A 71,207-nucleotide genomic window follows, 5' to 3' on the forward strand; every position below is an offset into this window, starting at 1 on the left:
TCCTAATGAGAAAACTTTCTCCATGCTTAGGAGGATCACTTAAGGGTTTCTCCTACAGAATAGTGTATTCTTGCATGGCCAGAGGTTAGTTCATAGGATTTATTATCCTAGGAGATGGTGTGGTTTAGAGCCTCAGTTAGGAGTATTTCAGAGTTGAGAAAAGAAACCCAACCCAAGCCAGCTTGGGGAAACAAGGAAGCTCAGGGGGGTGGAGCTGGTGCAGCTGGATGTGGATGGTGCTGGCATTGGTGCACTGTCTCTGCATCTCTCTCTCTCTCTCTCTCTCTCTCTCTCTCTCTCTCTCTCTCTCTCTCTCTCTCCCCCTTCCATTATGCTGATGTCTCTTGCAGACACTTTCCCTGGGGCTGCAAAGGCAGCTGCTGTTGGCACTGGGCTTGCAACATCCCACAGCTCCCACAGCTTGCTACAGAGCAAAGAACAACACTTTCTCTCCCAGGAGGCTAGCTCACACATCTGACTCCCTTCAAACAATTGTTTGTGTCACGCGACCACATCTGAACTAAAGGATAGAGTGGATCTAGGTCCCAAACGCAGCCCTATGGCAGGACCCTTAAGGCCCTTTGATTGACAGCCCCAGTGCACTCTGTAGTGAGGGACTATTCCCATAAAGCAACAACCGTGTGCAGTTACCAGAAGGGAGAAGGTTCGCTGGACAGGCAAATGCAATTGCTGTCGGCTAGAGTTAAAAATATGCTCTAGGTAAATCCCTGGATGATCTAATGCATCATCTTAATGGGCTATACAGGGGCGTGGGGAAGGCTTAGAAGATTTCACTGTATGTTCACTCCATGCCTTGGCAGGATTTATGGACTTGGTTTCCTTTGTATTGTTTTGTGTCTTGTGTATGGCCTGAACCCTAATGGTTCCCTCAGCTACTTTCACCCTTGCAGCCTCACTTCTGCCTCAAAGCTACCCCAACTTGCCCTCTGGAGCTGGGATATTCAGCACACTTGAGGGTCTGAGACTGAAAACCACACCCTGCTAAAGTGAGTGCTGGTGCTGTATAGAATGACATATGGACCGTAACTGAAAAGAACTTGGGACTTGAGATCAGAAGCCAAGGCTGTCTGCCAGCCCAGCTACCTCACAGCTGCCTGACTTTGGACATACCACTGCCCTTGGCGTCCCCTTTGCCAAAGGAGGGGCTAGGCTAGATGGTCTCTGACGTCTCTTCCAGCGCTGACATTCTGGGAATCTGTGAATGTTATTAAATTCATGAATCGGCTTCTTTGCCTGGAACAAGTCAGCTTAAAATACATGCAAATTGCACTAAGTATAGCTGTTCCCTTGCTGAGGAGGCAGCCTGGCATATTTACATAGTTTGAAATTGGCTGCTGCATGCACAGGGTGGGGGTGCAGTAACTGGCTCCCAGGCTGGGCTAGCAGCAGCAGCCGCCTTAGCCCAAGTAGGGTCCTTGATCTGAGCCTGGCGTTTGGGTACTCACCGCTAGCAGAGAGAAGGGGAGAGTTGCTCTGTCCAGAAGGACACCCTGGGATCCATTCTCGGCGTTCACAACCTGTTATCTTCTTTAAATCTCAGTGCAGCTCTCCATGGCAAGGCAAACTAATCCACTTTGCCAGTGAGACAGCCCAAGTCTGCAGCCAGCCAAGGACCGCATTGCTGGTCCATCTAGAGTTTGGAACGTAGGTCTGCCTGACTTCCAAACCCCTGTTTCCTCTCCACACACCCAAGCTCAGGCAGACACACGGCTCTCCTACCAGACTCTTGTTGGCCACTGTTGGAAGTCGGTCGATAGTCACTCAGCAAACACTCAACGAGTGAGTGCCTCTTGTGTGCTGGGCTCCATTCTAGAGACGCTACAGGCATCAAGACAGGTCCTCTTGGAGCTTATATTCTGGTGGGAGAGGCAGAAAATAAACAGGCGAATAAATACGTGAAGCAGATTGTGGGTTGTGATGAATGTTCAGAAGAAAATAAACAGAGTGCAGATGCCAAGAACACGGAGTCCTGCTTATATGGAAGAGCTGTTTAGGAAAGACCTGCCTGCAATGGTGGCATCTAAGCTGAGAGCAGAAGGTTGTCAGCGATGAGCGTTCCATCAACAGCTCTCTCTGCTCAGCGCCTCTTAGCTGTGCCGCCTTCAGTGACTCACTCCGTAGTGCAGTCCCTTCGTCTGTGGAATGGAGTTGTATCCAGCTTTGTACCCAAGCCTCTTATACAGAGTGACAGACATGTTCAAGATGTCCGCTCTCTGCTATTGTACTTTAAGACCCGGCCTGGATCAGGTAGGTTCTTGCATTACTTATAGCAATGTATCTACTTGATCGATTACTCCGTTTATGGTCAACTCCAAAGATTCTCAAGCCTGGTAGGGAAGCCTCAAGGACCTGGTGAGGAGTCATAGCCCAGGATTCCCTGTGAGCTCTGCTTTTTGCAGTTCAGGGAACATACAGGATCTCAGGGACTTCCATCAGCAGGTCACGTCTGGCTCCCAGGATGGCTGTGACCCGTTAGGACATGACAATGCTTTGGATCCCTCTGCTTACCTCTGTCTCTCCATCCATTAGCATATGTTATATTGACATAGTTCTTTGTGTCTTTGGCCCCACTCCCATCATCTGCAGAAGGGAATAATGGTTCACACCTCTCTGTTAGTGCAAGGCTCAGGCTATATAGAGAATGCAGAATCCCGTTGGGGGGGCTGGAAAGCAAGATTGCAAGGTTCTTTTTGGTCCTTAGTCTTACCCCTCCCAGCTGGCAGAGGTAGGGCTGGCTGGGACTTTTCTGACAGTCAGTAGGGGAACACTGGGGATCAGAGGGTAGACATATCATCCGTGGGCTGTTACTGGGTCTCCTAAGGGAAAGGAAGGGGCTCAGTCTCACGAGCTGCTGAGTGGAGTCAAATGATGATGCTAAAGTCAGTGTCTGGGAGCACTAATCCAGAGGAAACTGAACTTGGGTTTGTACTTTTTCTAGTCTCTGCAGATCTGGAAGGAACAGAGGAAGAGCAGCGCAGGTTCCGGCTGTTATGTCGTGACTCTTGGCATTAGTGCTACAGAGGTAGGATGGCCCAGTTTCACAGAGGGAAGGAACCGGCTCAGCCTCAGCCTCACTAAGCTCGCAAATGAACCTGAATCTACATCTGATCTGGAAATATTGCAGCCTTACCAGCTTTTCAGAGAAATCTCTGTGGATCGGTGCAGCTTGGTCTTGTCATTCTTCAAGAGAAGGAACAGAGGCCCACAAGGTAGAACTCACCTTATGGTCAGACTTCAGCCCCTATCACAGGGGAGTGATGGTGTCCTAGGGAGAGTTTGTACTGTTATATTAAAACACACGTCTAGGGAACTGGAGAGATGGCCCAAGGATTAAGAGTACTGTCTGCTCTTCCAGAGGACTTGCGTTTGATTTCCAACGTCCACACGATGGTTCACAAGTGTGTGTAAATCCAGTTACAGGAACATCAGAAGGTCTCTTCTACTCTCTTCAGGCACTGCATGAATGTGGTACACAGGCATACAGACAGACAAAACACCATGTACATAATAAATAAATTAAGTAAGCAAACAAATAAAACTGCTATGACTAAAACCAGCTTGCGTGAAGAAAAGGTCTATTGCACTTCACAGAATACAGCTCAGCACCGAGGGCAGTGAAGGCAGGAACTCAGAGCCGGAACCTGGGCTTAGGAACTGAACCACAAGCCATGGAAGGCCATGCTTACTGGCTTGCTCTCTATGGCTTGCTCAGTTGGCTTTCTTACAGCACCCAGCACCACCAGACCACGGATGACACTACCTGAAGTGAGCTTGGCCTTACGGGATGAGCCACAGATAAGGTACTGTAGGTTTACTGATAGGTAGATTGGGGGGGGGGGTGGAGGATATTTTCTCAGTTGAGGTTCCTGCTTTCAAAATGACTTTAGCTTGCATCAGTTTGACATAAAACTAGCAAGCACGGATTGTTAGAGAGAAGACAGCGGGCACACCTAGGTCCAAGGTTCCACACAGCATTCTCTAGGTGGATGAAGCTTTGCTGAAGCTCTGTATAAGAGGGTGCAGTGCCCACTCTATGAACTACACACATACTGACGTGCCTTTCAAAGAGCAGAGTACATCGTGACTGCCTCGTATTTTGTACTCCAGGAGCAAGAAGCATTGCAAGTGCTTGTCTGGAAAGGGTCAATAATCTGCTTGTTCCGTCATCCAGCAAGCTAAGGGAGATGCTGACGGCTGTCATGCGGTTTGACTTATATGTGGAAGTTCTGATCTCAAGCCCATGGCACTCTTGGGAGGTGGTGGGGGCTTTTTGTGGGAGGAAAGGATATCGTGGAAGAGAGGGCTCTCGAAGGACGTATCAGGACTTTTCTCCCTACTTCCTTGCTTTCCTGCTGCCATGGGTTGAGTAGTTCTCTCTTCCACAAGCTTCTGTCACGGTGTGCTGTGCTGTTCCAAGTTTAAAGAGACATGGCTAAGTAATCTGGGATTGAAACCTCTGACACCACAAGCCCAAACAAACTCCCTATTCCTCCAGGTAAGTTGATTTTTCTCAGATGTTTTATCATAAGGGAAGAAATTTGATTAGTTCAGAAAAAGAATAAGAGATCAAGAAAGCTAGAGAGAGCTGCTGGTCAGGATTCGCTAGTGGAAAAGCAGACATTGAGACCAGGGGAGGGGCTTTGGGGAGTAGGGGGACATGTGGATAATGGCGGGAAATAGTGATAGCTCTGAATGGGGTCTCCTGCGTCCTGGACCCTTGTCCTCATTATTCACCTGTACCCATGCTACTGGCCTCAGACTCCTTATTCTTATGAGTCAGGCAATTTTTAAAGGCGCTGCCTGCTCATATTGTTCCCTTTTGTGATAGCCCCGTCAGCTCACCTAAGTACCAAGAATAGGTTTACAACTGGACAGAAACAATAGATATGAGTTATCTTTAGGGAGTCCCAGAGGAAGATAGCCATGGGCCTGGTGGGAGAACTGTGGTTGGAAAATGCGCGTGACACTTACCTTAGGAGAGGATCTAAGGACCATTGGTGGCTCCATTTTGGAACTTGCGAGAGATGCAAATTCGGGATACGCTTGCCCTGAGGTCAGCGATGGGATCTCTCTACCCTATCATACAGACTGCCTTCCTCTGCCTTCTTCTTCCTACCTGACCCTGGTGTGCTGAGCTTCGACAGGCTGCAGCTTCATTTCTAGCCAGATCCTCTGACACACTTTACAACTGAGCATGCTCTGTCATTGCAAGAAGCTCAAGCACACAGTAGCTCTCTGCCCTGTCTTCCTTGTGGAGTAATAAGTATCCTTTTGAGTTTCCAAATCAACACTTAGAGGTTCCCCCATCTCAACCCTGCATCTCAGTCAGTTTCAGATGACTCAAGTCCACTATTTATGGTTCTTTTCCTTCCCTCGGAACCTTAGATGCTCAAGTCTCCGTAGACCCAGGCCACAAGTTTCAAGTCCTGTTCATCTTCATTGTTCATTTGGCTACATTTAAAATCACCATGGAAACAAAGCCTGTCAGGATGCTCGTAGAGAGGGCTAGTTGAAGGGGGAAAGGCCCACCTTGAAGGTGGATCGCACCATCTCATGGGTTAGGGTCCTGCATGGGAAGAGATGAAGAAAGTGAGTTGAGCGCCTATGTCTGTCTCTCTTTGCTTCCTGACTGCAGATGCATGTGACCAGCTGTCTCAGGCTCCTGCCACCCCAGCTTTCCCACTCTGATGGACTGTCTTCTCAAACCGTGAGCAAGTAAACCCTTCTACCTTAAACCGTTTTTCTCGGGTGTTTTGTCATAGCAAGGAGAAAAGTAACCAACGCAGTGTCCTGTCTTCAGTTGGGAGGGAAGAGTGTCAGGTTCTGAGCGGCCGGTGGCAAGGCCAGTCGAGCCTGCTGGATAGGGCCCAGGGAGCAGTGTGTGAGTCTAACTCCCTCTGACAAGTCCAGGAACTGCACCCTAGGGGCTGGCCAAGTTGAGGCCCAGGGACACTCCTGCTGGCAGGACAGCTGGTCCGATTGATCTTATAATTAAATCAGGACTATGCCTGGCTGACCATCTGGGCTCTGTCCCTGCTTGGGCTTTCGCTCTTGGCTTCCAAGATAGACCAAGTTTGCCTCCGAGAAGGCAAAGGATTTATGATGGCGCAGGTTCGTGGGAGGATCTCTTGCAAGGGGCAATCTTGACTTAGTCTTGTCTAAAGGGAGTTCCCTAAAGCTCAGTTGTCCACATCCAAGACTGTCAAAAGCTAAATGGTAAGAGCTTAGGTGAGTCACTTGGGAAATTAAAGCCTTCCGTGGTTTTGCCAATGGATTTCTCCATCACTAGAAAATATGGCTCCAGTCCACCAGATTCTCAGGCGCAAACCACTGAGTCCTCCTGAATGTCTTTGTTTCCCTTACACTGAACACTCAGTCTAGCAATAGACCGGCTGACGCTACTTTCACGGATCATCCAGAATCTATTTCTTACCACCTCTTGACGGTCCCCATCTAAGCTGACATGCTCACTCCGCTGTTGCTCTCCGCTGGGTCTCCACTCCCACCCTGCAGTCTGATTCAGACAGTTTTAGGGACAAGCCCCACCAAATTCAACATGCTAAAAAGATGCTACAACTTCTTGTTCCACCAGAGCATAACCCAGAATCCTGTTTCCAGCTAACGAGTTGTCACCAAGTCCCCTTCCAATCTTCCTTGAGGCTTTGCTTTTCATTTTCTTTAATCATTTTGTTTCTGTAACCCTGGTCTTGAACATACACCTTCTGCTCTCATGGGGACTCTGCCCTTCTCTTTCTGGGTTTACAAAACTCTTTCCCTGACCTTCTGACAATCTTTCTTATCCATAAGGCTTTTCCCACCTGCCCTATATGAGTGTCTCCCCTCCACACTATATCCCATTTCCTTTCTTTTTCTAGTTTTCTCACACAGTGCCCACCATAAGGCTGAGTCAAGCTCACAAGAGCTCTGATGGTGTTGTCTCCTAGACTACCACTCTGTGTAAAGGGGACTGAAGCGCCGGGGTGTGCTCTGTCTGGTTCGTGCGTGTTGGCTTGATGAGCAGGCCTCAGAACTTAGAGTAAATTAACTGCTGTGATCTGTGTGCCCCCTGAGAGGTGTGTTATACAAGGTTCTTATCTTCTCAGCAATCTGGGGCGTGAGTAGTGTCCCCTCACTTTGTAGATGGGGGAGTTGGTGGGCCCAGTTACACAAACAGAAAAACCAAAGATGGTCAGTGTGGCCCCCATGGGCACAGAGCTGGGTACTTTGGTTTATAGGGCACTTCTCCTGAGAGGAAGTTACCATTTGCTGCATGGTAGGCATTGTGCTAACTGAATTCACCATGAAGACACGTTTCCTGCTCTTACCTTGATTTATAAACCAGGAGATTTGGTTAGACCTACAGGGATGGATGGTGCAGGCGATCCCTTTATCCACTTCCTGGACCCTGCCAACACAAAGCTAAGAGGGGACCTGGGAAGAAGCTCAGCAGCCCCGTTTGTCTTCTTTTCTTCTTCTTCTCAGGAGCTGAGGCCCAAGGGAGGAAGATTTTTTTTTTTCAGGAACTTTTAATATAGCAATTGCTCATTCACACCTTGCAGCCTCATGAGTCCCATTGATAAAAATACCCAAGGCAGGTGATCCAATTCTGCTGCTCATTGTAATCCCCAGACTTTCTAACTCCCCTCCCTAAGGCATCGAGGTGGTGACATGCCTATATTTTCCTGGAGGAGTCCATGTATCAGAGGGCTCAGGGGAACAGAGTCAGTGTCCTTAGCAGATGTGGCGGCAGTAACACTCCCACCTGGGGGCTGGCCCCACCAAGGTGGCCGTGGTTTCCTGTTCTGGGTTTCAGTGCTCCCCAGATGTCTTGTATTTGACTACGAAACATGTTCCTCATTAGCTGTGAATGAGTGGGTATTAATAAACATGTTCCTCATTAGCTGTGAATGAGTGGGTATTAATTTGCCTCCCTGCATTTTTAACTCCTCATCTAAAAATTCGCATAATGACGGTGACCTCATAGACTTAAATGAGATTACACAGGCAAAGCGCAGGGCACAGTGCCTGCACGTGGTTGGTGTTCATGGGTAGATTTAAGTCATGTATTTAGTCAGTGAATCTACTGTACACACAATGTCCCTTTTATTCTTGTCAGCTTTCAGAGTCATCTAGGACTTTTGTGTGTGTGTGGGGGGGGCCACGCGAGTGTGTGCATTAATAGATGAATGTCTCACAGTGGTTCTGTTCCTTCTTTACCCTCGAGAGAGGCAGAAAAGTGATCCACAGCTACTGTCTGAAGCATCTTGGAGAGGAAGGAGTGTTAGGAACAGGGAGAACAGTTGTGGATGAGGGACTGTGTGGCTAATGACATTGTCTAGGGGGTCTTGATTTCATTTGCTCTGCTAGTTAAAGAATTAAAAGGCAGGAAAATTCTCGAGTGCCACAGGTGGCCGCGGAGAAGTCTCAGCCACGGCAGACAGCACCAGACAGAATCAGCAGTTGAAGAGTTTATTGGGGATGAGGAAACACATGCACACAACAGACACACGGGGAGAGGTGGGGGGACGACAGAGGGACACAGGATTCCTAAGGCTGAAAAATCCACTCTCTTCTTGAGGGCTGGGTTTTAAAAGTCTCTGACGTGTTTTCCTCCCCTAATTTAGGGTTTGTCAAGTTGAAGAAATTTAGGGCAGTTAATTGGCTCAGAACTGTTGTGTGACAGGTCCTGATCTGGCCTGTAACTCCATGAGCTAGTCCGTCAGCAGGGGGCCTGCCAGTCCATGATAAAAGCCAACAAAGTTTTAAACTACTAGGCTTTTGCCTCAGGGCAGGAGGGCGAGGAAGAAGTTGGCCATATTTGGAATTCATTACCTTTATTAGCTAACCATGCCCCTCTCCCTGTCTGTCTGCCTACCTCCCAGTCTCTCACAGATTTCTGGTCCTACTGATGCAGTAATCTAAGCATGACAAGCCTGGGTGGTTGGATTGTGGACTGTGTAGGTGAGGTGCCTGCCACCTGCTGCCTTGGACTCCTAGTTGACCAGGATCTGAATGGGGCTTTGCCCCCTAAAACAGGGAAGCACTTAGCTGGGGTCCTAGCCTTGCTTCTGTGAACTGTGCCTGGCAGGAGATCATTCCTCTAACACCCTTGGACCGTGATGCTCTAGCTCAGTTCCTACCTGGTCTGTTTTCCTGCTCTGCAGGGGGAGGAACTGCTTCTTTAGGCTGGAGCCTTTCCCTGCCCCACAGATCTTTGCTGTCACTTTCCAGGGATCTGCACAATGGACTTAGAGTCAAAGTCAAGGTCTTTTCCAACCTGGCTCTGCCAGGCTACGTGGGATAGTTTGACTGTTATCAAGGTTACTTAACGCAGATGAGGTTTTCTTATTTGTCTTCCTCTAAGACTTTGAAGCCCTCAGTGACGTGGGCAAGGAGACAGTGGTAACAGGAGGATTCTATTGATTACAAGGCTCATTAAGAAAGGGCTTCAGTGGCACAGCGGCTCTGCCAGCTCTTTGACAGTGTGACCTTGACTTACAAATACAACCCTGGTTACAGTTTCCATATGTAAAATGTAAACAGTAACTTATACCCTTCTTACAGAATGACATACCTCTTGGGAAGCACATTTTGGAGTACACAGTGCACAAAGTAAGTCCTTGGCACATGCAAGGCACCACATACCCCCTGTGACCACTGTGCTGCCCTCCAATACCTCCATATGTCTTATTTTTGTAACCTTTATGTACTGTGCAGTAGAACAGAGAATGGAACCCAATGCTAACTCCCAAGCCACAAGATTTTCTCAGGCTTAGAATCTGAGAGTCCTACGGGAGTCTTTCTGAGCTCTAGTTCCTTGAGTCAGGCTTGGCCATGGGGCTTCTGTGGGATTTAGCTCTAGACCTTAGATGCTCTGGGATGTGTGGGGCAGAGCAGTAGGAAATAGGGGGCATTGTGATCCAGGGCCATTTAAATCAGGGGACTCAGAGCAGCTCATAGAGGTAAAGGAGTCCTAGATTATCACCCTGTCTCTGCGGGACCAGAGATGTGGATAGCTTGGTTGCCATTGTGACTGAGAGGTGTATTCATTCATTCATTCATTCATTCATTCATTCATTCATTCAGTGGATATTCAGTGTCTGGACCAGGGTCAGATATGAGGTATCGAGGGGCTAATGAGGTAGATATGGTATGTAAGATGCTAAGGTTAGGAGAGGAAAGAAGGCACCCTAACTCACGGCAGTTTTCCTTCTCACACGACTGTTGGCTCCCCAAATGATCAGCAAAACAGAGAGTGTAAATCTTCCATCGCAGCAGACCTGGAGAGAGGCAGCTTTTCCTTTAGTGCTGGCAGCCGTGCAGATGGAAGATCTTCTTCCTAACTCCACTACAAACCATTAAGCATTCAGAGCTCTGGCTAGTGTTCAGGATGGAACAGGTACTTGGCCAAGGAGCCTTGATCTTTTCCTGATAAGGCAGTGATTTGTGGAAGCAGCTGGTTACTGACCTAAAGAGGAATGGAAGGAGGAGGAGGTAGCCTGAGGGAACAAAAGGGAGTAATAGCCCTGGCGAGAAAGTCGGGTTGAAAGGGGATCAAAGAGATGCAGACTTGGCATTTACATATCATTTAAATAGCATGAATTTCACATCAGAACATATGTGCTCCTCCCCGACAGCTATGCTAAACCAGCCTGGGGACACTTCAGGTCCGAATTCTGGAGCTCAGGCCCTGGCACAGCTATTGCAGAAGGACAGATTCGTAGAAAGAGACATCTGGTGGCGTAGGGTAGGCCATGATGGGCAAAGTCTGCCCTGGCTCTGTGGCCGTCACTAATACACTGTTGGGTGAGTTCCTCTCTTCTTGTGGCAGGAGGATACACAAGACAAGAGTATCCTAAGCTCCAGGTGCTTTTTTTTTTTTTAAATAAAAGAAACAATTTTGGGGCTGGAGAGATGGCTCAGTGGTTAAGAACATTGCCTGCTCTTCCAAAGGTCCTGAGATCAATTCCCAGAAACCACATGGTGGCTCACAACCATCTGTAATGAAGTCTGCTGTATACATAATAAATGAATAAGTAAATAAATATTAAAAAAAGAAATAATTCTGGGAAAGTATCTTTTTCCATCCTGGACATTGTAGACAAGATGAAGCCATCTCAGGCTAGGACAGGGCGGTAGTTTTAATTCTGGGGTCTTGTGGATAGCTATGGACACTTTCTACAGAAAAATGGCTGTAATATGGCACGCCATATGTGTTTTTTTTAGAGGTTTCAAGTCTTCCGGGGTTAATCTTGGGTTAGATTAGGAATCTTTAGAGTGGAAGAAGGTGACATGTGCGTGCACGCATGTGCACACACATGCACAAACACGGCACGTGTGTAGGGCACAGGTTGATCTAAGTGTCTTCCTTCATCATTCCCCATTTTATTTTTTGATCAAGGTCTTTCTCTGAACCTGGAGCTCATCCATTTGGCTAGACTATCTAGCCAATGAACTCTAGGCATCTACCAGCCCCTGTCTCCCCACCCCTGGGATTACATTTGTGCACGCCTCATTGTCCAGTTTTTACATGTGTGCCGGGTGTTCAAGTCTGCAGCAGGCACTTTACCCACTGAAGCATCTCCCCAGCTCCAAATCCTTCAATTTACGTCCAATAGCGCTCAGTATCCTGCCCTGTGTGGGTTTTTTCATCTTGGAATTTCGGGAGAAGATATATTCATATATTTTTAATTGACATTTTATGATTTACCAGGTGCTCATTTAATCTTCACAAGACTGGGAAGGCTCCTTTTGTAGATGTGTAAACTGAGGCTCAGAGAGGATATATAAGCATGTCCCAGTGTCGCAGAGCTTCTGAGGGACGATCAGAGACTAAAACCTCAGCCTTTTGCCCTGCTCTCGTTCACGAGGGTAGGAGGGACCATTTTGTTTCTCACTTGGGCCCGTGTAGTGTTGCTTCTCCCTGCTTAGACCTGGCCCTGAACTACATGGGATCTCTCCCTGGTATTCCACCCCATCACCATCCATGACCCATTGAACTGGGGGTTACTGGTGGACTCAGTCCAGAGCTCCAGGCTTCTGTGGTGGAGAGAGAACAGGGCAGGAGCTCCAGGCCAGGCAGAGATGGTCCAATTGCCTGGGGAGGCCTACCTGGGGTTATCTGAGCATCCTTTCCATCTCCAAGTAGAAAGACTACTTGGGGACCTTGCTGTTTCAGTTCTCACCCATAGAAACTTTCTTTTTCTTCCTTCCCCATTTGTTTCCTCTAACAAGCCCCAAGCAGTAAGAGACTGGCAAACGTCTCCATAGCTGCTACCCTTCAGCCCCTTGGAGTCAGGAATTCCATATCTAGTAGAGTAGACTAACAAGAGGGCTAGCCTGGGAACCTGACTCCTTTTCTCTCTTCTTTGAGGAAAGGAGACTTATCCTGTTGGTCAGCACGGTCTGCTCTGCAGAGGTCTACAGATCTTGCAAGTCTCTGATGCCACAAAAAATACTCACTGGTGGGGTCAGCAGCAAATTAATGCACTTTCCCCCCATCTTCTTCCTTGTGACCTCAGTGTCTGCTGCCCAGAAACACACCTTTCTGCAGGTGAGATCAGGATGCGAGTTGGGGACAGACTAGAGGGAGGCTTGGCCTGTTTCCTGGGGACAGAGCATGGCAGGCTGTCGGGAGGAGAAACTGAGGTCTGGAATGGGATACCTGGGCAGAATGAAGGATGGGTGCTGGGTGAAATAGGTTGCACTTGCTGGTGGCTAAGGACAAGGGCCTTGCTGAGGTCATACTCTATACTATGGCAGCTTCTGATCCACTGGAAAGCTGGGAAGTCCAGTTCTGGATGCACTTAGCCCTGAAAGGCAAGAAGACACATGTGTCTCAGCAATATGTGCCAGAATTTTCTCCAAGAGATACCTCGTAGAGCTAGAGAACCAGGTTGCCTCAGTCCTTTTAAATTTTGTTTTTGGGACAGGGTGTTATGTGCTCTAGGCTATCCTCAAACTCAGTATGTACCTAAAGATGGACTTGGGTTTCTGATCCTTCTGCCTCCGCCTTCAGACTGCTGAGATGAGATTATAGGCATGGACCTCCATGCTCGGTTTATGCAGTGCTGAGAATTGAACGCGGGGGTTGTGTAAGCGGTAGGCAAGTGCTCTATCAACTGAGCTACATTGCCATATATATTTGTTGAGAGCCAAGGAGGCAGTACCATTTGAGAGCTGAGAATCTAGTTGGTCCAGACTGCATGGCACCTGCAGTAATAAGAAGCAAGTTTGGGTCTGAAGACAAAGGTGAACGAAGGAGTTAAATGAACCTAGGCTGCACTGGGACTCTGTACTGGAGTCCCCTTTTCCGTACATTCTCCAGTTATGTAGAAGATGCTGATGTAATGGCAGAGATCCCAAACCCATTTCTGCTTTCCCCATGTCCCACAGTGTCTGCATGGGACTCGCAGGCAACGGCAAATGGGCATATAGCCAAGGTGGTCCCTGATGCATCACCAGGACTGATGGGCAGTCCTGGGCTGATGAGCCTTCACAGCTTCAGACAAGGGAGAGTAAAGCAGGCATATCTTTATCTTGTAAAGACAACAATCCAAACAGGAACGAGGGCAGAAAGCATTGGTGTCTGTCAAAAATTTTATTTTTGTCATTTCACACAGAATGATGTTAAAATAAATCCTCAGTAATATATATTTATATACTTATTTACTTGTGTCAATATTTACAAAAGACTGTGGAGCTCTATGAAGTCTATGTACACCCACGATAAGGTGAACAGGCAATGTTCATTGAGGCACATATGTACACGTATATGTATAATCTATGTACACACATCAGACCCTACTGACACAGGAACTCTCAGCTGCACAAGTCCTGGGTGGGGGCAGTGTTGGTGGGGCTGAAAGCTTCCAGACCATGTCAGCAAGACAGCTAACATCTATACATCCTGTGCAATGCAGTTACAGCTGGTGTCTAAATTTTCATGAAGCAAACAAATAGTTAAATGACTTCCAACTCCCATGAGTCCTCCTCACAAGTCCTGCTCCGCCTTCAGCTCTCATTGGTTCTCGGTCTCTTATCACCATGGAGACCCAAGTTCCCTTTCAGCATCATCCTTAGGAAGCTTTGCCATCAGCCTTGGAGTTCCTTTTCCTATTGATCTCAGAGAGGCTTATTTATCTTCCTCTCCTCTTTGAGTTTTCGGTAATTTTTTTTTAAGAGACAGGACATGGGAGGGCAGCTGCAGAGTCATGCATGAGCAGCAAAGAAGCCAGTGGACACCCTAACTAGACTGTGCTGCATGAGCCTATTTCCACACTGTGTGTATAAATATACACACAGATATTTATACACACACGTATATAATATATATAATATATTATATATAGATATGGTCTCCAGAGGCAGCCTATATAATAAGCCCATAAGCACGCAACAACCCCCACTTAAGAGCTTTACAGCTCTGTCTGTAATGGAAACAAGAGAATCCTCCTTGCTGGCACCATTAACCCTGGCTGTTCCAAGATCACCCTCAGTGGGAGAGAGGGGTTGGTGGACGCAGAAACCCAGGAAGAGGCCAATTTGGCTGGGGCATTGTTTGCTCCGCAGGGCTGGAGCTCAATCCTGGGACTTTCCAGCTTCCTGGAGCCCTTCAAATGAAGGAACCATCCAAGCACGACAACAAAAAGAAACTGGGTCGCTGGCTCCCACGTGAAGGCAGAACTGGGACAGGCACGGAGCATGTTCAAACTCTCAGGAGCTGAGACTCACCCTTGCCAAAGACACCCGGGCCTCGCTTCTCGCTTCTCTGTTCCAGCGAATAGCTGTGAACTCGTGTGCTCCCTTCTAGCCTCGCCTGGCAGGCCAAAGAGTCTGCCCTTGGCTTCGTAAGTTCAGAAGCCAGTCACGCTAGCGGCAAATATGGAAACTGTCTGCCAGCAAAGCATGCTCCTGAACAGGCTCTTCCCTAAGCTCCTCCTTTGCTTTCTCTGCAGTTCCGAGTGTTTACGCAGTCAGACAAACAAGGCAGCGGTGTCTAGGGAGCCGTTTTCAAGGAGAAGCAGGGCTTAGAGGCCTCTCACAAGGACCCAGAGACACAGCGTGGCGTCCTCTGGGTAGCTACCTAAGGTCCCATCACCCAGCCGTTTCTCTACTCCCCTTCATTATGGAGCTACTGCAGCAGCTGTTCACAGTATTATGTAATCACACCTGCACTATGCATCCGTCAGTAGAATGATGCAAGGACTTCTCAGCTGCACACTCATCTGGAGCATGTCCGACTATTTTAGGAGTGTAGAAGAGCACAGGAAGTTAGATGACTTTCCATGCCGAGGCTCACGCCGGATGAGAGGGGACCATTTAGACAGGCCAACGGCGGCACTCACCAGCTGGTCATGCTAAGTCGAGGCTAAAGGCTTCTACTCCTGGATGGTGGCTCACTTGACCAGATTGCCGAGCTTCTGGGAAGGCGGGCAGATGACAGCCACCCCTGTATCACCTTCAGATACTAGCGAGGAATCCCTTCCACCCACTTCCAAGTAGAGTGCACACAGTTTAATGCAGAGATTAGGCTGAGAAAAGTGTTTCCCTGGGAGTTTTAACATTGCCAGACAGGATAGCAAGGAGGGCATGTTTAGGCTTCTATCCAGAAGTTTCTTGAATGGTGTATACAACTCATCCCCCAAGAAGACAAGTGGGTCTTAATTGCTCTAGGCCTGGCCCTCTGTTTACACTAAGCGGACTCACCTGCCTACTGGGTTCATTTCACCAATGACCACAATGCCCACATTTTTCATTCTTCACTGAGGTTGTGTCAGAACTCAAGAAATTCAAGCCTAGGACTCTAACACCGATGAAGAAAAAACTAGAGATCAGCCCTGTGCCAAGTCTCAGAATATTCCACTCCCCTAGAGCTACAAAGCTGGACATAACTTTTCTGGTCTTGAGGGATGAGGTTACAGCCAAACAAGGCAGGCAGAATAAAGGAAAAGAAAGCACCTGCTCCGGGGAGCATACTTCCCTTTGATCCTTGAGTCAGGCAGCCACCTGGTAGGGAAGGGAAAGAGGCAACCCTGAGCCTGTCCTTTTGTTTGAAGAAATGCCTTCTAGATAGTTTCTTAAGCAGTAAAAGCACAGAGCTGGAGAGGTGGAAAGAATGTAAAAAAGGTCACGTTGAAATTCAAGTAAACGCAGCTTATTCCTTAGAATGCCAAATTTATTCCACACTAGTGAAACTGAGATTGGTCAACCTATATTTGTGTGATTTTTCTGAAATAATGGCATACATATATACATACACTATACATATATACACACAGGTATATGTATATATGGGAAACCTCGAATAACTCAGGACCAATTAACTAAAATCCTTATTGACAGGAATTATGTTGTCTTTCTATACTTTGAGTAGGAAGAGGCAAACAGAGCATCAACTGATAAGCTATGATGTGCCCACATCTATTTTGCAGCCAGCATTGTTTAGCCTGTCTCTTTGGTCTGCTTCACCTCCGTTTCCATACACCAAGCGCTGAGGTTTAGAAGGTTGACGCCGAGCCATGCAAGGTCTTCTGTCTTCTCAAAACGCTCTACTTAACTAAGGCAAGAGTTTATCCTAACCTATTTCGGAAATACCACTTTCCAATAACAAAAGCTGAACCACACATTTTCCCATCTCCCCTCCAATAACCAGATTGCAAAGCATTCAGGACACTCTCCTCCCTGAGATTTCCCAAGGTCAGGCTATACAAGGATGTGCGGAGCAAAGTAAACTGAGAAGGAATGGAATGGGCTCCCGGGGTCGCCAGCCTTCCCTGATTCCAGTCTGAATGGTAATAGCTCACCTCACAGATGTCTCAAGAAAGGGATCCCTTTCAAAGCCCTGGGTGATGTGTGGAATATTTGTACAGTTGCACCCTTTAGCGGCAAGTAGGGTTTATTTCACGAATGCTGTTCCCTGACCACCCACACCTCTGTGCCTGTCCACCTCTCTACAAAGCAATAAGACTTACTTTGCTCTGAAGTGCTGATAAAGTCTATATGGTTGAGCAAGTCAGTCTATTGTGAAGGAGAGTCAGAGGGCAATCCCCAAATCTGCCCAAGTAACTGATCCCAGGCGTACACCTCAGGGCTACATTCCCTCATATTCATCTCCCTGGAGAGTGCTGCAAAAGAATCAAGTAATGGCTTTTACTGCATGAAAAGGATCTTCTATAATGGCTCAGGATGCTGTATTCTCATCTATCAGTAAGCGTTCTCCTATAGGCTTCCATTATACCTGACAGACGGACACAAAGTCAACAAGATGAGCTGGCATGAGGTCACTCAAATGCAAGGGTTCCAGTGCCTAGATGTCTCTAGGGCGCTGTGAAAGAACAGGTAGGAAGGAGATGCAGCGGAAGAGGGGCACAGAGACACATACTGAGAGAGATGTGCACAAAAAAGAGCCCGAAAGACTACAAAAGAAGGCCTTCTCAAGGGCCTTCCTTGGGGGAACACTGCATCTCTGTGTACTTGTTCATTCCGGAAGGAGGTCAGACCTCAGCAAACAGGAATCAATCATGGGATCAAATGGGAAGAAGAACTACAGAAACTGGGAACAAATGTCCAGAGGTCAAGGGCATTACCTGGTGGTCTATGTACTATCTATCACTTTTCAGTCCTGAGAGCAAGATTTTGAAAGAGCTATTGCTAAAGAAAACAGTCACTATTGCTTTTATTGCACATTTCCTCTTTAAAAACATTAGACACAAACTATGAGGGATGGAGCTGAGTTCCAGGGGGAAGGGGGACAGAAAGAGAGGCAAAGTGGACTAGGTTAGTTGAGGTGCTTGTAAGGGATTTCCTTACCCCTCCTGTCCTTCCCTGCTTTCTGCTCCATGGAGGTTGGGGGGTCTCAACAAGGACCAAGTCTGAGGGTACAGATGACAGTCACAATAACTATGAAGACAGCTTCCAGCACGTATCTCCTGCTGGTTGACTCGAGTGGCTAGTGATGTTGGTGAACTAAGGTCATGAATTTGAACCTGAACAATGGAAACTTTATCAAGGCAAAAGGGACTTCGATTGTGTAACCAGACATAGTAGCCTAGACATCAGACCCCTTTCAGGCCAGGTAGCCATCCCATCCGCCACACTCAGATTGTTACGGCAGGGGAAGAGGGGTCCACAGGAGAGCTCTGGGGTCCTCCTCCTTCCCAGGTTAGCAGGTCAGAGCACTGTGCACTCTTTATGACCTTCACATGCCCTTTGCATTTCCTCTAGCTTTCTCTGGGGAAGATCAGTTTCCACCTCCTTTCCATGGCTGTAACTGGCACTGAGTTACCAGGCACAGGATCCTTAGAAGAGCCAGCTTTTCCCACCAAGACTTGACATTCATACCCCACTGAAGTTCCAGAAAGGCACAGAGCCTTAACTAAATTAAAGTTGAGTTCCTGAATTAAATTTATGTAACCAATGAAAACTTGGTTTTTGATAAACTTACTTAGAAAGTCAACTGCTCAGTTATTTTCTCTTTCCTGACAATTTCTCTGCCTTTCCTCGACTCCTTCCTTCCCAACTTCCCAGAAACCCCAACTTTTAAAATGTCCGAGGCCACAGAGCATCTCACAAAGTTAGGGTGGAAATTGGTATCTCGCTTTGGAAACACAAGTCCCAGTGCACAAGTTTTGGATCACATGACCATTCTCGGCTCTTGTTGTCTCCTCTCTGGAACCTTGAAGAGAGTGCTCAGAAACCTGGAACTGTAGAAGTAGAGCCATGAAACTTGATCCAAGGCTACATAAAACCTTTGCCAAAAGGCACTCAGGCCCTACCTGGTCCTACGAGCAGGAAGAAGCAGTCCCTGGGGCTCTATATGGTGGGTAATCTTACAAAGTGTTTAAATCTAGTGTTAGAATAGAGGATAAAAATCAGGTCCTCTAAAGATTGCTAACGCTCTTTTAGCCATAGGTTAGCGTCCTTTGTCACATTTTACTTCAGCTAAACTGGTCTGCACTTTTGTCAAGGCACCACAATTGAATGGGCTTCCCTGGGAGCCCTGGTGGGGAAGCATGCCTAGACTGAACACTCAGAGATGGTGATCAAGAGTTGACTTATTGGATTTGTGCCCAAGGGTGAGTGAAATGCCACGAGCAAGAAAAGGTGTCTTATTTTAGGAGCTAAGTCCATATAGAGAATCAAGTTTCTGACGTGGCTCCAGACAAAGAGGTACTTTGGAAGGCTGGGTAATAAGATCTTTTGGCTCAAAGAATGTTGGGGTATTTCAACCTGGCTTAGGGTCCAGAACCCTATAGTTTCTTGAGCCTTCACTGCTTCAAGAGAACAGGGATAAACCTGGAGATTGTGGATACTTGGAGGGGAGACTGAGTCATCTGTGTGGATTTTCTCTGAAAGAAAAGGTACATCATGGAAGCCCATATTAGGTTGCTAGTTCTTGCAGGTCATTTCACACACCCTGCACTCTGAGTGCTGTTTGAAAGAAGGTGAATGGTAGCAAACCCAGGAGATTTCAGTGCTTGATGTAGTGGCCCATCTTTCTGCTTGAAACCTCAGGAGTCCTGTCTCAAGAATGAGGCTGGATGTCAAAGAAGAGGCTCCTTGGAGAATGTTGAGGGTTATTGATATAGTCAAGGAAAAGCAATTAAATCTGATCCCTTGCTTTTGTCCATCAAATTTTAGATGTGGAAGTGTATACATGGTTAGTGATTCAATGTCTAAATTTTATGTGTATTGTTGGGCATGTTGACTGCTTTTTTGTGTGTATCTAGTATAAATATAACTCTGTGCACTGTGTATACATGCTGAGCTCGTATACAGAAACAATGACAAAGCATCATTTATGCATTTTGATGTATATCCATTGTCCCCCAGTTGGATTTGTATATTTTGCATATGAGTTGTATGCTGTGTGTTTGCACACAGGCTAAATATATCTCTTGCAGATATTCTGTGTTGGTATGCACATTCTATGTTTGGGCGACGTGTTTGTTTTGTATATCTTTTATTTGTATACTGTTTATATTATTTTGGCCTATGGGTAATTTGCGTATATGTTGCATATTTTATATTTTTGTGTGACAATGACGTATCGTTTATTTTATGATGCATGTGTGTACACATTTTATGGTTCCCAGGCCAAGGATTTTGTGAATAGGTAACTTCCTCCTACCTAGACTTCTGTATGGGTTGCTTTAACTTTCTATCCTCCAGTATGTCCCTCCCACCCCACGTTATGAAGTTCAGCACCACCTCCCACTAAGGAGAAGAAGAGAAGCACAGAGGCTTTGTGTCTGGCATGGGATACTCTGGGGATGTGGGTGACCAGGAACTAAAGAGCACCCTGGACTAGCACCCTGGGCTGGCGCCCCCCCTCCCCTAAGACAACTGTAGGTACCAACTAGCGAACAGTGGTGCCTGGGCTGGAATCGATACTGAACAGTCTGATTGTGATGTGTTTGGGGAATTTAAGCCACTGTGTCAAAAGGCAAAGAAACCTAGCATGGAGAGGCACAAGCCGTCCCCCACTTCCTAAGGCCAATACATTCTCTACATTGAGACTCTACCATGTTCATTTATTCTTTACCTGTTCTTGGGGTGGGGGTAATTCCTTTATAATTATTATTTAATTGATATTTCACATACCAATCTCAGCTCCTACTTTCTCCCTTCCTCCTGCTCCCTTCACCTTCCCCCTTCACCCCCATCCATTCCTCAGAGAGGGTAAGGCTTCCCACGGGGAGTCAACAAAGTCTAGCACTTCTCTTTGAGGCAGGACAACTCTTATTTTTTAAAGGACAGCTCTTATTACCAGTGTGCTAGGAAGAGAGTTTGAGTTTAGTGATGAAAATGATGCTTTGGGCTGTGCAGGGAATCCATCCCTTGATTCCAGAATTTGGAAATTTCCACCAATAGGAGGCTTCCTTTAAGTCTAGCTCAGCAGAATCTGGTCCCAAGGAGTTTTACTCCTTGGTTTCAAAGCAGAGGATCCATCCTAGGGACAGGTTCATGAAAGTGATGGATGCAGAGACAAATGAGAGAGCATCAAATGGGGGAGAGGATAATAATGGAAATGATTAATGGGATGAATTATAGAGAGGAGGCCTGGGGTGGGCCTGACCCAGGATAGCTGGAGGTGTGAGGGCTATAGGACCCTTGTGCACTGCACTCAGAAAGACAAGCTTCAGCCATGGGAAACTGAAGCTGCAGCACACGGAGGGCAGAAAGACAATTCTAATGTCTAGGAATCCATGAACACTGGAGTGTGTCTGAGGCAATGACAGCAAACCCAGGTTCAGTGGGTTTTAACGTACCCATTGGGCTTCTTATACAACCAACCCACCAAGCAATGGATTTGCTCCTGAATCTGCACTCCAGAGAATGAATATATATATATGTGCGTATGTGTGTGTGTATAATGTACATATACACACACTTGTGTATGTATATATATATATTCTAGTGCACATAGTCAAACACATGCATAAATTGCCCTGTGTCAAAATATTGCATAAGCTTATACAATGTTCAAATGCAATTTTTCTATAGCTTACTAGAGGAACACATGGGAGAGAAAGATAGATAGCTGATATATATTTATGTACATTGAACCCACAGATCTGCCTGTCCTCAGGATCAGTGTCCTGGTAACCTTTGTAGTCATACCCACGACTGGATTAATTCCTACTGTTCAGTCACGTGAGTGTTTAGACTCTGACTTTTCTGTTCATTCACCTAGTGTGGCAGAGTCTTTGCTCCCATTGAAAGAACAGAGATGGGTGGGCTGGGGGGGCCAGCCAGAAGTTTTGGTTCCCCATTCCAAGTAGTCTGTTTGCTTTTCCCTGATGGAGGGCTTTTGCCTTCTGATGGGGAAAAAAAAAAGCCTAGTTCAATACCATCGCAAGGCTATTAATACTCTACGTATGAATACTGTATAGGCTACTAGGAAGATAGGTTATCTTCTGTGTTTTAAATATTGAGATTCATGCAGTGAACACCCATGCAGCTCTATTGCATGACTGGTACACTCCACTGCACTGTAGTGGAGCAGGGCCACACCATCGGGGAAGCAGATGCCTGCAAACTGCAGAGTAAGAGAAGAAATCGAACATGTTCTGTGACCCTGAAGCTTGCGAGAACCGTATCTGAAGCTGAGAAGTCCCTGAATTCGGTAGCTTCTCCCCATAGGCCTAAGGGAACAAATGTAAAACTTGACAACTCATATTTGGTCATATTAACTGTCCCTCCCCCACCCCCTGGGCTTCCCCCACGCCAACACTGCAGAGAAAAAAAGCAGAATGCTGCATCTCCATTACGAAACATAAGCCTCCGGAGCATCAAGTTGGCAACTGCAATCTACAAACCCCAGCCTGTGACACAGAAAGAAATTCCAACACACAGGACTGTGTGTTCTTTTCAAGGCAAAAATGGGAATGACCTTTGGAGCAGTCAGCAGAACTTTCAAACTAAGCCATGGTAGCGCTCCTCTGTGCAGGGGTGGGTGGGCTGAAGTGGGGTGGTAGGGTGTGGCAGGGAGAAGGCACCTGCCAGGTGTGTTTGCCTTTAGTTAGGGTGTTAGGATTGGCGTTGATCTGATGGACTGTGTGTGGGCTATGAGGTGGCGGCACTGTGCCCATGAGATGCTGGCTCCATAGGTGACTCCCATCTTTGGAAACCTGTACGTCAGTGATGAAGATCTCATAAAAGCCATTGATAAATATTCTGTGTTCTAAATCAAAAATCAAAAGGTCAAAAGTCACTTGCACGACTATTGCTTTCCATGCAGAACCAGATGCACACTGTAGGACACTGACTACAATGCAGGCTATTATGCAACATCTGCATTAGTCCTGTGGAGCTGTGAGTACATTATAATAGGCTTCATCAGACATCAGTTAACATTTTGGTAATATTCACATAGTTTGTGTTAGCCAATGTGCAGTTGGCTGTTTTTAAGTTCTCCTCTCTAAAGTCCTCATTGCTGTTGTTCACGCCCTCCTGTATCTCCATGTAATCTGACTTACTTATGGTAGAGGCACTTCTACTTTTCTTTAGGTCAGGGGAGGACGGGATCTTTGGACAGCTTGTCACTTGCAAGTACTGGGCCTGCTCCTCTCCCTCTGTCTCCCGGTGGTAGAAGTAGTTGAAGTTAGACACTATGACAGGGACTGGTAAGGCAATGGTTAACACACCTGCAATTGCACACAGGGAACCCACTATCTTTCCCCCAATGGTAGTTGGAACCATGTCTCCATAGCCTACAGTTGTCATGGAGACGACTGCCCACCAGAAAGCATCCGGGATGCTGGGAAATTGGGACTCTCGCTCATCAGCTTCTGCAAAATAGACAGCACTAGAGAAGAGGATGACCCCAATGAAGAGGAAGAAGATCAGAAGGCCCAGTTCCCTCATGCTGGCTTTGAGGGTTTGACCTAGAATCTGCAGACCTTTGGAGTGTCTGGACAACTTGAAAATCCTAAAGACTCTTACCAACCGGATGACACGGAGAATGGCCAGTGACATGGCCTGTTGGCCTTGCTGGGCGTCCTCCGGCTTCTCGGCTAACTCTGTCCCCAGGGTGATAAAGTAAGGTATGATAGCCACAATGTCAATGATGTTCATGATGTTGGTGAAGAAGCCAGCTTTGCTGGGGCAGGCAAAGAATCTCACCAGAAACTCAAAGGAGAACCAGATGATGCAGAGAGTCTCGACGATGAAGAAAGGGTCGGTGAAGGAGGTGGACTGCTGGTACCCGATGGTGCTGTTGGAGTAGGTGTGGAAGGTCACTCCACTGCCATGCATGTCCTCGTTCTCATCCCGGAAGATGGGCAAGGTTTCCAGACAGAAGCTGACGATGGAGATCAGAATGACCATGACGGATACGATGGCTATAATCCTGGCAGGCCCCGAACTCTCAGGATATTCAAAGAGAAGCCACACCTGTCTCTGAAACTCATTTTCGGGCAGAGGACGTTCTTCTTCCTTGATGTAGCCTTCATCCTCCCGAAACATCTCCATCGCTTCTTCTCCTAGCTCATAAAACCGGATTTCTTCAGAGAAGATATCTAAGGGCACATTCACAGGTCGCCTCAACCTACCCCCAGACTGGTAGTAGTACAAGATGGCATCAAAGCTAGGGCGGTTGCGATCAAAAAAGTACTCATTTCGGAGGGGGTCGAAGTACCTCATCCGCTTCTTGGGGTCCCCTAAGAGGGTCTCTGGAAACTGGGCTAAGGTCTTTAGCTGAGTCTCAAACCTCAGGCCTGAGATGTTGATCACCACCCTCTCACAGCATTCGTGATCTGCCTCTGGGTCATAGGTGTCCTGCGGGTGCCCAGGGAGGGCAGCAGCCTCATCCACAGGGTCTCCGGTAGCCACTGTCATAGTTGGGACTGAGGAGAGTGCTTTACTCTATGCCGTCTGTCCGGCTGCTTGCAGCAGGGGGCTCAGGGTGCTGGTAACTGGGCCCGAGGGAACACAGAAGCATCAGGCTGTGCTCCTGCAGGAGAGCCCCAGAGCCCTCTGAGAGCTGGAGACACAGCCTCGCTTGGCTGAAAGACAGAGGCAGGTAAGGGCATGAGACCGCCAGTCATTGGCAACCTGACATGAGCTGCATTTGATGCCCCCATCTCTCGGCCAAGAGTTCAGGAACACTAGCATACCATCAGCCCCGCCACTGACACTACTTTCGCCATGTAACTTGTCCTAGGGATCAGTAGGGTTCAGGGAACAATCTTTCAATTATAGAATGGCATGCACTGGGGGCAGGTGACAGAGACATGCTCCTTTGTACCACCCAGCATCCTGGGACACAGCTCCATAGAGAGAAGGGAGCCTTCTGCCAGGCACTATGCTAATGTTTTGCCAACACCTGCACCACAGGAGGTACTCATGGTAGGGTGTTTGGGGCCTGGGTCTTCGTCCCTGATACCATCCCCAATACCTCTATAAGCTGTTATTAACGGATTGGTTTACCTGGCCAGGCAGGAGCCTGCAGTTCCTTGAATGGCAGATCAGATGCTACAGGAATCCTAGATACACAGATAGGCGGCTCAGCTCCCTGTCACATCTTCTCACTTGAGCTGGGAATAATGGTGAGTCACCCTGAGCAGGAGGGCAGGTTCCAGGTCCCGGAGGTGTGCTCTAGGGCTGGATAGGGCTGGAGGGACAGATGGATGCCTGGCCAGGGACATTCAGGACTTGAGAAGAGTAAAGCCTGGGTCTGAAGCCTTTGGAAGGAAGGAGGTAAGACACACAGCTCAGCAAAAGCCAGAGTCCTCCTGGTTGTCCTCAGGAGGTGTGATGTTGCCTGGAAAACACAGCAGCAAGGTGGAAACCAGGGATTTCTGGCACCTGAAACCAAGACTTAGAAGCACTCTGGCAGATACCCTCTCTGCGAGTGGCAAACCCCCATGCCTGCTTTCCATGGTGCCAGAGACCGAGAGAACTACCCTGTACCCTCCTAGCCTCTCCAGGGTAAGCCTTTCTTCTCATCAGCTTGAAGTACTTTCTCCCCTTAGTTCTCTGCTGCCACCAGGAGCGACACAGCTTTCTCCACCCTGGTGTTAGAACACCTATCTCCCAGGAGAAGGGTTTTCCTCTTTGACCTTAGCTACGCCGACCTGGTGAAGAAGCAATCCTTCCTCCCCCAGCGCACACTCCTTCCCAGCTTGAGATAGACTGCCCCCCCCCCCCCCCCCCCGCACACAGCCAGCTAGCCTCTGTTAGAATGCTGGATAGCCGGGGTCGCTGAACTTACTCTCCCTCCGGGATCCCTAGGCCTCAGGCCTTGCTTTGGGTTGGGTGGCATTTGAGCTGGGCAGGCACTCGACCACTGATTTCTTCCCAAGAGAAAATCCCTCACATCTCGGCAGGGAAGCACAGAACAAACGCTCAAGCTGCCAGGCTGCGAGGCGGATTGGCTTCTCGGAGAGGGGGAGCCTAGAGGAAGCTGGCTTCCGGGCTGGTCCCCCGCCGACCCAATCCCGCTTGCCCCAGTACCGGGAGGGGTCTGGGACCTCTCCCATCGCCCAGGGCTCCGGCCGGGATTCCGCCGGGCGCGCTCCCGCCGGAATCCGCGCGGCTGACCGGAGCCTGCAGCCGTCGGCAGGCTTGAGCGTGCCACCTTAACCCCTTCCTGCGCAGTGCAGTGGGCTCCCGCTGCGGGCCCGAGGACAGCCTAGCTGGTGCCTGCGAGGTCTAACTAAAGGACCACCGAGGCACGTCTACACCCAAAAATACACAGGAGCCTGAACTCTGACAGTGCAGAGCAGGCTTCTCCAGGCAGCTGCCCCAGATCTAGCTTCCTCTCAGGCAAGGGGGACTCCGCGGCAGCCCACCACCCCGGCCAAGTGGAAAAACAGCGACTGCAGAGAAGCCTATTTTACTCCGTTGCCAAGAGGCAAATGCAACCGGGAGGACCCAAGTGATTCGGGTCCTATCCTACCCACCCACTATTTACCAGACATGGCTATGCAGTCAGCTGCACTTCCCATCACCAGCCACCTCCAATCTGCGCCCTCCGCCCTAAGTCACGCACAGACCACAGGGTCCCCGAGTCCATTCCATGCACTCTTCAGAAGGAGAAAAGTCCCCTCTCCCCACCCGCCGTGACCGGCGCGGGTCCATAGCCCTCCAGGTCGACAGCAGGGGTCGGCACCAGCTCGCCCGCCCAGACTACCGGGGTGCCCTGCAGCCCCTCTAGGGCGCTGCAGCCGGGCAAGGATGGCAGCACGCGCAACCGAACGCCGGACACTGATTTACCCTTGCAGATGGGTATCCGAGCCTCCATGTTCCTGGGTGACAGCCAGTGCCGGCAGAATCCGAGCAGCGGGCGGTGACGGTGGTGGCGGCGGGGTGCGGGCGGCCAGCCGGGAGCAGACTCTGCAGTCCCGCGGGCGGCGCGTACGGAGCGCCCGGCCGCCGCCCGCAGCCGCACCGCGCCGCACCGCGCCACGCAGCGCCGCACCTGGCCCCGCAGCGAACTCGAATTAAAGGGACCGACGGGGGCCAGAGCCGGCGAGGTGTGTCGCTCGCCGGCGCCACCGAGCTGGCCATCGGGTTAGATCCCCCCCATGTCCCCGACCCCTACCACAAAGAAAACACCCCATTCTTCGGCAGAACGTAGGTTACCCACCAGAACTCCGTGCAGAGCTCAACTAGGTGCTGCCTGGGCCAGGAGAGGTGGAGAGTGCAGAAGTTAAGGAGCTCTAGAGAGGTTCTTGCCAACATAATGAAGTAGGCAAGAAGAACCGATCAATACTAACTATCCCAGGCCTGAGGTGGGATTCAGCCCCGCGGGAGATGTGTTGCTATTATTAAGATGCTGCCAGACAGGATTTGCAGACCCTAGCCCCCCCACCCCCCGCGGCTCCCCTGACCTCCTGCTTCTGCAACCCCCTCCCCCCCATCCTATAGCCTTGAGCCCCACCTAGATCTTACCCAGCACAGCTTTGGCTTCTCAGGGCAATGCAGCAGGTGAGGGCCTGGCTGCAGTGTGGTAGAAACTCACCGGCCTTCTTTGCCCCTCATCGGGTGGGGGTTGGGAGAACAGCAGGAGCAACTGAAATGAGGGGCCAGCCTCTTGCCTTTCTGATTTCTTTTCCCTAGGGCTCTGGACAGGGAAGGCTGGGGGACACACAGTTGCCCTTGGGAGGGGCCAGCTCCTTGCAAATGCCCTCTCACAGATATGACAACATTAGCTGACCCACGTTTTAATCTGAATTTGAGGATGCAGCTCACCGTATCCTGGCGTGGGTAGAGCAGGATACTCTCTGTCTCTGAAAGAATTTATGTAGCAAGTCTGTGGTTTAGTTGGAGGTGATGGTATTTTGGGAGTCCAGGTAGCCTTAGAAGTCATGCAAAAGCTTTCCAAGACTTCACTAGCTCACTTCTGCAGGCCCCTGTCTACATCGGTGCTCCTCAGAGAAACATATTGAGATTGGCTACAGAGTTCTGGTGTTCAGAGGGCTCTAGTGTGGTTAAGACTGTTCCTGGGCCCTCTCTGCTAAGACAACCCTTTCTATGAGAGTATCTGAAGTTCTGAAAGCCTGCTTCCCTGCAAGGGAAGGGTCTGAGGGATGTGGCCATTCCCCAGTGGTAGTCTGTAGGGTGGGTTTTAAGATTGGGACCCTACCGAGAGCTGCGCGGAGTGCCCTGAGAAGACTTGGGGGTAACTGATGACTGTTAAGACCGTACTAGTTTGGCTTCTGACTCCTGGAATGGTCTGTCAATGAAGGATCCAGAATCTGGCCTGGGTGTTTTACCTGTCAATCTCAGACTTTAATCTCTGACAGTGATTGGATAAGTAAATCTACTACAGAAGCGGCAACCTGTCAGTGTTAAATTGCGCATGAAGAGTTTAGCCTCCAAAAACCAGGTAGTAAACACTGCTCAGATCTCCAGCCTTCAGTTTGTTTCTTCTCTTACCTAGCCACTGGTGTGTGCTTCCTGTTCTTCCTGCTTCCCATGGTCTCAGCTATGCAGCAAAAACATTCTCCACCACTCCGCTATGGACTCCTTCTGGGAGATTTCCCCGAGGGTTTCTGTTTCTCTTATTCGTCATGCTTATGTCCACTGGAGAGTGTGCACATATTTTCACTGTTTTACTGTAGAGCAAAAGGTGTGGATAGCAGAGAAACCCTTGCGGGAGAATTAATAATAATAATCTTAATTGCTGCCTTGTGCTTACCATGTGGCCGGCGCTGTGCTAAGACCCCGGACCCACAACACTCAGTTTGCAGTCTTCTGACTTGCCGGTCAGTGCCATTCATTGGGAAGGCAATAGAGGCAGAGGGCGAGGAAAGTGACCTGTGCGAGGTCAAGATACCGTGGCTCTGGGTCTTGAATCAGATCTTTCTGGGGAATCCCGATTCCCCACAGTGTGTGCGTGTGTGCCAAGTATGTCTGAATTTCACTTCCCTTTGGGAATTTCCTCTGCCCCCTGCTGCTGTCCCCTCATTTGGCACTTCCCTTTTCCCTTCCCTTTAAAATCTGACCTAAGTGTGAATGACAATGGAGAATAAAACAGCTAATGAAGGAAAAGAAGAAAAGGCTACGACAATAGCCCTTGCCCTGAAAGGTAGCTCTCTGGGTACATTTGACAGTGGCAGGGCTGGGGAGGAAACGGTAGGAAAGAGCATGGGTTCAATTCCAAACGCAGGCACTTGTTAGCTGTGAGAACTTGAGAGCAGTCATCAAAAATCTTTGTGCTTCAGTCTCCTAATCTGCCCAACAAGGAAGCAAAGCCCCTTTGCAGTGTAGGACTGGATATAAGGAGGGGACAGCTAGCCAGTTTAAATTAAGTCAGAAGGGCTTTGATCATCAAGTTCCCTTTCCAGATCTCCAGTTCTTAGTCCTGGTTCCAAAGGGACAACCAGCTTGTCCCTTGTTCCTTTTCTTTGGTGAGATTCCCCCCATTCCCCATCCCTTTCCCTCCTCTCCCCTCCCCCCAGTGACTTCTCCTTTCCCTTCTGTTTAGTGTCCTGCTTGGCCTTTAGGAAAAGGCTGTGGTGACCACTGCAGGGAGTGGCAAGTAGTCATGAAAAAACGGTTTATGTAGATAAATATTGAATAATCACACTAAGTATCAGAATCATGGTGCAGCTCCATTTGTATAGGATTCTAGAAGATGCAAAACACCGATCTACAAAGGCAGGAAGCAAGCAGGTTTGTAGTTGCATGGATGGAAATACTGGAAAGGAAACGGGAGATGTACTGCCAGTGATTTCTTTGAGGCAGGGTGGGGGGTAAGGGCTATGTTTATTATCTTGAGTGTATTGACAGTTTTGCAGGCTTATGCCTGTATCAAAATGTCTCAAATTTTATGTTTTAAGCAATACAATTTATTGTACATAAAGCATACAACAATAAAGTATTTATCTGAGTTTTAGACTCAGAAACAGAAAAGCAGGTTTTCCAAATCCCAGTCCCTCCCATTTAACACCATTTAGGGGCCCAGAAAGTCTCCCTGATTGTACTGGGGTCACCTTGTTAGGATGGGCAGCACCTCTTCTTGGTGCTCCTGTCCCTGCTGTGTGCTGGCACAGGCAGGCAGGGCAGGGCGGCATTGTGGGTATGTGATCTAATGCCTATAGCCAGGCTTAGGGAAAGATGTGACTGTTTACAGAGAAAGACAATGAAGTTCAGAAAGGACCAGACGCTGGCCATGGTAAGCTAGCTGGTAAGTGGTATGGTTGGGACCAAACTCAAAGTGGCACGAGTCCACAGGTTGCTAAGTCACCCTGCCAACTGGATAACAGGTTTCACCATTTAGGATGTGGATTCAGACCATCAGAAACCCCTGAAGGCACATCCTCTTATCCTGAGGAGGGACTGTGACCTGGCAGGAAGATTGCTCTAGAAAGGGATTGATGTCAATGGTTAACTGGCCACAAGTTAACTCTGGGACTGGAATCAGTGGTATGAGCTTCCAGACTCTAATCCTCTTTTGTCTGTTCCAGCAGAGGCTCGGGGAATGCTTCTCATATTTGCACAGCCTTGAAGCACTGCTCAGGAGAGGACCAGACGACATCTGGTTTCAGTCTTGGTGCGCAGAGCTGTGTGGTCCAGGGGATATTCACTTGACCTTTCTTTTCAGGAGTTCAGTTGTGAAATAAGGTATGCAATCTCTCAAGCCCCACGTCCCTTGTTCTTGGGATGACGAGGCTGGGGGTGGGGGAGGACAAAGGGCAGAAAGACTGAAACCTATGTTTACAGCCAGTACGTATTGAAATCTCAAAGGATCAAGGAGCTTAAGGAACTTAAGAATGGGTTTGGCGAAGTCCACTGGTAAATTGATTCACCAGTGGGCTGAGTCTACCGTGAACATCACTGCCGTTGCTCTGCTGTGGTGGGGCCCTGCAGGCGTGTATCAACGGACTTTGGAGAACATCCTTGAAAGTAGAGTGCTGCCCTACTGACTTCACAAATCTGCTACTCAACTCAGAAAAGTCAAGGTCAGTTTCTGTAGGAAGGAGGAAGTGTCTATCTAGATGAACTCCAGCTGGTTCCAAAGAGCTCTGGGTGGAGCCAGAGACTTGGCTCCTGGCCCGAGTTGTCTGCTGTGTCCCGTACTCCTCACTCAAGACTGGCTACAGAGGGTGTGCCTCTGCCTAAGGCTGGGCTGCTCAGTGCGGGCTGGCCAAGTACCTGTGAATGAAACAACGCAGTGGGTCGGAGCGCGGAACAGGTGCCAGCAGGTGGGGCCTGATTCCAGCCTGCTGGGCTTTAGCTGTGACTCAGTTTCCTCAATCATGCACTTTCAGGGTGAGGCTGAAGGATAAACCACTTGGAGTGGAGCCTGTCCAAGCAGACACAAATGTAACACAGACAGTATTACCATCCTCTGTGGCAAATGGGAGCTGAATGGTCTACACCAGGCAATTATGGCAGATACTCTGTGGGTTCTCAGACCATCTATGGTATAAGGTGCCTGTGAGTGCAATGCCCAGGTAAATTCACTCACTGTCCCTTGGTTTTTCTCTCTCAAGGCTCTTTTTGAGGTTGGCAACACACGTTCTTTAGACAGCTCATGTCACCCAGTGGCTCCTCGATAGTTCTCAGTGTGGCCAGGATGGTGGTCCTGTAAGGTCCTGTAAGGGCTCCATCTGAAGACCAGTTGGAATGGGCTAAAATGTGAAATGCCACAGGCCACTTGACTGCTCTGTGGGCCTGGGTTCCAAGCAGCCAAGCTACCTTGTAGCTGTACTCTTTACAAGTTCCCCGAGTTCTCTGCCTTCCGCTTAAGACTTGTGTGAGCTTCACTTCCCAGGCCCACGTCTCTGTCATGTTCCTTGCTCCCTGAGACACTGTCATGTCCCCTGTTGTCTAATCCAGACACCTGAAAGTCATTATAAGACCTATGCTTCCTCTTCTATGCGGACGGCCTCTACGTCCAGCCAAACACATGGCCTCGACATCCCTGCGTGCTCTCCCTCACTTCTCCTTCCTGTTTGGTCAGCTCTGGCCACCAGCGGGCATGATCACATCTCTCCAAACCCATTTTGGCCCTCTGCCTTCATACTAAGGGCCCCATTTGCTCTCCTCTCCTTAAAGGAGAAGTAGTCACCTTTCTAGGGTGCAAACCAGATCATGTATCCCTTTAACTCCTCTTTGACTCTGTATTGCTGTGATCAACCAACATTTCCTGAAAGGCAACCAAAGCCTTCTATGATGGTCCTCTGTCCTCCATGACCTCCACCTTAGAAGCCTATGCAGGCATCACACTAGGCTGACTTGAAGGTCCAAGTGGCTTAATCTAGACGTATAAGGCTAAGATCTGAAATGAGACAGGCTTGGAGTCCATTTCTTCTTACCTCTGCTGCTTACCACATGTGTGACAGCTTCTGGAACCTGCAAGTCTTCCTGCTTTGGCTTCAGCCAGCTCTAACACCCTCTCTGCCCACTCAGTGACTTCTAATACTCAGTTCATGCGATGTCTACCAGGAAGTCTTTCTGGCCTTCTCTCTGGTTTCTGTCTATTGATCCTATGCCCAGAATATAAACCTATCAGATCAGGTTGAGATACCCACTATCATTCCATGCCATTGTCTACTAGGAGGGCAAGGCTATATCTCTTATCTTGGCTTTCCTGGCATCTACTGTGGCCTGGTGCACTCCAGCAGACAAATGGACTCTGTGGTACAACCTGCCTTCTTCACCTTCTCTTGCCCTGCACCAACTTGGCCATTCTCTGAGATCATTCTAGCTTCCAAGTATCTGTACCCACACCATTGTCCCCAGATGGAAACACCTTAACTCAGTTTGTGGCCCAATTGACTCAAAGGTAGGCATACCTCTAAGAATTCAGCCTGGCACACACTAGCCCCTAGTATCCAGGTTCCATCCTGGTTTATCTGTGCCTGGCTGCTAGTCTGATCCATAGTCTTCCTCTCTGATAATAGAGAAGGAGAACAGAGCAGGTACAAGAGAAGCCACTTAAAATCAAGCGATGGCCCTGGCCTGTACTAGATCTGACCGTAATAGATCAATTCCTGCTACTCCCTAGGTAACCATGGAGTATATGACACGGAGGATACTTTCTCCTCTTTATACTCCACTTTACTGATTTGGAAAATGTGAAAGTTGGATGCATGTGTGATCTCTTTGTTCTAAGACAGTGGCCTTGACTTTAGTTGAGGAGTGGGAGCCTCAAGAAAGCAGTGGACATACCCCCTGCATCTCTTCTAGCATCTCAATAAAGCAATGGACATACCCCCTGCATCTCTTCTAGCATCTCAAGAAAGCAATGGACATTCCCCCTGCATCTCTTCTAGCATCTCAAGAAAGCAATGGACATACCCCCTGCATCTCTCCTAGCATCTCAAGAAAGCAGTGGACAAACCCCCTGCATCTCTCCTAGCATCCTTGGTTCTACTGTACTGAGTGATGATGAGGCTCACAGAGGTCAAGGTCACTTGGTCCTAGTGACTGAGTGGGACCTGAGCTTCAGCCTCTCCAAGTTCCAGGACAGCAGTTCTCGTTGCAGCTCTCCCTGTCTGTTTAGAAGGGAAGGATCTGGAGACTTCAAAAATCAAGATCACTTGGAAAACAAGTACCTCAAAAATTCGAAAACAGTGCCAAACGGACGCTCAGTGCATCCTAATGATGTTCTCCACGTCCAAGCAGGGCCGTCAACAGCAGAACACAGGGAGCCTGCAGTGCTGAGGCCTCATGGGAGACAACGGGCTCACCCTGCTCAGGGGATAGGTGGAGACACACAATGGAATCTTTCAGGTCAGAGCAGAAGCTGGGCTGCTACTTTGTACCAAATGTTTGTTGAATGATGACTGAGTACTGAATATCAGCTAATGGGAGGATACCTTGTATAGAGTGGAGAGAGAGAGAGAGAGAGAGAGAGAGAGAGAGAGAGAGAGAGAGAGGGAGGGAGGGAGGGAGGGAGGGAGGGAGGGAGAGAGAGAGAGAGAGAGAGAGAGAGAGAGAGAGAGAGAGAGAGAGAGAGAGAAAGAGAGAGCAGATCTTGTTTAGCTCCAGCCTCTCTGACCCAGTCTTTGAAGCAGGGAGTGGGAAAATCAGAAGATCAAGGAGGCTTCTGAGTCATCTTGGCTGATGATTTCCTGGTGTTGGAGAGCAAAGATGCAACTGAGAGAGAAAGAGGATCTGGAGGCACAATGATCAGGTCCGAAGTGGGGCCGGGTCGGGGTGGGGGTGCGGATGGGGGAGGGAAGGCACCGGGAGAGTCCCTGTGGTTTCTCTTCCTCCTGCACACTTCCAAGCAGGAGACTTGGAGCACCTGATATTCCAGGATCATCCTGCAGCGCCACCCAGTGACCATGTATAGAAGGTGCGGGACCGTGCCTAAGAAAGCAGCAACTAGGTTGACGGAAGAGGAAAAGGCCCAGATAGTATAGAGAACTGAATATTTTCCTGAGCTGGGGGTGTGGTATAGGAGTCCCCAGGAGTCTGTGGACCTAGGCAGAGTCAAGCTTTAAGGGGAGTTCATGCCCTGAAGGGTTTCCTCTCTTCTCTGAACCCTATAGCACAGGCTTGCAAATCTCCCTGACTGAATTTGCAGATGGTGGACAGACGAAGGCCTGAACATGCACCCGACAGCTGGCCTTCCCCGGATGCATCTGGAGCAGGTCACATTCCCGGCTCTCAGGTCAGCACAGTGGGCTGGAGAGGAGAGAGCGGAGCTACTTCGCTGGAGACTGAGAATCACTTCTCTTTCAGCCGCCACACCCTCTTCAAGATCGGGGAACTTCCCAGAAACAAGTCCAAGCTCTTTCTCTAATAATTTAAAGTAGGACACAAAGCTCGAGCCGAAGGGAGGTGGCACGGAACCAGGATGAGGGTCAAAGCACAGCTCGTCTTTCCAGGCATGTGTGAGAAGGACAATGATCTAAAGGAGGTTGGCACTGCTTTCATCCCCATTGGACACGCTGACACCAAAGCTTTGGGTAAGGTGACTTGCCCATGGCCACATAGATGAGAACCAGGGGCAGAAGGAAGAGATGAGTCTTGACCTGGCTGGGTCCCAAGGGCACTGGGCCCACCTCTGTGGGGGACGCAGAGCCTGGCACGTACATATTAGTTCAGTTTGTAGATGCTAAAGGGATGGGTGGGGAAGCAAAGTGGCCAGCATCTGCTTCTGACCCAAGGCTGAGAGTTGCTTAAGCTGGACAGCCAATTGGAAAACAGCATGTAAGAAAGAAAGAAGGAACTAAGCCTTCTGAATGTGGGTGACAGTTACGTGGCTTGATCTGTTGGGGGGGGGTGTCTGGCAGTGAGACCAGAACCTATCATGGGTGCATGAACTGGCTTTTTGGAGCCTATTCCCTATGGTGGGATACCTTGCTCAGCCTTGATATAGTGGGGAGGGGCTTGGTCCTGACTCTACTTGGTATGCCAGACTTTGTTGACACCCCAAGGGAGGCCTTACCTCCTCTGAGGAGTGGATGGGGGTGAAATGGGGGGAGGTTGGTGGTAGAGGAAGGGAAGGGAGGGGGAACTGGGGCTACTTTGTAAATAAAAAGAAAAGAAAGAAGCAAGCAAGCAAGCATTCATAAAGGATGGGCATTTGGGAGGTTTAAGCAGGTTTGTTTCTTTAAGCACAAGGCCTACCATGGTGGATGGTCTAAGATGGTCTCAAACACGTGGGCTCAAAGCAATGCCCCCCTTCTTGGGTTTAAGTCTTTTTAGTAGCTGGGAATTGCAGGTATTCCTGTTGTGCCTGGCGTGGGGATTGAGCATTTGCAGGAATATCTACATGTTTTACCCTCCCTCCCTCCCTTCCTCCTTTCTTCCCTCCCTTCTTATCTATCTATCTATCTATCTATCTATCTATCTATCTATCTATCTATCTATCTATCTATCTATCTATCTTCCTTCCCAACCAGAAGAAAGAGTCTCTAGAACAATCTATTTCTTCTTTTTAATTATATTTTTTAAAAGAAATCTTTTCTTATTTTACATACCAATCCCACTTCCCACTCCCTCCCCTCTCCTGCTCTCTCCACCTCCTCCCATCCACTCCTCAGAGAGAGTAAGGCTTCCCATGGGGAGTCAACAAAGTCTAGCACATTGCTTTGAGGCAGGACCAAGGTCCTCCCCACTATATCTAGGCTGAGCAAGGTATCCCTTCAAAGAAAATGGGTTCCAGTAAGTCAGTTCAAGCAGTAGGGATACATCCCGGTTCCACTGCCAGTGGTCCTGTAACTGCCACCCACATTCAGAGTTTGGTCATATGCTGGATCCCCCACTGTCATTCTGGAGTCAGCGATCTCCCACTAGCTCAGGTCAGCTGTTTCAGTGAGTATTCCCATCATGGTCTTGATCCCTTTGCTCATATTATTGCTCCTCCATCTCTTAGACTGGACTTTGGGCGCTCAGCCCAGTGCTTCACTGTGGATCTCTGCATCTGCTTCCATCAGTTGCTGGATGAAGACAGAGCAATCTATCTCAAAGACCTCTGATTATTCTGCCCTTTATCACACAGTATGCCTCTTCATGTGATGTACCTTTATCTATCAATTTGATGCATAGGCACTTTTTAATTATCTTATCTCTCTTTTATTAAAAGTCAAATTTCACGAGGAGGGTGGAACACTCTGGGGGCTCTATTCATATCTGCAGAATAAGAATTTACATGGCTGAGTGAATTCCAGGGCAAGGGGACATCGGACAGAACAGAGAAACTGAGGCACCTTGCTGCAACAATGATCTATGAATCGTGGAAGGTCATAGCGAACCAGGAGAGACCGCTGGAGGAAGATTGAAAGGGTCATATGAGGAGTTTGGATCTACTGTGTCTATGAGAATAGGGGACCATTGAAGGCATGGGGTGAGAGATGATAGACAGACTCTTCTAGTCCATGTTTCAGAAAGACAACTATAATGAAGATAACTTCAGATAAACGTTATGCAATTCATAGTGAAATTTGTAAAGAAAATGTAGTATAGTGAGTGGATCTGGGAACCAAGCAGGGAAAGGTTGCTTCCCGATGAGAAATGGCAAGGGTGTGGGCTCAAGCCACTTGTTCAAGTAAAGGAAGGTTAGAAGGGAAGAGGACAGAGAAGACAAAGGTAGAAAGTGCCAGCTAGAAACTGTTGGAAAGGCACAGTCCCCAGAGTTAGGAAGCTCTGGCAGGTAGGAGCCTGTGGGGTCAGTGTAACAGGGCCCTCATTGTTACTGCAGCAGATGGCAATGTTGACTCGATGATCAGATGGAGGCTGAGGCTCTGGCGGCTGAGGAATCCAGTCTTTTATCAAGGAAGGACATTTGAAACCAAGGGGAGAATGAGACCCCCTGGATGACAGTGTAGATGGAGTGAGGAGATATGGAGGTACCAGGTAGCATTCTTTAGGATGGTCACATCTTGGGGGAAAGCAAGGGAGGAAAGGGTCCTTCTTACCTTCCCAGCATTCCCAGCACAGGACATGGCAGGTTGGACACCACCGTATCTCTCAGGTCACTGTTTGTACTGCACTGGGGTCAGGACCTTGGGAGACAAAAAAAAAAAAAAAAAAAAAAGATTCATTGGCAGCCTCTGTAGAGTTAAAAACAATACTTTACAGAAATCTCACAAAAGTTTCATAGGCTTTTTAATCAAAGCCCCCTCACCCTCTTCCTGCTCATCTGTGTGATGAGACCTCACATCTGGAAGTGAGCTCCAGATGCATGCTTTGGCTAGGTCTGCGAGGTGGAAAGCCTCTGGAGCTGACAGACGTTGGTGGTAGGAAAAAATAAGGATGCTGTCCCTCCTCAAGGGGCTTGCTCACTCATGAGACACTGGGTAGATGGGCATCTGGTGATGAATGTTAAGATGCTACCTGAATCTTGCTTGTGAGTGGAGCACAGGGAGAACACCTACTTACAGACAGGGCTCATGGGACCACACTTTGACGCACCCTGTGCAACATGGAGGGTGGCCCCTATGCTTGTGTGGGAAAGGACATTTTTCTAATTGCTCCCTAGAATGTCTGCATTGCCTTGAGTCCAGGCCTTAGATAAGAAAAAGCAGGGGGGAATATAAAAGAATAAAAGAAATACAAGGCTGCACTTACTGGTCCATGCTTAGAATTCCAGCACTCAGGAGACAGAGGCAGGGAGATCTGAGGACAGACTGGTCAATACAGCAAGGTCAGCTGAAGCTACACTGAAAGATTCTGTCTAAAATAAAGCAAAACCAAGTCAAACAAGCAAGCAGTCAGCCCACAAGGTAGGTCAAGGGGTGAAGAACCCTCTTTGGGTGACTTAGCATCGATACTTAAAGTGTAACAGACAGTCAAGGTTTGGCAAATTCTCATTTGCTTTTTACATCTCCAATCTCCCCCACCTCTCTAGGTAGCAAGTCTCCTTAACTGCTCAGACACAAACCCCAGGATGCAGCCTTTGACTAATCTACCTGAACGGGGTATCTAATCCCTTATTTCAGTACCAGTACCAGACAGTGTGATCTTAAATGTGGACTCCCAGGGCCCCTTGCTCTTACCTTCGCCTCTTGCAGAAGCAAGAGAGACCTAAAAAAAAAACAAACAACAAACAAACCAGGTGGTGTTATGACTTTGTTCAAAATTCAATGGCTGTTCTCACCCTCAGAACCACAGCCAAAGTCCTCTGTGGCCTAGAAGGCTCTCTACCATCTGTCCCTGGGTACCTTTCTGACCTCATTTCCAGCCACCCTCCCTGTGTTCATTCTGCTGGGCCAGCTGCCTCCTTGTTGGTCCTCAAACTCAGAAAGCACAGGGATGGACAATGGTTTTCGCACTGGCTGTTCCCAGTGCCCCAGGAGGCTCTACCGCAGTCTTATGAGTCCACCCCTTTAACTTTTTTTTTTTTCCTACACGTTACTTCCACGTTACCTGTTAACCCTGTGCCGAGCACATAGGAAGCGCATGCTAAGCTGTATGGAGTAGTAACCCAGACCGTGCTGTCTGGCTTTGGTGATGAAGTCTGCTCCTACCCGCTTTAGCAGGTTATCTTGTAAAAGCATGAACCCCTTCCTCCATGGAAATCTCCTCAAGCCCACTGAGTGGGTGCACGTGTGGCCATCAGCCACCAGAGGGAGCCATACATAACGGCGCTGCAGACTGCGGCTCTGACTGAGGCAGCAACCTGAAGACTTCCCTGAAGCCATCCGACACCCACGCACCAGGAGAGGCCTTGAGACTGCAGGGCTGTAGGCTTGAGTTTCTGAACTAACTGCCTCCCCTTCCCCCACTGCACACTCCTCAAACAATGTCCTGGGGGATTTATTCTTTTTAAAGGGGAAGGTGAGATTTTGAGAGTTTAAAATGAGCTTTCCCACCTATCTGCCAAGCCTCAAGCCTCGGCACCTTCAGTCACCTGAGGTCACATCTCTTCTGACACCCCCCCCCCTTCCCTATTCTAAAAATATAGACTCTAGGAACGGAAGCTTCAGTGAAGTTAAACAGCTCCAGCCTTCCTCAGAACAACACTCCCGGTCTTCTTGAGGCTGCTTGGAACTAACCAAGGGGTTACTGTACCTTGTACACAGCAAAAATGGCTGTCAACTGTGTCAGCTTCAGAACGGGAATGGGAGAGCTTGGGGAGGGGGGAGGAGAGGATTTTAGGCACTAACTTGGAGTCTAACTAGGGCCAGGAGGCACCTGTCAGTCAGCCTCCAACCAAATTTGACATCTCTGACACTGCCCCTGACCTCCAGGTCTCTCCATCTAGACGCCTCTTCCTCCTTCCTCTCCATGCGGTCCGTGTATGCAGACCAGTTTTGCAGACCCCTAGAACTGAGCAATGTCTTAAAGATCACCCCAGAGGTTCTAGGCTTGCCTAACGACCACAGGTGCCAGGAGCTCCCTGCTCATCACCCCCTCTCCCCCTGGGGTTTGCTTGCTGCACTTTGCCCCACTGTGACTGGTGGCATATCTTACCCCATGGAAAGGGAGTCCTGGCTCCCAGGCATGGCTGCCCATAGCCTTGCTTGACTCTTTTTAGCCTTTCTCAGGGCCACCACTCTGAGGGAAGGTTCTTTCCCTGGCAGAAGGGATGACGAGGGGTGGGGGAGGGAGTCGGGCAGCTCTGGCAGGGTACCAGCTGTGGATCTGTTCTCCAGGGCCTGGAATGCAAGGAATGGCGGATGAGTGGGGCTGACCGAAGGCACGGCACGAAGGAGAAGTCAGTCTCTCAGATTGGCAGTCCATCGCGCAGTGCCTGCCTCTCCTTCATTCTCCGTCTTTAGGTTTGTTTTCAAATATCCTACCGCCCATCCCCCAAGGTGTTCTGTGTGGCAGATCTTTTCGCCTGCAAAGCTGCTTCTGTTATGCAATGATGAGTGAAGCCATGCACTGTTAGCTGTGTGAACATCTGTAACAGCCAACACAGCTTCTGGCCAGTGTGAGAGGCCGTACACGCCTCGCTGAGGTGTGAGAATCCAGCCCACGGAAACAGCACTCCACATTCTGTTTGGTCTGGGCAGCCTTGTCAGAAATAAAGGTGTAACTTTTCCTCAGGCTTTTGACATTCTACATCGTGAAAGCATGCATCACTGTCCCTTTGGGTCTTCAATCTTGGGTTGAGGCACTGGCTTGGGGGTCTGACTTGCTCAGCACCCCCCCCCCAAGTCTGCTTATTGGCTGCACAGACAATGGCTCATTACGTGATGTTTTAAATGTTTCCACAAAGTGTGGGTTTTAAGGCTAACTTTAACTGCAGTCCTCCTGGGTTATATAATGCACTGACTTCATAAAATGCAGAGGACTGTGTAGTGACATTCCGTTCGTGTTTCAATAAATAAAGCTTGCCTGAGGCTCAGAAAAGTAAAACAGCCTCACTGGCCAGCCTTACAGACCAGGCAGCTATGACACACACCTTTAATCTCAGTAGCCACACTAGTTTGCCATAGATACCAGGCAGTAGTGGTGCACACCCTTAATCCCAGAACTAGAGAGGATTATAAAACGGGAGGAGACAGCTCTCAGACTCAATTTCATTTTGAGGTTTCCTGGTGTCAGGATCACCATTTTTGGACTGAGGTTGAGGTAAGAGCCAGTGGCTGGTTGCTTTGTTTTTTTGGTCTTCAGGTTGAACCCCAATATCTCTCTCTGAGTTTTTATTAATTGTGCTTCAGGACTGTGGAGTATAGCTTGTGTGGACAGCCTGATTACAACTCTTGTTAAAAACAAGAGGTTAGTGCAATGATTCCAGCCACATAAGGCTGATACTTCTGGGTTCTAGGGGCCATGCATGTGCAGACAAGCCCTCTGGTAGAAGTGCCCAATGGCCCCTGGGGATGTTAAAGGGCTCCATGGGACCCATGTGCGGCGTGAATCATCCACATATGACTCAGCTAAGCCCTTGCATGCATGCGTAAGCCCTGTCATCTGCATATGATGTAGCCACATCAACCCCTGTGTGCATGCGATAGGCAGCTTTGAAAAGCTGGGCGCGCCATCTCCCCCCACCCCTCCACTTCCCCAGGCCTGTACACGCCCCCTCTAATAAACTCCTAAGCGGGTTTGTTGCGTGTTTCATTTCTTCTTCTCACTCAAGCCAGGTAATTTCATTGGTGCCATGAAACTCAGGAGGCCCTCCTGCCCCCAGCTCCTCTTCCGGGGTCGGGATCTGGAACTGGGTATTTTTTTCCACAACAACCACGTGTTCCATTTGCCTGAGCGTGATTTCTACGTACGCCACCAGCTTCAGTTGGTGAGTTTCCCTCATTCTGGTCAGTTTAACCATTTCTCCAAACCCGAGGAATTGATTGCTGAGCTCCTGGAAATCTTCTGGTGTTCCTAGAAATGGGGGGCCAGCCCCCAACCACAGTCTTTATGGCTACAGTTGAGTCCTTCACTGACATTCTCTGGATTGCTTACTTTAGCTAAAATTGGTCCTTCTGCAACTGGGGGCCCAGGGCCCCTCAGATTTTCTTTCTCTTTCTCTTTTTCCTTTCCTTTCCTTGCCTTTCTCGCCCCCCCCCCCCCCACCATGAAAGGCTGCTTGGAGCAGCCTAGAGGCCTCTCTGGCTTCTGAGTCACCCCAACTGGGTCCAATCAGGCTGTAGCACCCCACCTGTAGGCAGAAGACGCTCTCCTACAGGTCCTGTGGTGTTCTCCACTGATTTATACCCTGACTATAGTGGGAAGACGTCTCCCTGTAGGCCTTGTGGTGTGGCCATTTTAGCAGGTTTTCACAGCTTCAGCTATGGGTAGCAAGCCATCCAAACCCATCAATCCAGCCTCCTCCCTGAGATGCCTTTTAGAGGTCCTAAAACCTCAGGCCTTAATGTCCTACTTACAGATTTTCACACTTGTCCATCTTTGTTCAAAAATTGGCCTTGTTACAATTTAGATAGCAATCTAAAGTGGCTGCCTAACGGCACCTTTGATCCTAATATTCTATGGGAACTTTCTAACTACTGTTATTGCATAGACATATGGAAGCAGTTTCCTTATATCCAAGCCTTTTACTGTCAAAGCTCTAAGTCTAAGCTCTCTGTCCTTGCAAGCTGTTCACTGCTCACATGTTCCTGGCTATACCATCTGAACTGGAAGAACATTCCACTTCCGCTCTGGACCCAGCTAACAAACCCCTGCCTTTTTTACCTCAGTGGGAAGCTACTCCCATTCCTTTAGGAACCGGCTGGCAGCTTGACTTTACTCATATGCCCACAGCCAGATGAGTTAAAAATCTCCTGGTTTTGGCGGACACCATATCTGGGTGGATTGAAGCATTTCCCACCACTAACAAGAGGGCCCAGACATTTTCCGATTTTCTTCTCCGAGAAATCATCCCCTGGTTTGAAATCCCAATCTCTTCTTAGTCGGATAATGGTCCAGAGTTTACTTCCCAGATTTCTCAAACTTTATCTGAGGCTCTTAACATTCCCTGACATTTTTCATATCCCATACCACCCTCAGTCTTCAAGGAAGGTAGAACAAACTAACTGTTCCTTAAAAAAAGTGTTCTTGTTAAAATGTCACAGGAGCTTCACCTCAACTGGGTAAATTTTTTGCCTCTGGCCCTTCTTAGGCTTAGGGATCTCCCCCAAATCCCCTTTCCCTCTCACTCGTTGAACTCATGTATGGGCAGCTGGTTTTAACCCCCAGCCTCTCACCTAAAACCTCTCCCCTTCCTGATCATCTGCTTACTCTGCTGTTATCCCTTCTTCACTCCCTATTATGGGATTTTACCGACTACTCATTACCCCAACCATGTGTCAATTCATGCCCACCACTGATTAAAGTAGAGGATCAGGTGCTATTCTCTCTCCCAGACCAATGTTCTTTACCCCTTTCCCTTAAATGGCAGGGCCCTTTTAAAGTAATCCTTGTAACTCCCATAGCTGCCAAGCTAGAGGGATTTCCTCATTGGATCCATCTGTCCCACCTTAAACGTTTTACTCTTCCAGCTCAAGATACTCCCTCATATACGGTAACTCAAATAGGGCCCTGCTCCCTTAAGTTCCAGAGGGCACCAAGATCAGCCACTCTTTCTCCATTTTCAGAAAAATAAAAGTCTCATCACCATGCTCAATTCTCCTGTGCCAAAACCCCCATATGCTCTCCCTCTTCCTCTTTCTCCTATCTGCAATGTCATGTCTTTCTCTATATCTCCAATGTCATACTTAAATTTCCAGTTAACCACTCAGCTGTCATTACAGGGACCATCATTAAACATAGAGCCGGAGGTACAAGGACTGTCAAAATCCCAGGTGGTAAGAAACAAAAACGAGTTTGGGGACATTCACAGGCCCAAACTCCAAGAACTCACAAAACAGACTTTAATATAACAGGTTTATCACTGACTGCAGCAGTGTCTCCTGGATGTTCAGGTAATACCATGATGCTAAAGAGAACAAGTGCCTTAAGATTTGCTTCAGGTAAAACATTACGGGGTCTAATAATTCCCCCTTCTTTTCCTCCCTACCGTCTTCCATTCCAATACTATATCATCACAATTATAAGCTTTTAATATGTCTAAAATTTATTTCTTTACAAACATTTTTTCATAAGCTCTAGAGAGCCAACTGGACCTATCTAAATGGACCAGACATGCCCAGAATAAGAATCATTTAATTTTTCCCTTATCATTCTTGGTCTCGGGAACCCCTGGGAAATTCCCTCCTCCACCCCCCAAATACCCTCTATCTTGTATCTTGGAACCCCTGGGAAATTCCTTCCTCCACCCTCCCCCCCAAAATACCCTCTATCTTGCTTCTTGGGACTCTCCTCCCTTAATCGCCAGGACCTAAATTTTTTTCCAGACATAATTTTCTGCCTTTCTAGCATCTTACGAGGTTCAAACTGCCAGCCAACCTGTTCCACAGATCCCCCAAAAAACCACAAAAATAATCAGCCACCCCAGGACATGGTCAAGTATCTCAGCTCTCCGACACCCACAAAATCAGCAGGAAGCAGTCATTTGAGACCTTAACGACAGCCCATTCCCACCCATTAAAGATCCCAAATTCCCCAAATTTTTATAATAAACAAAGGGTGGAATGTAATGATTTCAGCCACATAAGGCTGTTACTTTCAGGTTCTAGGGGCCATGCATGTGCAGACAAGCTCTCAGGCAGAAGTGCCCAATGGCCCCTGGGGATGTTAAAGGGCCCCCGTGTGACCCATGTCCCGTGTGGATCATCCATATATGACTCAGCTAAGCCCTTGCGTGCATGCGTGGTTGCACCATCCATGTATGACTCAACTAAGCCCTTCCACACCTGCGTGAGTCCCATCATCTGCATATGATGTAGCCACATCAAACCCCTGTGTGCATGTGCTAGGCAGCTTTTAAAAGCTGGATGTTCCATCCTCCTCCTCCTCTCTCTCTCTGCACACTGACTTCCCCAGGCCTGTACACCACCCTCTAATAAACTCCTAAGTGGGTTTGTTGCGTGTTCTGTGTTTCCTTCTCACTTGCACCAGGTAATTTCTAGCAATCTCAAGAGCTAAATGGTTGACAAACCCTCTAAAAAAATAATGTGAGATTGGATTATATTAAAAAAAATCCCATCATTTAAGGGCTCTTGAAGTTGATCAGCTACAAATAGTGTATTGAGATTATCCATGAGAAAAGTGGTTTTCTTGTTTAGGCTGCTTCTTTCCTTCCAAGTTTGGGTAAAGTAGGGCTATGATTTCCTTCATAGAAAGTTGTCTTGGTTTGGAGAAGAGGACAAAACTCTGCACTCAGTAGAGTTTTCAGTACATGGGGCAAACTTGATACAAAGCAAATGTGTCTGCTCTGGGCCATGCTGGCCTGAAGTACGAATGTGCTTGCTCTGGGCTTTGCTGGCCTGAAGTTGTTCCGCTGTTGGTTGGAAGCTCAAACAATTCAGTAGTCTTACAGGAATCTGGAAGAAAGAGAGCTTCAAAAAGGGTATGTATTCTTCCCACACATCTCTGTCTGACCAGTAGGTTCTGTCAATAAGGCCCAAGAGGACCTGATGGAAAGCTAAAGTCAACTTCAAACCCTTTCGTACTTTGGACATTCACTCTGTCCCAACTCCATCCACTGTTAGTGAAAGCCTGCCTCAAGGTTTCAAATGTTAAAAGTCATCATTAGCTTGGCTGGAAGAGGAGTCATTTATGGGCTACACCTTTGAGCATGCTAGTGAGAATGTTTCTAGAGAGGCTTAATCAAGGAAGGCTGTGGAGGCCCAAAATTGTCTATTTCCACAGTGACCAAAGGTCAGAGAGTTGGGACGTGTTTCTACTTCCTTCAAGGTTCTTGTGCTTCTACCTCAGACAAAGGTCCCACCTCGTTGTAACTCAAGAGAGTTCTGCTCTCTCAAGGCTATTGTCAACAGGTGTGGCTAATTGCCAGACCTGGTGCTCCTGGAATAGGGAGTAGTTTGTTCCTACCTCAAACAAAAGTCTAAGGATCCAACTAAGTTCCAGTTCTTTATGGAAATAACTTGGGATTCCACCCAAGGAGTGGTTCGCCTACAGAGAGTTTTGGTCTAGGGTGTGAGCATGACTTGGCTACTTGTTTTGTTCTAGCAACAGAATGTAGCCCATGACTTTCAATTGGTATGTTCATTTCTGTTAGGAATATTTCCTAACCAAGCCACTCCACCAATGCAAAAATAATCCCAATCAAACCAAATTAAAAGATATCTGGGTTTAATAAGACAGCTGTGCTCCCAGGTGGTCCCAAGGGGAAATGGGAAGCTGCCAAGGTGACCATGACCATTGGAGAGGAAGAGGGAAACCAGGTGTTTATTTTCTGGGGAGCAGTTTAAATAGCTTGTGGGAGTGGTCTTGACCTTTCCTGGGGAGGGCTCAAGGTTTGGTGGGCACAGGGCAGGGGCCTCCAAAGACCAAGGCTGGGATTACAATTTCCCTGTATCATATCAGTTTAAATAGCTTGTGGGAGTGGTCTTGACCTTTCCTGGGGAGGGCTCAAGGTTTGGTGGGCACAGGGCAGGGGCCTCCAGAGGCCAAGGCTGGGATTACAATTTCCCTGTATCATATCAATGCAGTCTTTTGTCTTACTCCTACCTTTTGGGGTCAGGGGTATTTTAAGCAGTTAGAAATTAAACGACGGCAAATTTTCAATACTCACCGAAAAATTCCCTCCCGATACTATCCTATTTGTTTCCCCTTTTTATTATTTTTATTCGTGTCTTCATATTCTTTACTATATTTCTAAATGCCCATTCCCTCACCCTGGCAAGAGGTATTTTTGTTGAGGCTGGACCCTGACAGGAGACACACCTTGAATGAGTCCTGCCCCAGCCCACATCCCAGCGCTCATCTCCTTTCGCTCTCTGACTGTGGAGGCAAAATGACCTGTTTCACACGCCCCTCCATGATGTTCTCTCCATGAAGACCTGCATCCCTTCAAACTGTGAGCCTAACTAACCCCCACCTGCTTCCTTAAGTTGCTTTTGTTGGGTATTCTGTTCCAACATGTGATGAGAAAATTAACCCCTAGTGTTTGAGCCCACCTTCTGAGTCATTGTCTGGCTATTCTGCAGAAACAAGGGCAATTCCTCCAAAGCCAATCTGAAAAAAAAATAATAAGAACCCTAAACCAACAATAAGAGCAACAGTAATAAACCCTGAAGAAGCTGAATGACGACATTGGTAGAAGCAGTGCTGTACCAGGAAGAGGCACACACCACAGGTTAAGTTCATGTAGATGATATGAAAAGGGAGCTCAAACCAAGCAGAAAACCAGCAATAATTCTTACTACTGCTAATGGGAATTTAACTGCTTAACTGATTTATTTTCCTTGGAGGGCAATTTGGCAGTAGCTTTCAAAAGTACAATTATATTTACCTTTTAGCTCAAGAACTCTGTTTCTTTGTTTTTGTTTTTATTTTTGGAAACTTATCCTATGGATTCAGCTTAGTGTATCAAAGTGACAAATCTGCCCAAGGCCTTCATGGTCCAATGATCTGTAACAGGAAGACTGAACACAGCCCTGGTGCCCATCACCAAGCAGTTGGTAAACTATAGTTTGTTGAGTTGTACCCATACAAAGGAATTAAGTGCAGGGCGTGCTCAGTGAGTGAAAGACCAGCTGCCTGATCACCTGAGTTCAATATCCAGAACCAACGTAAAAGTGCATCTAATCCCAGCATTCCCTATGGCAGGATGGGAGGCAGAGGCATGGGAGGCAGAGGCAGGAGGAACTTGGGGAAACTCTGGCCTGAATGTTAGAAGGCCAGCTAGCCTTGGGTATGCAGCTCAGCAGAATTATGCAATTAGAAGAGAGACTCTTGCTTCAACCATGTGGATGGTAAAAAACAATTTTTAAAACTTGTCCTCCGGAGAGGGTACCCGAACTGGCCTTCACTGTAGTCAGACTGATGAATATCTTAAATGTCACATAGAACCTTCATCCAGGAACTGATGGAAACAGAGGCAGAGACCTGCAGCAGAGCACTAGGGTGAGCTCCTAAAGTCCAGTTGAAGAGTGGGAGGGCTGAGAATGTGAGCAAAGAGGTCAAGATCGTGATGAGGACACCCACTGAAACAGTTTACCTGAGCTAATAAGAGCTCACCAACTCCAGTTGGACAAGGGAGGAACCAGTACAGGTCCAAACTAGTCCCTCTGGATGTGGTGACAGTTGTATGGCTGGGGCAGACTGTGGGGCCACTGGCAGTGGCACCAGGACTTATCCCTACTTCTTGTATTGGTTTTTAGAGAACCCATTCTCTTTTGGATGGATACCTTGCTCAGCCTAGATATAGTAGGGAGGGCCTTGGTCCTTCCTCAAAGCAATGTGTCTTACCCTCTCTGAGGAGTGGATGGAGGATGGGGTGGGGATAGGTAGAGGGAGTGGGAACTGGGATTGGTATGTAAAATGAAAAAAGATAGTTTGCTTTCTTTTACAAAAAGCCTCCATACCTAGGCCGTGGTATGTGCATGTTCATGTATGTGTGTATGTGCACACACCCATAATAAATAAGCACACAATAAAATAAAATTTAAAAGAACTAAGAGTATTTCTATGCTTTATGTAGAAAAAAGTTCTAGATATATGATAAACAAAAGGAACACAAAGACAATATATTTAGTACGTCACTTTTATAGCATTTATATCATACAAATCAGGAGAATGAAAATATGCATATATGTCTGATCATATCTGCATAAAGACCCATACTGGAATAAATCTCATGGTTGCCTCCAGGGACTTTGGAGTGGGGTGGAAAGGTCAGGGTGTGAATGAAACATCTCAATGCATTCTAGAATGTTTTTATTTTAATCTGTGTAAAATTACTAATTACTAATTAGTTTTTACTAATTTACTAATTATTAATTACTAATTTGTTTTGATTGTTACTAATCAAAACAAAAATAGAAAACTTACGGTGAATAGATGTTTAGAAGCACATACGAATGTACATGCATGTGATTCACCACTCCCCAACCAGAGAAATGTCCTTGCCAAGGGTGGTTTCCCAGTATATAAAAGTCTCAACTACCTAGGCCTTAGGCAACAGTTGGGCCAGACTACCAGAGAAATCCATGTGTGTCTTTGACCTTTCTGTCACCCCGCATGGAATATTCGCCTTTTACTCCTTACTCAATAAATGTCAAGACCTTCTTTCTGCTTCTCTTTTGTGGTTTCTAATGAGGAGTGTGGTGATAATGATGATGGTAATATCATAGTTTACTGTGTACGAGGTACTTCATAAAATGCCTGTTGCTTTGCATCTGATCTCCCCACCAGCTCTGTGGCAGGAAAGTCACACACACAAGAAACTGAGGCCAGAAGAGGTAGCTCCAGAAATGGTACGGTGTGATGATCTTGATGTTTGGACTCAGAGGGGTTTGGCCTAGAGTTTCAATTCAGCTCCTTCCTGGTTCTGTGGCCTTGGGGTGTCTTCTCATCTGCAGAAGCCTTCACCTAATCGTCTAATGTGGGACAGAATACTATGTCTGAGTCACTGAAAGACCATAAACAGTGCCCTTATTTTGGTCTACCCTGGACATCTTGGGATTTGGGATTTGCTGCCAGTTTGGACTTTACAAAAGAAGGAGCAGAAGAAAGGAGTCTACAGTGGAGAGAGAAGGAAAAAATCATCCCCTTTCCATGCTCACCTCGCCCATTCCAGCCACTTCAGGTCGCAGTGAAGAAGTCTCTGGGATGTCAGAGGGATTGGTCACACTCCACCTTACTGGTCCCTGGTTTCTCCTCAGGGAGTGTTTTCTGGGGGAGACTTCCTCCCCCCCGGACTGTGAACTCCTTGATAACAGAAACCCATCTTCCGCATCTCGCTGCTGCGGAACAGGGGCACCCTAAACATTTGTTGACTGAGATCTGTTTGTAGTGAACTGGACAAAAGACCATGACTTACGAGAGGTTGTATTAGATGTCCTGTTTCGGAGCTTCCACCGGGCCCTGCTCTTCGGCATCCTATCTCCAACCATGCACACGGTAGATCCCTCTCTTCCAGCCACATCCCCAGGAGCCCAGCCTGACTCCTTGTGTTTAAGGCACGCGCAAAGTCAGTGCTAAGCGATTGTTCACTGAGTAAACTGATCTAAACTGATCATGCTGTGGACCACCTAGGACTTCAACAGAGCTAGTTCTCCTAGGAATCATGGGCTTGTTCTGGGAAGTCAGAACAAGTCCTTGATGGCAGGATTTGATGTGTTCTCTTAAAACTATAATTAGATTCAATCCATGTCCTAGGCAGAACACAAGGATCTTCAAGGCTTCTAGACATACCTGCAGTTAGGTTTCTTAAGGGTATTTTTAAATTCTTAGTGCTCAGGGCACCTTTCATATCAGTTAATCTAGAATGTCCAGGAACGAGAGCTTGACATTGGTGATATTCAGAAGTCCCTCATAATCCCAAGAAATCCATGGTGACCTCAAGACCCTGTGTGATCCTCAACCAGAGATTTCTAAGAACCTCTAATAGTCCCAAGGTCTTCAAGACACAAGATTCCTAGTGGTTCAGTCAATTTTGAGAACCATTGACTTGGGAAATGCATCTTTGTTATTGAAGTTGTTAGGTTCCCTAAATCACATGGTTATTAGGTATTCATAAGTCTCCACCATGATGTAAGTGGAGTTTTAACTACAAAGCATCTGTAAGGATGAAGCATCTAGTGTGAGGGCTGGAATGTGTTCAGTTCTTTTAATGTCTATTGATACCCCTGAGAAGTAGGCTAGGGTGAGCATCTTCTCTTCAGCACAACCCCTTCTTCCTGTTTTCTGTGGGATTTTTCAGTATTGCAATCATTTTCTGCCATGCTAAACAATGAGCACCTCAAAGGCTTGAACCACAAGCAAAGTCAGTGTCTGACTCACAGTGGATGAGTGACATGTTGGTGATTTTGATGTGTCTATGCATTGTGTGACAGCCTTTTCATTTCTTTTTTTTTTTACTTTTATCTGCATTTATTTCATGTTGAATTTATTCCCGTGCCAGAAGTTTTTGTTTCTTCAGTTTCTTCTGCGGTATCTTTTTCTTCTGTGCAACCTCCTCTTCTGGCTTTGGAACAATCTGTTCCTTTTCAGTGAGGATCATCTGATGTGGCAGGGGGAGCTCATGTATGGGTTAATCCGGCCATGAGCTCTGTAAATTCGTCGGCGCATCTTAGGTGCTTTGTTCACCTGGATGTGCTCAATGACCAGAGAGTCCACATCTAAACCCTTCAGTTCAGCATTGCTCTCTGCATTTTTCAGCATGTGCAGCAAAAATTCTGCACTCTTTTTTGGCCACTGACCCTGTGTCCAGCCCCACTGTTTGGCCTGGATGCACCTACCAACTCCACCATTGTACCGTCGGAATGGCACACACTGCTTCTTCAAAGTGACATCTTTCAGATACTTGGTGGCTTTTCGGATATGCATACCCTTGATGGCCTGGGCTGTTTCACGGGTGTTCTTAAAGTGAACCTGAAGGTTTGATCCTCTCGATTTGCATGATTTTGTGGGGTTTTCTGGGTCAAGAGAGTAGCGAACCATCTTCACGGGTCACCTCTGGCCGCTTACAGGAAGAGCGTGTGACAGCCTTTTCATGAGGAGAAACAACACACACACAGATACACACACAGATACACACACACAGATACACACACACAGATACACACACACACACACACACACACACACACACACACACACACACACACACACCTATTCACCCTAGATAGGGAACCTGTGACAGAAAGTGCAGCTATGATTTGAAGGGAAACTATCAGCTTAGGACCCACAAGGCCAAGTACTCAGCACCAAGGAGATGTATTAACCCTAGGGGAACAGAGGGCAGGGATAAGAGACAAACACAGGAGATAGAGGATGAGGTAGAAGGGGAAGGGAACAAGGGAAAGGAGGCAGGGATATTTGTCCCAGAGGGTCAAAGGACTGGCTCTGGGTAGAGAGGAGACAGACATGTCACATAGGCAAATGACTGTTTATAAAGATATAGAGGGAAATCCTGTCCGAATGAGGTGTTTAATTTTAATTGAGCATTGTAACTAGGTGAGCCAAGGGGAGCTTTTGGTTACTGAACTTCCATGCTTTGATAACTGGACCTTTGTAGTCAGCCTCAGGAGGAGAGATTGATAAATAAGGGAATAGGCCTTGGTGGGTAGCTTCAGGAATGTAAACTAACAGGCAGAGGGAATGGGGAAGAAGGGCAAGGCCGGCCGGAGCTGTGCTCACCACCCTAGAGCTGGCTGGACTCCCTTCACCTCCAAAGTCTAGCTTGGTGAATCAATGAGTTTTACTGTTGTTACTTACTGGAATATGGGTGAGGGGTTACCTACTTGGGCAGAAATGACTCAAAGACATCTGCGTCACCAAAGCCCACTCCAGCACGAGAGACAGCTCACAACAGCTGGAAAACTGGAGGCCACTGAGCAGCCACAGGCAGCTCAGCAGTTTGGGGAGTGAGTGCGCTTTCCAGGTGGCTCAGCCCGTCTGAGCCTCTTCCAGGCAGCTGAGCTGGTCTTTTGTTTCTGATAGACAGTTTGGTTGGTTTCTGATTCTTTTCAGGCTCTTTGTTGGTTTCTGGGTTTTCCGGACTTGTCTGAGAAGGACTCTTTCCTTCAGAGGAGAGAGGAGTCCAGTGCATCTGGTCAGCTTCAGGGACTTCCTAAAGCCATTTTGGGTTATTTACTTCCTGTCTTAACATGTTTCCCTGCAGGATGAAATGTTTCAGGCCCCCCTTAGAATATCCATTGTTTCACCTCCTTGTAAACAGCCTGTCCTAAAATAGCCCATTGTTTCGCTATCCTTTTATATCCGATGTCTTCACGACTTTCCCTTTAAATGTCTGTAGGTCCTGCTGAGGGGAAATTGCTATGCAACACTGTGAAGCCTCTCATTAATTTATGATTAATCCAATGAACGATGGTGATGGCAGAAAGGTGCAGCAATGGCAAAGGAGCCAGCTAGGAGGAAAGAGTAGAAAATATACCCCACAAAAATGGAATTGAAAGGAGAAAGATCAAAGGTGAAGAAGAAAAGGGAAAGAGATTGTATTTTTTTCTACTCACATAGTTCAGGGGTCGGCAAGTCATGCTGGGGGAAGTAGGTGCTTAGATAACGCTGCAGGCTGGGCAGTTAGTTAGCTTCTCTAAGTACCATGTACTTTATATTTTTTTTTCTGCTAGGATATTTATTACAATGAAATTAGTTTGCACACTATTACTTGAAAAATACCTCTTTCCTCTTCCAAGCTTTGTTCAAACAGGGTAAACTCCTAGGGGAATCCATCTTTGTGTTCTAGTGTTTAGCACAGCACAACATATTGTAATATTGATAAATATTTACCAAGAGTCTTTATGATGTCTCACGGTTTTAAGTTCCTTCTGTTAGAAGCATCATCTTTGTTTCAAGATGGCTATGAAGGAAAGTTTCAGTGAAATATATCAGGATCTAATGTATGGCAGGCAGGTAGCATTTTAACATTTAGCACTATGAGGGAGGGGAAAGACTCATGAAGTTCCTGCTCTGCTCTGTTTCTTCTACAACACCCCCAGGGAAAAGAGTTGAAAGTGCGATATGTTGTAATCTTTTAGGAAAGGTAAAAGTTGGAGAATTCAAGAGACGCCATTAACTTCCTGGCCACCCTCCCCCCAAATCACAAGAAACTCCAGCATCCACTTACAGGACTACTTGGTCACACACCAGGCAGCCAGGCCTGGTAAGCCAGGCCTTTGAAACTCATATTCCAATCAACCACCAGATGGCAACATAGACCCCACTGACCGACAGACCAGAGCTTTCTCCAGGATCTCTGAAAAGCTCAGGGGGAAAAGTGGTCTTAGTACTTGCCCTTCAAGCCTTGTAAATAAAGCTTTGAGATAGGCATCTTCCTTTCCATTTCCAACTACCTGTTGAAGCCTACCCTGGGGTCACTCTAGCCCTGGAAGGTCCTCATTCAGCATTTTCTCCAGAGCATCTAGGGTGTTCTTCTTTTCACTACCATTCTCTTAACAACACCCTGTAGTAAGAGGCCATTAGTGTGTTCCCAGCCACCCTCCGCTTGTTTTTTTCCTGGCCACCCAGACTTCCAAAATAACCACACAGAAACTGTATTAATTAAATTACTGCTTGGCCAATTACTTAGGTGTATTGATAGCTAGCTCTTACATCTAGAATTAAGCTATCTCCATTATTTTATATTTTACCCTGAGGCTTGTGGTCTACTGGCAAGGTTTCAGCATGTCTGTCTCTGGTGCTGGCTCCATAGCTTCTCCCTGACTCCGCTTCCTTTTTTCCCAGCATTCAGGCCCCCTCCCCCACCTAGCTCTATTTTACACTATCATGGGCTCAAGATGGTGTCTTTATTAACCAATGGTATTCACAGCATACAGAGGGGAATCCCACATCATCTCCCCTTTTCTGTGTAAATAAGGAAGGGTTTAACTTTAACATAGAAAAATTACATACAACAAAACAGGTATCAAGCAAGAACTACAGTTATAATATTTATATCTACTTTATCTTTTATCATATCTAAGGAAAACTTTAACTATAAATTCTTCAACTCCATCAAAGACCCAGAAGGATATAATATTACCTAAAAAAAACCCAGAAAGTGCATTGTAAGCTACTTCCAGAACTCAAGAATTGACAGAGACATTCTTCTGCATCCATCTTCAGCCTACAGGCCCATAGTATCTAGCTGACTTTTCCATAAAGCAGAAAATTTCAAAGGCAGGTACGCCTATATTGGCACTTTGTCAGTCACTTTCTTCTGTATCCAGCATAATGTCTGGCAGACTCTTTTATGAAGCAGGAACTCTGAAGGACTGTCTCACCTTTGGGCAAGTTCAGCAGTCATTTTTCTGTGGGTCCTGCATGTCCAGTTAACGCAGCATACCATCAAGCAGTCCAGGCAAGAGCAGTTTCTTGCCTAAATGGCTAACCAACTCCATAAGAAGCCTCTTTGATGTACATCATCCTCTTGAAGTAATTGATGCTGCCAGGAGCAGATGTGTTTCATGCCATGAAAAGTCCTAAGTTCTTAAAGCATTTAAGTGTTATATTCTGAAGGCTTCTGAAAGATTTAAAGAATCCTTATCTAGAAAACCTAACTAACATGACTACAAGCTTGACTATTGTAGATGACTCTCTATTAACCTATATTTTGTAATTATACATTACATTTACACAACGGTAATTTTAAAGAACTGACAAACACAATGCCTTAATCAGGAACAGAAACATGCAGATAACAAAATTGACCTTAAATTTGTATCAATAGAACAAGATTTATATCAATGTAAATCTATATAGCATATCCCCTTTAAATATAAACAAACATTTGTAAACAATATTTGGGAATATGGGTGCAGTTTTCTCCAAACTGCTTCCTACTGTTTATTGGGAGAAGTAATTTTCTGAGAAGTTTTCAAGGCAGCCTTTCAGGGGGATCTTGGTCCATCAAACCTCATTAGTCTGGAAAGATCCCACAGGTTCTCATCCTCTGTGGAAACAAAAGAAGAACCTCTTTTCCAAAGCAACATATTCTTAGATCCGTATTTTGAAGACAAAATACCTTTTGAAGTATATATGGTGGTACTTAGCTCCTCCACAGTCAAAAAATCCAAAGAAAACACAACAATATGCATAATCCAGACTCTCTTTTTTATATTCCATTTTGTATGACTTTTCTTACTCTATTACTTTTTAATATTTATTTTATTATCTTACTCCTTTAATCTATGACTGTTTGTACTGTCTCTTTAAATAATATTTTTGTAAACCATTTAATTCTTTTTATAACTTTCTATACTCTTTTTCTTTTTCTCCCAAGCCTATGTACATTTTTTTTAAACACAGTGTGTCTCATTTAGAGGTCTTTTATGTCTGAATCTGTCCTATTGTGTGTCTGTAATATTTTCCTGTTTTAGAGAGCTTCTAAAATGGCAAGCAGCTTTGTCGCAGCAGCCCTGGGTGCTGGCTTTGCTTCTTTCTGCTTTTCAAAATGATGGAAGTGCCATTATCACCAGCTCTGGGACTTCCAGGTAGGAGGTGCACTCACCACTTTAACCCCGAGAATGAACGTGCAACACATAAACCTTTTTTATCTGAGCAATAGCTAAATCTGCCATGCAACACAGTGCGTGGTCTGGAAATATCTCTGTGTATGATGGCAGGAATCCACCATGCTCTCTTGCCTGTGCATGCCTAGTAGACCTGATTCTCCTGCCTGCCCAGGCGGGGAGTACTGAGCTATGGGCATGGTTTCAGCTACTTTGCTCCCGACCCTGAGTGGGTACACAAGCACCTGGGCCCACAAACTCAATTCAAGTGTTTGGCTTCCTGATAGAGCCAGAGTTCGTGCTGGCAGCATGACCCAGGAAACTGGCATTTGAAACCTAAATTTTTTTTTTTTTGCTACTACTGCTGAATCAAGATGACCTCTCTTAAAGGAGCTGCAGCATGCCACCAGCTAAAAAAAAGTGCTGCTAAACTTTTTTTGGTGTGTGTCTAGAGTTCCTTTTCAAGCTTTCTCAGGTTTTATGTGGATATAGTTGACCACGTTGGAGTGCTAATTTGTTTCCGTGGAAGCTTAGGATTATCTTGTCTAATAGCTTGAATCCTTATTCTTTAATGCCCCAACATTGGCAGGGATTTGCCTCCTCTTCTGACTTGGCTCATGACAAGTTCACACATCCACAATCATCTACTGCTTTCTTCTTCTCTCATTTCTACAAGGAGAAACTCCGCTGGAAGGTTTATAGTTTGACTCCGGATGGGGGCTCACTCTCCTTCCTCCCCCACGCTATCTTTCTTGGTAAGTGCTTACAGCTCAGTTTCAGGTTTCAGGTTTCAGGGAACCTGTATGATGCTTTAACAGAAATCGTCAGGGGTTTCCTGCCATACAAGCCTGGGAGGGAAGAAATAGATTTTTGTTTTCAGTCTTTTCTACCTCCCTGACCGTACCCTGCATTCATCATATCCTTACTCGCTTCTGATGGGCTTAAAGGAGAAAGAAGCAAGTGTGTAAGTGACAGGGAAAAGGAGGAGAGGTGACAAGCTTGAGGACAATCCTATATTCCCTGCCTCTGAGGTTCCCTGATGATCAGGAAATGGCGAAGGGCATTATCAAAGCCAAATGCCCCAGAGGAATTGGAGTTTTATTATTTTGAAAATGCATGGTCTGGAAATATCTCTGTGTATGGTGGCAGGAATGCACTTTTGATACTTACTAGAAAAATAGCTCCTTCCTTTCTTTTTTCCTCCCTCCCTCCATTCACTCCGTGTGTATTGAACACTGCTGGCCTGGCCTGTGGCCACTGGGAACTCAAACAAGATATGACCAAGTGCAGGTCTTCAGCTTGATGGGTGAGACAAGCCAGTAAACAATCAGTATAGGAGAAGTGCAGACTGTAGTAAGGCCATGCAAAAGAGGAGAGGTGTCCATAGAAGAGTTCTGGAGTGGGCTTAGAAGAGGGGAGCTGGAGGACTGGGAGGAGACCGGGAGTTAGGTAGAGTTGGTAGAGAAACCATCGCTGTGAAAACGTGTAGGAACTTGAGTGAAGGAATTCATTACAATTGGAGCAAAATTGACAAAGGATGAAGTGAGGGGTATGGAAAGTAAGGGGGAGACAGATCTTCAGAGTCAGCATGGAAGGTCCTCCTAAGGTTATTTGGACTTGACTTTGCTGGAATGGAAACTTTAAGGAGTTCAAGCAAGTGGCAATCATGACTGCCTTTTCTTACCAAGGAAATTAACTCAGCTGCTGGAGGGCACGTGGCTCTGGTGATGAGAGATTAGGAGTTGTTACAGATTCCTGATAGGCAAAGGGAACCACAGATAGATAACAAAGATGGCAAACTTCTGGCTTCTTCCTTATCCTCTGGACCTGAGGCAAAGGTCTGGCGTACTTTTTCTCCTGCCAGAAGGGCACACCTAAAGGTTTACCAGTCTGACAACTTCAAGACTGGGCCCAGGAAACATTTACCCAAAGTTGTTGGCCCATCTATCAGCTTCTCTGTGTTTGTTCAAACTGACCAACCTTAAACTTAGGGGAACAAGACCCTTTGAAGACGACTACTCTCTCAGCTTGCCAGGAGGGGCTTGATTTCAGAGTCTGAGTTCTGTTTCAGCTCTGCAAAGAGGTTTTCTTTCTGTGTGCCTTGCTGAGTGTGCCCTGTTCATTTCCAGTAAGGCTTTCCTTCTGGCTGATAAGGTTGGCAGTGTCGGAGATTTCTCATGCTACTAGGTTGCTGCACTCAAGATTTTTCCTGAACGTGAATTCTTTAACTGACAGAGAAAACAAACCTGGTTAAGACACCTAGATTGTAACATTCTGACGGGGAAAGGGTTAATACTGGAGGTGGAAAGATTATTGTAGAGGTTCAGGCAAAGTCTGGCAAGCTTTCTTGTCAGGCTATGCTGGGACCACCAGTCCTCAAACAATGACCTGGAGACTTATTATTAATTATAAAGGCTTGGCTTTAGCTTGGGTTTTCCCCCCACTGACTCCTATAACTTAAGTTGTGTTTTTAAAATCTGTGCTCTGCCATATGACTTGGTTACCTCTACTCTGTGCTGTGTGTCCAACCTCATCAGTATCTCTCTAGTGTCACATGCATGCCTAGATTCATCCCTTTCTTTTGTTCTTTCCCTGGAAATCCCACCTGTCTCTCTTGCATAGCTATCCCTATCGGTCATTCAGCTATTAAACCAACCACAGTGACATATCTTCACACAGTATAAAGAAATATTTCTCAACAGCAGAGATCAGGTTATTAGTTGAGAAGAGATAGCACAGAGACAGAGTCTCTAAGCTTTACAATTCATACAGACTGACGGAGCCTTGGAGTTGTGATGTAGGATATCCTTCTGTATATGTATTGCTTTTATTGGTTGATGTTTGGGCCAATGGCTTAGCAGAGTAAATCTAGGTGGGAAATTAGAACAGAGATATATATAGAGAGAGTAAGTGGAGTCAAGGTGATACTATGTAGCTGCTGAAGGAGAAAGACACTCAGAACCTTTACCAATAGGCCACAGACTCGTGGTGATACAAAGATCAATAGAAATGGGTTAATTCAAGATGTAAGAGCTAGTTAGAAATATGCCTGAGTCATTGGCCAATATGGTTTCTGTGTGATTATTTGGTTCTGGGTGGCCAGGAAATGAATGAGCAGTCTCCGACTACAGAGTCGATGGGATAGATAATTGGAAAATTCAGGGGTGTTTTGATATTTCTACTTACAGATCAGAACAGGCCTAGGCTGAATCTGCAGGGAGATCTGGAAGTCAGTATAGACAAGGCCTCTGTGGCATGAAATTAATCAAGGCCTAGAAATAAGTATAAGATAAAGATATATGAGCATATCAGGGCCATGAAGAGAAGAAGAGATGTCAAAGGGAAAGAAAGGATGGTCGCGATAAGGAGGAAGATCAGAGAGAGGGATGTATCCACTCAGATGGTGCTTTGCTGGAGTAACTAGAGCAAAGGGTTATATGAGTTAGACAATTAGCAGAGGAACACTTAAAGCAATGACTAAAGACTCTAAATTGTCTATTGGCAGGAATGGAAACAGGTAGAGATGAGTAGGCTGGGAAATGAGGGTGTTCTATGTGAGGACAGTACCAGCAAGACACCAGCAATCAAGTATGTAGGGTACGAGAAGCAGGAAAGCCTAAAGGTTGGGATGAAAGTTGATTGTAGAATTTCCAAGGAGTGATATGTCCGGATCTTGTAAAAGTCTAGGACATGAGATCAGTCTGTGAGCATCTGCAATGGAGAAGGTCAAGGGTGTTGGGTTGATCATACCCTGGCATCAAGATGATATCTGGATTCCAGGAGAAGCCTGTGGGGCAGATGCCAAGAGGTGAAAATGGAGACAGAAGGGGACAGCTATAAAAGTGGAAGAAAGAAGTTGTCCTAGGAGGTGTGTGTTTTCATTGGAAGGCAGTGGCTTTGGGGAGAGCCATTTGAAAGGGCTCGTAGTTTGTGAAGCCTGTAGAAGAGTGAGGTTTCCTTAAAGTGAGGAACGTGGGGAACACAGTCAGGCATGTAAAGGTTAGGTGCAGGAGGTGGGTCAAGAAGAGAGAACAGGCCAGGCGGTGGTGGCGCACGCCTTTAATCCCAGCACTCGGGAGGCAGAGGCAGGCGGATCTCTGGGAGTTCGAGGCCAGCCTGGTCTACAAGAACTAGTTCCAGGACAGGCACCAAAGCTACAGAGAAACCCTGTCTCGAAAAACAACAACAACAACAAAAAAAAGAAGAGAGAACAGCAGTGGGACAGAGGGTGCCTTAAGCCATGTGGAAAGGGGGGGGGAGCCAAACTTGTTGCAGGTACCAGGCCCTGGAGTGTTTCTAAGGGCCTCCCCTCCTCTCTAGCCCATCCTCCTTTCCCATGTCTCAGCTTCAACAACCCAAAGAAAAGTCCCTTCTGACGGCACTCCAGCCCTTCCTGCGGATGATGATGTCAGAGCTGCAGAAGCAATGCTGAGCCCACGTGGAAAGTGACTTAGACACGCAGAACTCCGGACCATAGAAGACTTCTCAGGCTAGAATCCTCATTCTCTGCCCTCCCTGAAGCTTTGCTATGCTGAGCTTGAGGAAGGAGTGAGCAGCGCTGAGAGGAGGCCTTGCTACGGTCTGAACGCTGAAGCTGAGCAGGAGATGCCTCAGGAAGCAGCTTGATCCAGGTCAGCCGTTGGCCAGCTGAGTTGGAGTGACTTGACTGAGGACAGGTAGTCAGGAAGTGGCCATGTCAAAATGGAATGAGTCGGACGCTGTACTCTTTCTCTTCCAACTCTCAGCAACAGCCCATTCACATAGACGTTACAGTTCATAGAAAGCTTGCTTTACAAGATCATCTTTTATTTGTTGGGTTAAAAACTCCATTTTCACCACATGCCCTTAGGGAATGCGTACCAAGTTCTGCCAGCCCCATCTCCCACTGTGAGCAATAGCACTGAAGCAGAGTGTTGACTTCTAACCATAGAAGATAAAGTCTCCATAATTTGGTGGAAGACTGTTACATAGGGAGTTACAGGGAATACTGGGGGTGTCTTCTGGGTCCACTATGGTGTTGACGTGAGGATCTAGGCTTGGGTGCACACAAATGCTGTGCTTTTGTATGAGATTTGATTTGGTTTGGGATGAAGAATCTGCTTCTTAGCATTGGGTTAGCATCTACCCTGACTGCACAATGTGTTGGATCACTGAAAGTCTGGCTTGTCTATAAAGCTTTTTACTTATCGTTATATGTTGAATGCAGGACATCTCTTGTGAGTGGCTTATCTTCTGCAGCCAGTTTTACTGCCTAAGTACTTGGTGGGAATACAACATCCCAGGATGCCCCTGTACTGCACGCGGAGATTGCTGGGTGCTCTTGGTAGTCGTAGCAATGTTCTCCCAAATTCTGCTTTACTAAAGTGGTTTTGATGGGCTCAGCTTTTCCTAGGACCTTTGATGATGAATCACATCCTGAGTCTAATAGTGGACAGATAGGTCCTGCAGCCAAGCCTGGACCTGTTCTTTGTCACCCAGCACCATCTGGGGGCCCTGTCTCAGGCGTGGCAGCTGGGACCGATCACTCGGCCACCAGGAGGCCTTCCCAGCTGGGACTTTCTGAGAACCTGTGCCAGAGAAGCCACATCTGTGACTCACTGCTCAAGGGAGAAAACCGAGCTGCTGGGCTCAACATCAGCCCCAGGAGCAACGGGGAAGGGTAAAAAGAAGATAGTCCACTTAGGCCTTCTCTGTTTCTATAGAAGACTGTCATATTTTCAGTTCCCTATTTCACAAAGGAAGTTGAGAGGAGGAACTTTCAGCCAAGAGTGGAGCTTGTGGTTGTGGAGGGTAAAGATTTAGGGCTGAGCAGCTGGAATTGCTCCCCTGACCCTCTGGAGCTCCACCCTCACATCTGGCCCACAGGTGACTGTCACCATGCTTCTAGTCTGCACATGGTGTTTTCAGTTCGCTTCTGGCCCTCACAGGGGGCTACAGCCATGTTTAGAGTCTACACATAGTACTTTATGATTACTGAAAGTTTTAGCCTCAGGAAATGGGACCCTTGGACCCATGGCAAACATCCTCCAAATATTAGGAAGGAGACACCAGGAAGAGAATGGAACTTGTTTCATAACTCAGAACATCGGATTCTTGGACCACGGATTATCTTCTCTGAGGGAATGTTTAGCCAGTGAGGCCTGCACGCCACGGATGTTAAAGAATGATTCCAGGGCAATCCCTGCAAGGATTCAAGGGACCAGGAAAGCTTTTCAGGGCCATGGTGGGAAGGGATGCGATGCTACTTTTCACAAGTGATGATCACTGCGGAGGCTAAGCTGCCTCTGTGCGGGTGGAGTAGAGAGGGCACTAAAGGCCTCCACCTAACCTGAGATAAATCCTTGGCTGCTAGAGAAGCCCAGTGACTTTGGTTTTAACGTCGGATGACTCCCTTTTCATCTGCACATCTGTGAACGATAGGGTAATTTGGCGGACATGTGATCAGGCTGGAGTGTGTTGGAACATGCCTGGAATCGCGGGTCCAGAGAAGCAAAGTCTAGAGAAGAGAGGAGGAAGATAGTGTTGGAAGCCCAGCAGCCGCAAATGGCGGAACTGAAGCCAGTAGGTGGAAATCTTAGGGAGAAAAGTTGTGATTCATTAGCAATAAGCCTCTCCGATTGGTTTAACGTGCAGCAGTCCGCTAGGTGGGATTCTGGGCTCTAGAGCAGAGCCACAAAGGGTAACTATTGGCAATCTGGCTCACAGATGTGCTTAAAGGAGACTTTCAGTGTAGGCTTCCAGAGTGATTTTGAAAAATTGCCTTCATTTCTAATAGAAATTGAGAGATTTTGTATAAAAACACTTATTTCCAGACTTCCTTGAAAAAAAAAAAACACGAAAATCTGATCAACTAGCTTCATAATGTCTGTTCTGCTGGAAGATTCAGCATTCGTATACCCAAAGAGTCTGGGGTGTTCTGGTGAAAGCTTCACTCCAAGCCCCTGGCATTTATATATCCAAAGAGTCTGGAATATTCAGTGGAAGCTCCATCTAAGCCCCCTCCACCATCTCTCGCCAAACCCTGCTGCATCTCAGAAAGTCTGCCAAATGATGACCTTGCGCCCAGAGATGCTCAAGATCAGTCCTGCAGGGTATTTAAACTGCTCCCCCGCCCCCCGCCCAAACAGACACTTGGTATTCTGGTCTTCTTTTCCTGTCTCCTCTCTGGGGCTTGGAAAACCACCTGTGAGTGTTTTTGTCCATTAAATCTGGACTTTTTCTAACTTGGTTTGATTTGATCTGATTTGGACTGTTGCATCAGCAGAGAGGCTTATCAGGGTGTAAAAACTTTTCAATGATATATACTAATAAATGAGAGCTGGGTGGTAGCTGCTTCCTCTACCCCTGTTCACCATAGGCTCTGCCTCTCTACACATTTTTTACACTTGTTCAAGATCAGAGAGGCCCAAATGTCTAGCCCCAGGAAATAATGTGGTTTTCCATCCTGTTCTAGGCAAAACTTTAGAGTTCTGGGATTACACTCAAAAACCATTAAATAAGGGAGCCAGCTTCCTTAGCCAGGTGTGGGATAACAATGTGAACTTTGGGTAGTAAAACACTTTACAGGAAGGTGTAGCTCTGGCAGAGCCACCTGGCAAGAGCTCCTTGGCTGCTATAGAGCTGTCCATAGCCACCAGGAGTCTGTGAGATACATGGGCCATGAAGGAGTTCTCCTTGGACCCTTCTAAATGACCATGCCAACGGTCCTGGTGTAGGGCTGCTCTCTGATGCTCAATCAAATTATATTTGATCTGGAAGAAGACTTAGTAAGAAAGAGTCCGTTATCTATAGTAAGTTGCTTCCACTTGGGAACCTGTGGATGCTCACAGAGAGGTGGGGGATTCCAAGCACTAAGTGATGGGGGTGGAGTGGGGAGGGAACATCCTTTGTTTCTAGCTTTTCTGTGTCAGGGCTTTGTTCTGTTTACTAACAGCATTCTCTTTGCAGCTGGCATATGCTCAGCAGTCATCCTTCCAGGATGAACAGTCTGGAGGGATGTTAAATCCTCACTAATACCTTGGTCTTTGATGGAGTATTCCAGTATTTCAGGATGCCTTGGCCTTGGGTCTGCTCCTGGGAGCAGCCTGGGTAGCATGAATGCCCTTTACATGGGTTGGGCACAGACTGATAAGAGAGAGATTTTGGTGGGTGGGCCCCACTGGAACCAAGAAGCTTTTTGCTGGAGTCACATGGCATAAGTGATATGATTCTGGGTCTTAAGCCCTGGTGTAATTCTTGGCTCTAGGAGCAGAATATGCTTTATGCATTTGGGATGCTGAGCCAAAAACAGACACATCCTTACTTTCAAGGAGCTTTTTTTTTTTTTTTTTTTTGGTTTTTTGGGACAGGGTTTCCCTGTAGCTTTGGTGCCTGTCCTGGAATTAGCTCTTGTAGACCAGGCTGGCCTCGAACTCCCAGAGGTCTGCCTACCTCTGCCTCCCGAGTGCTGGGATTAAAGGCGTGTGCCACCACCGCCCAGCTCAAGGAGCTGTTTGAAGAGAGGAAGCAGAGTTGTGAGCACAGCAGTGCATGCCCTTGTCTACCAGATACTCAGAGCACAAGCTGGGCTGAGAATGAGCAGGATCATCAGGTCTGGAGGCCACAGAGAGGCAGATGGCCAAGGAGGTGCTTGGGAGTTGATGATGGTGTTGTAATGAGATGTGTACTCAGGGCAGGTGGCTAAAGTGAGGTGGGGCGATTGTGCCCTGAATCTCTTTCCCCCTCTGCAGCTCCACTCTTGTATAATTCATTCCCCATTTCTTTACAATAACTGTTGCCCTGAATGTTGCAGGATATTTGACTGCACCATGAAACCTGAGACAGTGCTAATAGAATCAACCTTAGATCAGGTGGTGGAGCCAGCAACTAGTTGACAGGAGTTAGCCTTAGAGAGGACAGAGAAGCCAGGAAGAGGGACAGAGAGATGCACAGGAAGGATTAGGGAGGGATTTGGAGTTTCTCAGTCTTTTTGCTTTGGGATGACTGGAGAGATGCTCTCTTGCTGGGTTTCTGGCCAAAAGGCAAGGTTAATTGGTTGTTTCTCAGCCTCTTTGAGCTAGCAGGTTTTCACCCCAGCATCTGACTCTCAAGTCTTTGTTGGTAAGTAGAACAGCAGAGACTTAGATTAAAAGCTACATTAGAGGCAGCAGCAGCGCTGGTGCCGCCCTACCAGGCTGTGACTTCAGAAGCAGGGCACTGACTGCAAGGCCACAGGACTGTTGATGGTAGTTAAAATATCGGTAGTTTCAGGTGCAACTGTTATGCTGATGGGAAAAAAAAATCAAACCTGACCCCTAACTATCACGATATCCAGAGAACATCTGTCAGTACGAAGTCACACCTTGCTACATGTGCCTGCCTTGTAGCTGGCCTGAAGCAGATGGATCCACCGGAAGCCAGCACTGGTCTGGAGCCTACCTTTCTATGCATCCACTAGGCAAAATCCCAACTGACAGCCTAGCTTATGAGATGGCAGGGCTCAGGCTTTGTGTCTGTGCATGAGTTGATTGCCCTTTTTGGAGACATTTTGCAGCCTCTCTTCTCTGGGAACCTGGCCTCATGGCTTTCCTATTGTACCTCTGTAGCTACTGTGTTAGCATCCAGCCATGTCCGATGGCTCTTGGCTTGGATCTGAGTAGCTGAAGAACTGTTCAGACCGCTGACATTAAAGACATTAAAGTAGCTCAGGGAGGGTTGTGCATATTTCATAGCATGACCTCATTGACATATTTATTTGCTCTACTCCTTGTTATCCCAAATTAATCACTCTGTAAAATCCCTTTTTGACATTCAGATTTGACTTGCTTATATTCTGCTGAAGTGCTGCTTTGGGAGGGTGTGGATATGTGTCAGAAAGCCAGGAAGAGCAGAGGCAGACAGAGATACTTTATCCAGGCCTGACTGGAGTACTGACTTAAACGTGAAACTCTAGTTCATTCAAAAATGCGTGGCTCGCTTGCTGTGGCATAACTCTGGTTTAGACATCAGTGGGGGCATAAAGTGGAGAGTACTGTCTTCACTCAGGAAGTTTGGGTTGGGAAATCACAGCAAACTTTCAAACACAAGCTAAATAGCGGAACACAAATGCAGAATGACCCTCGCTATGCTCCCTTGTGCAAAAACAAGGAAGTACACATCTGTATATACCTGGCCAAATATGTAAAAACCAACCCAGCCTTTAAAGTTTGAGATTTGGATCACCAAAACCTACTTGTGGAATCTCTTCCTGTTGAACTTGGGTTTTCCTGTAGCATGGTGGTGGTACATGGGTGTAGGAAATGCATGCAAACAACTTTCCCGCACTAGCTGTTCAAGCTCATTAATGCCACAGGACCTCTCCCTGCATCATTTTCTTCATCTGTAACACAGGAGCACAGCTGTTCAGAGGGTTGCTGAGAGACTTAAGGAGTTTAAGACATGGTCGTGCTTCAACAGAGCTTAACACATGGGTAGGACTTAAAAGAGAGGGGGACGCATAATGAACTCCCTCATGCTAAATCCTAAAGGATTTCACCTCCTCTCTGTAGTGCCACAAACTAACAACTGAGTCTTATATGTATGGGTCTTTGGTGGATATTTCAAATCAAGTCATGCCATTGTGTATAAGGCTGCAAGGAACGCTCTCTAGTGTGTTGGAGAAGGGAGTATTGGGCTAGTCTGAATCCGAGTGGGAAGGCAGGGAAGTTTGGGTCTGAGACTGAAGTGGAATCTAGCATGATTGGAGCAGACTTGTGTGTCGATAGGACTGAGCTACCGAGTGAGTGGCATGCAAAGGCAGGCTTTTTTATTAATAGGCAGCTGAAGGCCAGTGACGATTTTCTGGACAAGGCAGTAATAAGAGATATAGGAAGCAGAATCCTTTTGTATTTTAAAAGCAACAGAATATGGTGGGTGAGGAAAATGGAGGAGTCAAAGATGACAGCATAGTTCAAGTCTATGGTAGCAACTGCTAGAAAGGGCATGAGAGGACAGGGGAGAGAGAGAGAGAGAAGAAAAAGACTCTGCTTGGACAGCTTGCTTGTTAAATGTTAGTGATTATTCCTAGAGGCAGTGACTGGCAGGATTTTAAAAGTGGAGGAGGCGATAAGAGGTAGGCTAAGGAAGGAAATGTGTGACAGCCCCAAAGAGTCAAAACATGAAAATACATGCCATGACATGGGGAGAAATCATAGAAGAGGACCGAAGGGTGAGACTTAGTGATGGGCATTGAAGGGAAGGCCAAACAAAGAGGAACTGGAGGAAAATAGAAGGTAATAATTACCAACAAGACATGAGTCCCATGGCATAGAAGCCAAAGCCCAAATACAGCCAAGTAGGTAAAAGTCACTAAAAGATTTCTGGCAGCCACTGTGACCGCTGCATGGGATTTTAGGGAGGGCAGAGTAAGGGTTTGGTAGTAGAGGGAAGAGAGAGCTCAAAGGATTGTGTGGAACCATAAGAGGTTTGAGGAATTAATGGGAAGAGATGAGCTACTAAGATTACTTGGGTTGTCTATCGTCTTTTGCTTGAATTAAATTTGGAACTAGATAAAGAGGTTGGCTGCTTGCCAGAAGTAGGAAATTAAAAAACTAGATGTCAGCAGCAGGAGTGGAGAGCATGGGAGGACACACGCAAACACAGTCACTAAGAAAACCATGCCACAATACAGAGCTACGTAGAAGTCATTTAAATATTTTAACTTGGGGCTCGAGAAATAGCTCAGTAGTTAAGGCTGGCTTCTTTTTTAGAGGACCTGGATTTGATTCCCAACACTACATGGTAGCTCACAATCACATGTAACTCCAGCCCCAGGGGAGCCTCTTTTGGCCTTCTCAGGCACCAGGCATGCACATGGTGTGCAGATATATGTGTAGTCAAAACACCCACACACTTGAATAAATAACATGAATTAAAAGTGTTGTTTTGGGGGAAACTGCTAGTCAAGTTTTCTACCCATGAGCTGAGTCTCCAATCCTCTTTTTGTAATTTGTTTTAAAATTTTGATATAGGGTTTCAATCAGTTGTCCAGGTTCACCTTGGGTTCATTCATAAACTAGACAGATCTTGGACTTGTGATACTCCTGCCTTAACTTCCAAGTAGCTGGAACTACAAGCCTGTACCACCAGGCTCAGGGGAAGCAGTTATTCAGTATCTAATACATTGAAAATGTTAGGTAGGCAGATGTCATGAAAAAATGGCCATATGAAAGCAGCGCCCTGTCATCCAGTTGCTTGGCTAGGCCATCTGTAACTGCAAGGCTTCCTGTGAGTGACTGACTCTTCTATTGCAGAGTCCCCCGATAACACCAGTAGTAACACTTTTCATGGCATTTGTGTTGTGTTGTATCTTATTTTATGTGTGTTTGTGTATAGATGCATGCATGCGCTCCATAAATTGAATACTTTTCATTTGTTGCTATAAAATAATACCAGAGACTTGATGACACAAAGAAAAAGGGTTTGCTCCACTCATAGTTCTGAAATCTGGGAAGTTCAAGAGTGAGCCGCAGCCTCTGGTGATAATCCTCTTGCTGGTGGAGCTCTCTATACAACCCCAAGGAGGCACAGAGTACCACAGGACAAGACAGTGCATCCTAGCTAGGGCTCTTCTTTCTATAAAGCCAGAGTCCCCTTAGGCGAGTACTTCAGTCCCCTTCATCACCTTGTTTATTTGCAATTGTGCTCTAAAGGTCTCACCAAAGTACTCACTCCTAAGTATCAGAGTCTGGTGAAGGTTTGGCCCTCTTGCTAACAAAAGACAGTAGTATCCACAAATAGAAACTATGACGTCACAAGTTGGACTTTCCAGTGTTCAAGTTCATCATGCAGCGGTATCATTCACCCATTTTTGGCAGTCAGAACTGCTGCCTTTTCTCCAGTTTTACATCATCTTCTCCACTCCCCACCCACATATGCATGTCTGTCATTTCCCAAGGGCCTCATTTTTCTTTTGTGTTCACACACGAGGACTAAATTCTATCATGCATTTTGTTCAGGCTGCTGTTCTTCTCTTCATTCACTCTTTATTTACCCCAAGCAGATGAACCTTTTTAGGAAAAGCAGTCTGGAAGCTGATGATTGCAATCACATACACATCCTCTCACCCCAGCTCTTTCCTTCATCCTTCATTGCTTTCTAATTCGAGGAGCCCTTGCTATGCCCAAATGAGTTTTCGTTTGTTTGTTTTCTTCAACATTATCTAGCACATGAGGTTTGTTTGGTGGTACTCCAGATGTGTGCACCACGGCTCTACTCCAGCAACGTGATGGGAGGGTTATTTGGAGCCTGATTTTGGTACTGGCTCTTCAACCTGAACTTCCTTTATTATCACTTTCAGAGTATGGAGGGAAATCATACTAAACACCTGCTACAGTCTCTGCCACAATCCAGGGTATTTAAAGTGCATTACAAAGTCCTTAAAATGACCTTGGATTAACCTTTATTTCCCCTGTACAAAAAAATAAACAATCTAGAATTGCTTATGTGAATTTACATGAGTCTCTAGTCCCCTTTCTTGAAAACACTCTCTCTCTCTCTCTCTCTCTCTCTCTCTCTCTCTCTCTCTCTCTCTCTCTCTCTCTCTCTGTTTCTGTGAAGTGCTAATTAATGAACAGATAGAATTGTTGAAACTGTCACAATATGTGACTGAGACTAGCTGAAAACGGTGCAAATGATCAGCACTGAATCCCCCAGGAAAAATGGGGGAATTTTTGCATACAGGCGATAGCAATTAGGTTATTCTGCCTAAGCTGGCTCATCAGGTTTCATGGCCGAGTGATATCATTCCACACTGCTGAGATGGCTCTGCAGTGTCAGTGAGCTGCTGTGTAAGAGCGTGACAGTCTGTGAAATGATGAATAAAGATCATCCCTTTATGCAGGTTGTCCTTAATAATATCTTTGGATATTTAAAATATGGGAAGAATTAATCTCTGTCTTATGAGTGGGTAGAGTTCTGGTCAATACTACTTTTTTCTGATCTTCTGGAGCCAACCCAGGAGTAAGGAGTGTGTGGAGGGTGGAGAATAGCGATTCTGGAATTAATATCTAAAAGGATATGCAGGGTGGAGGGGTGGTTGTTTTAGGAGGATGCTAGGAGCATTGCGGCTTCTTAGAAGAAATTGTTGCTTCTCTACATACACATCATTTGTTAAGGATAGTGCTGTGGCTGAGCTATGGAGACGATGGCCAAGAGGCACCTCTGGTGGTCTTGCGTCATGAGGAGGGGCATCCTTCATGAAACCATCCTTTTTTACCCTGCTCATTACTCACTTCAAATTATTCTCAAAAAAGAAAGTCAGAAAGAAGGAAGGAAATTGTTCTTTCTAGGCTGTCTCATTTCACCTGTGATCACATGTCATTTAGGCTTCCTCGATTTCCTTTCCTTTATTTACTATTTCTTACTTAGTCGTCCCCACTCTTCGAAAGCTGAGGTAATGGTTTCGTTGTCATGGCAACCATTTTGCCCCTACCTCTTTCCCATTTTTCAACAGCTTTTCTACATTTTAATAAAAATCACTATTTTTAGTGCACAAAGCTGCAGTCCCTTCCATCACAGCTCTGCCAGGGAGGGTTCTTGTCTGACCAGAATACTAATGATTCAAACGTGGCTTCTAGCTGGGGAATGAGGGAGCCCTCCTAACAATCACTTCAGTAGACATCTGTGCTTCCAGGCATCATTTAAACACACGCAGAGAATGTGACCTGTATGTATAAAGATACATACACATATAGTGACAGAGCTGAAACTCAAGTCTTGTAAAACACGCCATGCTGGTTATACTAAAATAATCCTGGTGCATGTGGTGGGACGGAGAGACATAAAGCGTGGTGTTTTCAGCTTTATTACACTGATGGAGGAAACTAAGCTCCTGAGTCCTAACTGTGTTTACTTGAGATGTCACATCCAGCTCGTTAGGAATATCTGGGCGATTTGCAACATTGAATGCAGACAGAAGACAGCACAAAACAAGGGCAGAACACAAGCATCACTGTTTATAGACTCTGTCTTCTGCTCTTCTCTGTCTACAATATCTCCTTCGTAGGACTGTGTGTGCGTGCGTGCGTGGTGTGTGTGTGCATATGTATGGAAGCTGGGGATTTATGTCAGTTGTCTTCCTCAATCACCCTCTATATTTCTTTTGGAGACTTTGTCTCTCACTGTACCTGGAACTTGCCATTTTGACTAGATTGGCTGGCCAGTAAGTCCCAGGGATCCTCCCATTTCTGATTCCTCATTACTTTGAGTATAGGTGGATGTTTCTGTTCCTGGTTTTATGTGGGTGATGGATGCAGAACCCATGTTCCCACTTTTGTGCAGTGAGCACTCTATTGACTGATC

General features: G+C 47.0%; 1 protein-coding gene, 1 long non-coding RNA gene and 1 pseudogene across 6 annotated transcripts in view; 1 reads left to right on the plus strand and 2 right to left on the minus strand.

The window, feature by feature from the left end:
* LOC142855062 (uncharacterized) overlaps window positions 1–3,847 on the plus strand; it is a 4,778-nt gene extending 931 nt beyond the window's left edge. The window contains exons 2-3 of the long non-coding RNA XR_012911402.1: window positions 912–2,268; window positions 2,960–3,847. This is a non-coding gene — a long non-coding RNA (uncharacterized LOC142855062). The remainder of the gene's footprint in view (window positions 1–911; window positions 2,269–2,959) is intronic.
* Window positions 3,848–13,606: 9,759 nt separating this feature from the next.
* Window positions 13,607–26,944, minus strand: Kcna2 (potassium voltage-gated channel subfamily A member 2). Of its 5 annotated transcripts, none has more exons than XM_075981659.1 (3): window positions 26,743–26,944; window positions 24,955–25,208; window positions 13,607–24,530 (listed from the first exon to the last, which is right to left on the minus strand). In XM_075981659.1, the coding sequence occupies exon 3, from the start codon at window positions 24,361–24,363 to the stop codon at window positions 22,864–22,866; it is 1,500 nt and encodes a 499-aa protein (XP_075837774.1). In that variant the 5' UTR covers window positions 24,364–24,530; window positions 24,955–25,208; window positions 26,743–26,944; the 3' UTR covers window positions 13,607–22,863. The 5 variants fall into 5 exon arrangements, with proteins under 5 accessions (XP_075837774.1, XP_075837771.1, XP_075837773.1 ...); XM_075981656.1 differs by having other exon boundaries at window positions 24,955–25,288; XM_075981658.1 differs by lacking the exon at window positions 26,743–26,944 and adding an exon at window positions 26,441–26,644 and having other exon boundaries at window positions 24,955–25,288.
* Window positions 26,945–50,752: 23,808 nt separating this feature from the next.
* Window positions 50,753–51,386, minus strand: LOC142853875 (large ribosomal subunit protein uL22-like; annotated as a pseudogene).
* Between the last annotated feature and the right edge of the window lie 19,821 nt (window positions 51,387–71,207).

The sequence above is a fragment of the Microtus pennsylvanicus genome, chromosome 7 (genome assembly GCF_037038515.1).
Source record: "Microtus pennsylvanicus isolate mMicPen1 chromosome 7, mMicPen1.hap1, whole genome shotgun sequence".
Taxonomy (NCBI): domain Eukaryota; kingdom Metazoa; phylum Chordata; class Mammalia; order Rodentia; family Cricetidae; genus Microtus; species Microtus pennsylvanicus.

Excerpts from the sequence above, each read along its gene's own strand:
- Kcna2 (XM_075981659.1), bottom strand. The coding sequence starts at position 24,363 with ATGACAGTGGCTACCGGAGACCCTGTGGATGAGGCTGCTGCCCTCCCT.